The following is a 55,765-nucleotide window of genomic DNA, read 5'->3' as shown; positions in this document are numbered from 1 at the left end:
TTGGGATACTGGGGGACACTGGGAGACACTGGGAGAGACTGGGAGAGACTGGTGGGATACTGGGAGAGACTGGGGGACACTGGGAGACACTGGGAGACACTGGGGGACACTGGGAGAGACTGGGAGACACTGGGAGACACTGGTGGGACACTGGGTGAGACTGGGAGACACTGGAAGACACTGGGAGACACTGGGAGAGACTGGGGCACACTGGGAGAGACTGGTGGGAGACTGGGAGACACTGGAAGACACTGGGAGACACTGGGAGACACTGGGAGAGACTGGTGGGATACTGGGGGACACTGGGAGAGACTGGGAGAGACTGGGAGAGACTGGGAGAGACTGGTGGGATACTGGGAGAGACTGGGGGACACTGGGAGACACTGGGAGACACTGGGAGACACTGGGAGACACTGGGGGACACTGGGAGAGACTGGGAGACACTGGGAGACACTGGTGGGACACTGGGTGAGACTGGGAGACACTGGAAGACACTGGGAGACACTGGGAGAGACTGGGGCACACTGGGAGAGACTGGTGGGAGACTGGGAGACACTGGAAGACACTGGAAGACACTGGGAGACACTGGGAGACACTGGGAGAGACTGGTGGGATACTGGGGGACACTGGGAGAGACTGGGAGAGACTGGGAGAGACTGGGAGAGACTGGTGGGATACTGGGAGAGACTGGGGGACACTGGGAGACACTGGGAGACACTGGGAGAGACTGGAAGACACTGGGAGAGACTGGGAGAGGCTGGGAGAACCTGGTAGGATACTGGGAGACACTGGGAGACACTGGGGGGACCCCAAATCTGTCCCTCCCCCCCCCCAAGGCCCCCCAGCGCTGGGACCCCCCCGTGTCCCCCCCCGTGTCCCCAGTGACCCCCGTGTCCCCCCCAAACCCCCCCCTGTGTCCCCCCCCCCCCCATTCCTCCTCCCCATACCGCCCCCCCCCCCGCCCCAGGGCGTGGCCGTGACGTGGTGACATTCCCCGACGCCGCTGTCACCCCGCGCTGCCACGCCCCTCCCCCCATCCCACAGCCCAGATTGGGGTCAAAGGTCGAAGACGTCACCCCCCACCCCACCCCTCACCCCCCGTATTTCTGGGGCCACCACCGGGGCCACGGGGCTCAGTCGAGCCGGTGGAGCCACGGAGGAAGGTCACGGCCATGGCCGGGGGGCCGCGGGGGTGGGCGGCCATCTTGGTCACCTGGATGGTGGCAGGTGGGTTTGGTGGCCCACCAGGCCCCTGGGGGGGGGGACACAAGATGGCGGGAGGTCAACAGGGGTGGGGTGGGTCCACGGGATGTGGTGGGGGTGGTCGTGAGGAGGAGGAAGGTCACGGCCATGGCTGGGGGGCCATGGGGGTGGGCGGCCATCTTGGTCGTGGCAGGTGGGTTTGGTGGCCCACCAGGCCCCTGGGGGGGACACAAGATGGCGGGAGGTCCACGGGGGTGCGGTGGGTCCATGGGACGTGGTGGGGGTGGTCGTGAGGAGGAGGAGGAGGAGGAGGAAGAAGGTCACGGCCATGGTGGGGGTCCACGGAGGTGGGCGCCATCTTGGTCGCCTGGATGGTGGCAGGTGGGTTTGGTGGCCCACCAGGCCCCTGGGGATGGGGACACAAGATGGCGGGAGGTCCACGGGGGTGCGGTGGGTCCATGGGACGTGGTGGGGGTGGTCGTGAGGAGGAGGAGGAGGAGGAAGAGGAAGGTGGTGGCCTCCTCCGTGGGGGGGGACACGTGTTGGGGGACGGTTTGGGGGGGTTGAACCTCGGCTGAAGCCACCGGTGGGGAGGAGACCTTGGGGGGGGGGGGGGGGTGTGGCACTGGGTACCACAGGAGCCACCACGGGCCCCTTGGCCACCGGAGCCACCTCCACGGGGGTCACCTCCCCCCCAACGCCCACCCCAAGAGTTGACCCCCCCCCAACGGCTCCACCACCACAGGTCAGTTGTCCACGTCCTTCTCGGCCACCGGAGCCACCCCCAGCGTTGCCACCTCCTCGGAGGTGACCTTCCCCCCTTCCACCGCCCCGGGAGACTCGTCCACGTTCTTGTGGGCCACCACAGCCACCTCCAGGGCATCTCCCACCCCCTCAGAAGGTGCCTCCACGTCCTCCTCGATCCCCGGAGCCACCCCCAGCGCTGTGACCCCCACAGACGTGACCTCCACGGGACCCATGACCACCTCAGGACACTCCTCCACGTCCTTCTCCACCACTGAAGCCACCTCCAGCGCTGCCACCTCCACCGAGGTGACCACAGGATCCACAACTACCTCAGGACACTCCTCCACGTCCTCCTCAACCACTGGAGCCACCCCCAGCACTGTCACCTCCTCAGAGGTGACCTCCTCACCAGCCCCCACCACCCCAGAAGACCTTTCCACGTCCTTCTCCACCACAGGAGCCACCTCCACCACTGTCACCCCCACAGACGTGACCTCCACGGGACCCACGACCACCTCAGGACACTCCTCCACGTCTTTCCCGCCACCAGACCCACCTCCAGCGCTGCCACCACCACAGAGGTGACCTCAGCAACTTCCACAACCACCTCAGGAGACCTTTCCACGTCCGTCCTGACCACTGGACCCACCTCCAGCAGCGCCACCTCCACAGACGTGACCTCCACTGGACCCACGACCACCTCAGGACACTCCTCCACGTCTTCCCCACCCACTGAAGCCACCTCCACAGAGGTGACCTCTTCAACAGCCCCCACCACCTCAGGAGACCTTTCCACGTTCTCCTCGACCACTGAAGCCACCTCCAGCACTGTCACCACCACAGACGTGACCTCCACGGCATCTCCCACCCCCTCAGAAGATGCTTCCACATCCTTTTCCACCACCAGAGCCACCCCTACTGCTGCCACCCCCACAGACGTGACCTCCACAGGGTCCACGACCACCCAGGAGACTCCTCCACGTCTTCCTCAACCACTGGAGCCACCCCCAGCACTGTCACCTCCTCAGAGGTGACCTCCACACCAGCCCCCACCACCCCAGAAGACCTTTCCACGTTCTTCTCCACCACGGCAGCCACCTCCACCGCTCTCACCCCCACAGACGTGACCTCCACGGGACCCACGACCACCTCAGGAGTCTCCTCTACATCCTTCTCCACCACTGGAGCCACCTCCAGCGCTGCCACCTCCACTGATGTCACCTCCTCACCAACCCCCACCACCTCCCAAGATGCCTCCACCCTCTTCTCCACCACAGGAGCCACCTCCACTGATGTGACCCCCACAGAGGTGACCTCCACGGCTTCCACGGCCACCTCAGAAGACTTGTCCACGTCTTTCCCGGCCACTGGAGATACCTCCAGCGCCGCCACCTCCACAGAGGTGACCTTCATGACATCTCCCACCCCTTCAGGTGACATATCCACGTCCTCCTTGACCACAGAAGCCACCTCCACTCCTGTCCCCTCAACACAGGTGACCTCGGTGACATCCGTGACCAGCACAGCTGATGTATCCACGTCCTCCACCGCTGAAGCCACCTCCAGCGCTGTCACCTCCCCAGAGGTCACCTCCACGGGATCGCCCACCACCTCAGAAGACCCTTCCACGACCTTCTCGACCACTGGAGCCACCTCTACTGCTGTCACCCCCTCAGAGGTGTCCTCCACAGCAGCCCCCACCACACCGGAAGAACTTTCCACGTTCTTCTCGACCACTGGAGTCACCTCTACCCCTGTCACCTCCACAGATGAGACCTCCACAGGATCCACAACCACCCTGGGAGACTCCTCCACGTCCTTCTCAACCACTGGAGCCACCTCCAGCGCTGCCACCTCCTCAGATGTGACCTCCACAGCCTCCGTGACCACCTCAGGAGAACTTTCCACGTCCTTCCTGACTACTGGAGCCACCCCCAGCGCTGCCACCTCCACAGACGTGACCTCCACGCTACCCACGACCACCTCAGGAGACTCGTCCACGTCTTTCCCAGCCACTGGACCCACCTCCAGCGCTGCCACCCCCACAGAGGTGACCTCCATGACATCTCCCACCCCTTCAGGTGGTGCCTCCACGTCCTTCACCACTGAAGCCACCTCCACTCCTGACACCTCCACAGATGTCACCTCTACCACAGCCCCCACCACTTCCGAAGATGCTTCCACCCTTTTCTCCACCACTGGAGCCACCTCCAGCACTGCCACCCCCACAGACGTGACCCCCACAGGATCCACAACCACCTCAGGAGAACTTTCCACGTCCTTCTCGACCACTGGAGCCACCCCCAGCACTGTCACTCCCTCAGAGGTGACCTCCACAGCATCTCCCACCCCTTCAGGTGGTGCCTCCACGTCCTCAGCCACTGAAGCCACCTCCAGTGCTGCCGCCTCCTCAGAGGTGACCTCTGCAGCAGCCCTCACCACCCCAGAAGACCTTTCAACTTCCTTCTCCACCACTGGAGCCACCTCCCCTGCTGTCACCCCCACAGACGTGACCTCCACGGGACCCACGACCACCTCAGGACACTCCTCCACGTCTGCCCCACCCACTGAAGCCACCTCCAGATTTGCCACCAGCACAGATGTGACCTCTTCAACAGTCCCCACCACCTCAGAAGATGCTTCCACGTCCTTCTCAACCACTGGAGCCACCCCCAGCACTGTCACCCCCACAGAGGTGACCTCCATGGGAACCACGACCACGTCAGGACACTCCTCCACGTCTTTCCCGGCCACTGAAGCCACCTCCAGCGTTGTCACCCCCACAGAGGTGACCTCCACAGGACCCACGACCACCTCAGGAGACTCATCCACATCCTTCCCGGCCACTGGACCCACCTCCAGCGCTGCCACCTCCCCAGAGGTGACCTCCACACCTTCCACGACCACCTCTGGACACTCCTCCACGTCCTTCTCCACCACAGGAGCCACCTCCAGCGCTGCCACCCCCACAGACGTGACCTCCACAGCATCTCCCACCCCTTCAGGTGGTGCCTCCACGTCCTCAGCTACTGAAGCCACCTCCAGTGCTGCCACCTCCTCAGAGGTGACCTCCACACCAGCCCCCACCACCCCAGAAGACCTTTCAACTTCCTTCTCCACCACTGGAGCCACCTCCCCTGCTGTCACCCCCACAGACGAGACCTCCATGGGACCCACAACCACCTCAGGACACTCCTCCACGTCTGCCCCACCCACTGAAGACACCTCCAGCGCTGCCACCAGCACAGACGTGACCTCAACAACTTCCACAACCACCTCAGGAGACCTTTCCACGTCCTTCCTGACCACTGAAGCCACCTCCAGCGTTGCCACCCCCACAGAGGTGACCTCCATGGGATCCCCCACCCCCTCAGGAGACCTTTCCACGTCCTTCTCCACCACTGGACCCACCTCCACCGCTCTCAGCTCCACAGACGTGACCTCCATGGGACCCACGACCACTTCAGGAGATTCCTCCACGTTTTCCCCCACCACTGGAGCCACCTCCAGCTCTGCCACCTCCTCAGAGGTGACCTCCTCACCAGCCCCCACCACCTCAGAAGATATTTCCACCCTCTTCTCCACCACTGTCACCCCCACAGACGAGACCTCCACGGGACCCACGACCACCTCCGGACACTCCTCCATGTCTTCCCCACCCACTGAAGCCACCTCCAGCGCTGCCACCTCCTCAGACGTGACCTCAGCAACTTCCACAACCACCTCAGGAGACCTTTCCACGTCCTTCCTGACCACTGAAGCCACCTCCAGCAGCGCCACCTCCACAGACGTGACCTCTTCAACAGTCCCCACCACCTCCAAAGGTGCCTCCACATCCTTCTCAACCACTGGAGCCACCTCCACCACTCTCACCCCCACAGACGTGACCTCCATGGGACCCACGACCACCTCAGGAGATTCCTCCACGTCTTTCCCCACCACTGTAGCCACCACCAGCACTGTCACCTCCTCAGAGGTGACCTCCACAGCTTCCATGACCACCTCAGGACACTTCTCCACGTCCTTGTCCACCACTGGAGCCACCCCCAGCACTGTCACCCCCACAGATGTGACCTCCACAGGACCCACAACCACCTCAGAAGCCTCATCCTCATCTTTCCCAGCCACCGAAGCCACCTCCAGCAGTGCCACACCCACAGAGGTGACCTCCATGGGATCCCCCAACACCTCAGAAGAACTTTCCACGTCCTTCTCCACCACTGGAGCCACCTCCACCCCTCTCAGCTCCACAGTGGTGACCTCCACAGGACCCACGACCACCTCAGGAGACTCATCCACGTCTTTCCCGGCCATTGGACACACCTCCAGCGCTGCCACCTCCCCAGAGGTGACCTCCATGACATCTCCCACCCCTTCAGGTGATGCCTCCACGTCCTTCTCAACTACTGAAGCCGCCACCAGCAGTGCCACCTCCCCAGAGGTGACCTCCACAGCTTCCACGACCAACTCCGGACACTCCTCCACGTCCTTGTCCACCACTGGAGCCGCCCCCAGCACTGTCACCCCCACAGATGTGACCTCCACAGGACCCACAACCACCTCAGAAGCCTCATCCACATCTTTCCCAGCCACTGAAGCCACCTCCAGCAGTGCCACCCCCACAGAGGTGACCTCCATGGGATCCACGGCCACCTCAGGGGACTCCACCACGATTTCCTTGACCAGTGGAGCCACCTCCAGCGCTGCCACCTCCACCGACGTATCCTCCTCACCACCTCCCACCACCCCAGAAGAACTTTCCACGTTCTTCTCAACCACAGGAGCCACCTCCCCTCCTGTCACCTCCACACAGGTGACCTCAATGGCACCAGCAACAACCTCAGACACATCCACGTCCTTGACCACTGAAGCCACGTCCACAGAGGTGACCTCCACGGCAGCTCCCACCCCCACAGAAGATGCCTCCACGCTCTTCTCCACCACTGGAGCCACCTCTACTGCTGCCAATCCCACCGAGGTGACCTCCATGGGATCCACAACCACCCCAGGACACTCCTCCACGTCTCTCTTGACCACTGAAGCCACCTCCAGCGCTGCCACCTCCTCAGACGTGACCTCCACAGCAGCTTCCACCACCCCAGAAGACCTTTCCACGTCCTTCTCCACCACTGGAGCCACCTCCCCTGCTGTCACCCCCACAGACGTGACCTCCACGGGACCCATGACCACGTCAGGACACTCCTCCACGTCTTTCCCGGCCACTGAAGCCACCTCCAGCAGTGCCACCCCCACAGAGGTGACCTCCACAGGATCCCCCACCCCCTCAGAAGAACTTTCCACGTCCTTCTCCACCACTGGAGCCACCTCCACCGCTCTCACCCCACAGACGTGACCTCCACAGGACCCACAACCACCTCAGAAGACCCATCCACATCTTTCCCAGCCACTGAAGCCACCTCCAGCGTTGCCACCCCCACAGAGGTGACCTCCACGGGATCCACAACCACCCCAGGACACTCCTCCACGTCTCTCTTGACCACTGAAGCCACCTCCAGCGCTGCCACCTCCTCAGAGGTGACCTCCACGGCATCTTCCACAGCCTCAGAAGATGTTTCCCCGTCCTCAACCACTGAAGCCACCTCCAGCGCTGCCACCTCCACCGTTGTCACCTCCTCACCAGCCCCCACCACCTCCCAAGATGCCTCCACCATCTTCTCCGCCACTGGAGCCACCTCCCCTGCTGTCACCTCCACAGAGTCCACGACCACCCCAGGAGACTTCTCCACGTCTTCCCCCACTACTGGAGCCACCTCCAGCACTGTCACGTCCCCAGAGGTGACCTCCACGGCATCTTCCACACCCTCAGGTGATGCTTCCACGTCCTTCTCCACCACAGGAGCCACCTCTACTGCTGCCACCCCAACAGATGTGACCTCCACGGCATCTCCCACCCCTTCAGGTGGTGCCACCACGTCCTCAGCTACTGAAGCCACCTCCAGTGCTGCCACCTCCTCAGAGGTGACCTCCACAGCAGCGCCCACCACCCCAGAAGACCTTTCAACTTCCTTCTCCACCACCACAGCCACCTCCCCTGCTGTCACCTCCATAGATGGAACCTCCACAGGATCCACAACCACCCCAGGAGACTCCTCCACGTCCTTCCTGACCACTGAAGCCACCTCCAGCAGCGCCACCTCCACAGACGTGACCTCTTCAACAGTCCCCACCCCTCAGAAGGCCTTTCCACGTCCTTCTCAACTTCTGGAGCCACCCCCAGCACAGTCACCCCCACAGAGGTGACCTCCATGGGAACCACGACCACGTCAGGACACTCCTCCACGTCTTTCCCAGCCACCGAAGCCACCTCCAGCATTGCCACTCCCACAGAGGTGACCTCCACGGGATCCCCCACCCCCTCAGAAGACCTTTCCACGTCCTTCTCCACCACTGGAGCCACCTCCACCGCTCTCACCCCCACAGATGTGACCTCCACGGGACCTCCCACGCCATCAGGTAATGCCTCCACGTCCTTCTCCACCACTGGAGCCACGTCCCCTGCTGTCCCCTCAACAGAGTTGACCTTGGTGACATCCGTGACCAGCACAGCTGATGTATCCACGTCCTCCTCCACCGCTGAAGCCACCTCCAGCGCTGTCACCCCCCACAGAGGTCACCTCCATGGGAGCCCCCACCACCTCAGAAGAACTTTCCACATCCTTCTCCACCACTGGAGCCACCTCCTCTGCTGTCACTTCCTCAGATGTCACCTCTACCGCAGCTCCACTACCTCCGAAGATGCTTCCACGTCCTCAACCACTGGAGCCACCCCCAGCACTGTCACCTCCTCAGAGGTGACCTCCATGGCATCTTCCACACCCTCAGGTGATGCCTCCACGTCCTTCTCCACCACAGGAGCCACCTCTGCTGCTGCCTCCCCCACAGATGTGACCTCCACGGGACCCACAACAACCTCAGGAGACTCCTCCACATCTTCACCCACCACCGGAGCCACCTCCAGCGCTGCCACCTCCTCAGAGGTGACCTCCACGTCATCTCCCACCCCTTCAGGTGGTGCCTCCACATCCTCAACTACTGAAGCCACGTCCAGCGCTGTCACCCCCACAGGCCTGACCTCTACGGGACCCACGACCACCTCAGGACACTCCTCCACATCTTTCCCAGCCACTGAAGCCACCTCCAGTGCTGCCACCTCCTCAGAGGTCACCTCCACAGCAGCCCCCACCACCTCAGAAGACCTCTCCATGTCCTCCTCAACCACTGGAGCCACATCCCCTGCTGTCACCTCCTCAGATGTCACCTCTACCACAGCCCCCACCACCTCAGAAGGTGCCTCCACGTCCTTCTCCACCACAGGAGCCACCTCCACCACTGTCACACCCACAGACGTGACCTCCACGGGACCCACGACCACTTCAGGAGACTCCTCCACATCTTCCCCACCCACCGAAGCCACCTCCAGTGCTTCCACCACCACAGAGGTGACCTCAGCAACTTCCACAACCACCTCAGGAGACCTTTCCACGTCCATCCTGACCACTGGACCCACCTCCAGCAGCGCCACCTCCACAGACGTGACCTCCACTGGACCCACGACCACCTCAGGACACTCCTCCACGTCTTCCCCACCCACTGAAGCCACCTCCAGCGCTGTCACCCCCACAGAGGTGACCTCCACAGGATCTCCCACCACCCCAGAAGACCTTTCCACGTCCTTCTCCACCACTGGAGCCACGTCCCCTGCTGTCCCCTCAACAGAGTTGACCTCGGTGACATCCATGACCACCACAGATGACGTATCCACATCCTCCTCCACCACTGAAGCCACCTCCAGCGCTGTCACCCCCACAGAGGTGACCTCTTCACCAGCCCCCACCACCCCAGAAGACCTTTCCACGTCCTTCTCCACTACAGGAGCCACCTCTCCTGCTGTCACTTCCTCAGAGGTGACCTCCTCAGCAGCTCCCACCCCCTCCGAAGATGCCTCCACGGTCTTCTCAACCACTGGAGCCACCTCCAGCGCTGCCACCTCCTCAGAGTTGACCTCCACAGCCTCCATGACCACGTCAGGAGACCTTTCCACGTCCTTCCTGACCACTGAAGCCACTTCCAGCAGCGCCACCTCCACAGACGTGACCTCCACAGGGTCCACAACCATCTCAAACCTTTCCACGTCCTCCTCGATCACTGGGACCACCCCCAGCACTGTCACATCCCCAGAGGTTACCTCCACATCATCTTTCACACCCTCAGGTGATGCTTCCACGTCCTTCTCCACCACAGGAGCCACCTCTACTGCTGCCACCCCCACAGAGGTGACCTCCACGGGACCCACGACCACATCAGAAGACTCGTCCACGTCTTTCCCGGCCACTGAAGCCACCTCCAGCGTTGCCACCTCCTCAGAGGTGACCTCCACGGCATCTTCCACACCCTCAGAAGATGCCTCCACGTCCTTCCTGACCACTGGAGCCACCCCCAGCACTGTCACCTCCCCAGAGTTCACCTCCACACCAGCCCCCACCACCTCAGGAGACCTTTCCACGTTCTTCTCCACCACAGGAGCCACCTCCAGCGCTGCCACCTCCTCAGATGTCACCTCTACCGCAGCTCCCACCACTTCTGAAGGTGCCTCCACGTCCTTCTCCACCACAGGAGCCACCTCTACTGCTGCCACCCCCACAGATGTGACCTCCACGGGACCCATGACCACATCAGAAGACTCGTCCACGTCTTTCCCGGCCACTGAAGCCACCTCCAGTGCTGCCACCCCCACAGAGGTGACCTCCACGACATCTCCCACCCCTTCAGGTGGTGCCTCCACGTCCTTCTCAACTACTGAAGCCACCTCCAGCGCTGTCACCTCCTCAGATGTCACCTCTACCGCAGCCCCCACCACCTCCGAAGGTGCCTCCACGTCCTTCTCAACCACAGGAGCCACCTCCACTGATTTTACCCCCACCGAGGTGACCTCCTCACCAGCCTCCTCCACCTCAGAAGACCTTTCCACGTCCTCCTCGACCACTGGAGCTACCTCTCCTGCTGTCACCTCCTCAGATGTCACCTCCTCACCAGGCCTCACCACCCCACAAGATACCTCCACCCTCTTCTCGACCTCTGGGGCCACCTCCACAGATGTGTCCTCCACGGCTTCCACGGCCACCTCCGGAGACTCCTCCACATCTTTCTCCACCACTGGAGCCACCTCCAGCAGTGCCACCTCCACCGATGTGACCTCCTCACCAGCCCCCACCACCTCTGGAGACGTATCCACGTCCTTCTCCACTGGAGCCACCCCCACAGGCGTGACCTCCATGGGACCCACAACCACCTCAGGAGACTTGTCCACGTCTTTCCCAGCCACTGAACCCACCTCCAGCACAGTCACCTCCTCAGAGGTGACCTCCACACCAGCCCCCACCACCTCAGGAGACCTTTCCACGTTTTTCTCCACCACAGGAGCCACCTCCACCGCTGTCACCTCCTCAGATGTCACCTCTACCGCAGCCCCCACCACCTCCGAAGGTGCCTCCACGTCCTTCTCAACCACAGGAGCCACCTCCACTGATTTTCTCCCCACCGAGTTGACCTCACCAGCCCCCACCACCTCAGAAGACCTTTCCACATCCTTTTCCACCACAGGAGCCACCTCCAGTGCTGCCACCACCACAGAGGTGACTTCCACGACACCTCCCACCCCTTCAGGTGGTGCCTCCACGTCCTTCACAACTACTGAAGCCACCTCCAGCACCGTCACCTCCTCAGATGTGACCTCAACAACTTCCATAACCACCTCAGGAGACCTTTCCACGTCCTTCCTGACCACTGAAGCCACCTCCAGCAGCGCCACCTCCACAGACCTGACCTCTTCAACAGTCCCCACCCCCTCAGAAGATGTTTCCACGTTCTCCTCGACCACTGGAGCCACCTCCACTGATTTTACCCCCATAGCAGTGACCTCCTCACCAACCCCCACCACCCCAGAACTTTCCACATCCTTCTCCACCACAGGAGCCACCTCCACCACTGCCACCTCCTCAGATGTAACTTCCACGGGACCCATGACGACCTCAGGACACTCCTCCATGTCTTCCCCTACCACAGGAGCCACCTCCAGCACTGGCACCACCACAGAGGTGACCTTCACATCTTCCACCACCTCAGGAGACTCCTCCACATCCTTCTCCACCACTGGAGCCACCTCCAGTGCTGCCACCTCCTCAGATGTGACTTCTACCACAGCCCCCACCACCTCTGAAGATGTTTCCACCCTCTTCTCCACCACTGGAGCCACCTCCACCACTGTCACCCCCACAGATGTGACCTCCACGGGACCCACGACCACCTCAGGAGACTCCTCCACATCCTTCTCCACCACTGGAGCCACGTCCAGTGCTGCCACCTCCAGTGATGTGACCTCGCCAGCCCCCACCACCTCCGGAGACCTTTCCTCAGTCTTCCCCACCACTGAAGACACCTCCACCCACTTGACCTCCACAGGAGCCCCCACCCCCCAACCAACCTCCACAGCACCCACCACCTCCCAGTTGACCTCCACAGCACCCACCAACCCCCACACAACCTCCACAGCACGCACCACCCCTCAGTTGACCTCCACAGCACCCACCGTCACCCCATTGACCTCCACAGCACCCACCACCCCCAACATGACCTCCACAGCACCCACCACCCCTCAGTTGACCTCCACAGCACCCACCACCCCCCACACGACCTCCACAGCACCCACCACCTCCCAGTTGACCTCCACAGCACCCACCGTCACCCCATTGACCTCCACAGCACCCACCACCTCCCAATTGACCTCCACAGCACCCACCACCCCCCACATGACCTCCACAGCACCCACCACCCCTCAGTTGACCTCCACAGCACCCACCACCCCCAACATGACCTCCACAGCACCCACCACCTCCCAGTTGACCTCCACAGCACCCACCACCCCCAACACGACCTCCACAGCACCCACCACCCCCAACATGACCTCCACAGCACCCACCATCACCCCATTGACCTCCACAGCACCCACCACCCCCCGCACGACCTCCACAGCACCCACCACCTCCCAGTTGACCTCCACAGCACCCACCACCCCCCACACAACCTCCACAGCACCCACCCCCACCCAACCACCCATCACAACCACCTCCCCCCCAGTTATTCCTTCAGGTGAGTCCATCCCCCCCCTTCCTCCACCCCAAAGCACCATCGTGCCCCACCCATAACCCCCCCACCCATCACCCCGCTCCAAGCAGGTCCCCCTGGCCCCAAGGGGGTCCCCCAAGGTGCCCCCTGACCCCCCCCTCCCCAATTTCTGTCCCCCCCCACAGGCGTCTGCCAGAACGGAGGCACCTACACCAGCGCCGGGTGCCTCTGCACCCCGACTTTCTACGGCCCCTCCTGCGAGTTCTCCACCAACTCCTTCGAGACCAACCTCCGTGAGTGACCACCTCCCGCTCCGTGACCACCTTTGTCCCCTCCCTGGCCACCGTGGGCCACTGCTTCAAAGCTCTTTGTGTCCTTCCAGCCTACCCGGGGACGATCGTGGCCGCCGTGGGGATGGTGGTGACGGTCACCAACTTCAACTACACGGAGCAGCTGACGGACCCCGAGTCGGAGGCGTTCGGCTCCTTCGATGGGCACTTCCGGAAGGAGGTGAGGGCAAAAGGGGCCACCTTGTCCCCCTCTGTGGCCACCATGGACACCTCGTCCCCTCCATGGCCACCTTGTCCCCCTCATCCCCTCCATGGCCACCTTGTCCCCTCCATGGCCACCTTGTCCCCTCTGTGGCCATCTGTGGCCACCTTGTCCCCTCCATGGCCACCTTGTCCCCCTCATTCCCTCCATGGCCACCTCATCCCCTCCATGGCCACCTTGTTCCTTCCGTGGCCACCTTGTCCCCCTCATCCCCTCTGTGACCACCTGTCCCCCTCTGTGACCACCTTGTCCCTCCTTGGCCACCTTGTCCCTTCTGTGGCCATCTGTGGCCACCTTGTCCCCTCCATGACCACCTTATCCCCTCCATGGCCACATTGTCCCCCCCCGTGGCCACCTTGTCCCCCCCGTGGCCACCTTGTCCCCCTCCCCGGTGGCTCCCATCACCCTTTGGCTTTACAGATACAGAAGATCTACGGGCCCATCCCTGGCTACGAGGGCATCAGGATCATCAGCCTCAAGTAAGGGGGAGGGACCCCCCATATCGGGGTGTTGGGGGGTCAATGGGGTGACCCCACCCCACCCCTCCCCCCTCACTCTCTCCCCTCCCCCCCAAAGACCCGGCAGCATCGTGGTGGACCACGAGATCTTCGTCACGACCACCAAGAGCAGCGACACGGCCCAGAAGTTCGAGGCCATCACGAAGACGTTGGTGGCCACGTTGCACCAGGCCGAGGCCAACCAGGGCGTTTGCCAACACAACACCTGTGGGTGCCCCCCGCCCCCCCCAAACCTCCCCAGACCCCCCATCTCCCACCCCCCAGACCCCCTCGTCCCCCCACGTGGTGGCTAATTGATGTCTTCTCCTCCTGGCCACTGGCCCACAGCCGTCCTCTGCCTCACCGTGGCACCCGACCCCGTCGTCAGGAACATGGAGGAAGCGTCTTCCCTGGACGGTGGGACCTCGGGGACCCTCCTCACCCCCCCAGTAGCCCCCCAGTACCCCCAGTGGCCCCCCAGTTCCCCCAGTCCCCCCAGTTCCCCCAGTGCCATCATCTCCTTCCCCACCCCCTCCTTGCCCACCCCACCATCTCCTTGCCCACCCCACCCCCTCCTTGCCCTCCCCACCGGTTCCTTGCCCACCCCACCCCCTCCTTGCCCACCCCACCACCTTCTTGCCCTCCCCACCAGTTCCTTGCCCACCCCACCCCCTCCTTGCCCACCCCACCAGTTCCTTGCCCTCCCCACTAGTTCCTTGCCCACCCCACCACCTCCTTGCCCACCCCACCACCTCCTTGCCCACCCCACCACCTCCTTGCCCACCCCACCAGTTCGTTGCCCACCCCACCACCTCCTTGCCCACCCCACCATTCCCTTGCCCACCCAACCCTCCCCCCCCAGATATCTGCTGGCAACGAGCCCCCCCGGACTACCGCGACTTCTACCACGCCGTGACCACTCAAGGCATCATCCATTGCGTCACCAATTGCACCCCCAACACGCCCAACACCATCGATTGCCACCACGGCCAGTGCCGCGTCACCCGGGCCGGTCCCCGCTGCTTGTGAGTTGCCACCACGGGCTCCCGTGGCCACCAACTTGGGTGGGTGAGGGGTCTCCAGCGTCCCGTGGGCCTGACCCTGGCTCCTCCCCCCCTCCCCATTTTCCCAGTTGCCAGGATGAAGCCCTGTACTGGTACACGGGCTCCCAGTGCTCCGGTCGCGTCAGCAAGTTGGCCACCGGGTTGGGGTTGGTGGCCACCATCTTGCTCATCGGTTGCATTGTTCTCGCCGCCATATTGATCAGGAAACGCCGGAAGAGGCACGTGCTGAGGTAGAACCCCCCAATTTTTGGGGGACCCCCCCCCAATCTTCCATCTTTGTGTCCCCCCCCATCTTGACACCCTCTTGTTGCCCCCCCCAGGGACCTTCAACCCAACGCTGGTGGCAACTGGTACGACGCCGACGACGGCTTCACCTGGAGCTCACCCGACGGTTTCCTCTACCGCAACTTGGGGGCCGACCCCCCCCTGGGTGACCCCCAACCTCAACCACAGCCCAAAATCGTGGGGAACGCCCCCCAAAAATCACCGACCCCCCCCCACCGGCAACCCCACGGGGGCGAGGAGACGCGACGTGACTTCACACCTCGCTTGGAGCTGGTGGACACCACCCCGGTACGGCCACTGTAGGACAACCCTCCCCCCTTCTAAAAAATGGGGATCCCCCCCCAAAATGGGGACCCCCACCCCCCTCCCTCACCTCTTTCTCTCCCCTCCCCCAGATGAAGATCTCCAGGCCAAAGGTCACGACCCGTCTATGACCCCTCCCCCCCAACTCGCCGAGGGGACAACCGGAGTGAAGGGACCCCCCAACCTCCACCCGACGGATCTTCTGCACCCCAAAAAAAATGAGACACCCCCCAACTGCACCTCCCCCCCCCCCACCAAAATCCACCCACCGTGGCCGGGCCACGGGCGCGCGGGTCGCGCCGGCAGCGGGGTGAGATTTTTTTTGGGGTGAAAAACCAATATTTATTATTTATGGATGAAATCGGCGGCGCCGGGCGCCCCAAAATCCCCGGGTTGAGCCCGGATTTGGGGGTGGGGGAGGGTGGGGGGTCCCCAACAATGACGATGTGTGTGTGTGTGTGTCCCCCACCCCCCAACACGGAGGAGAAGCCCCTTAATGGGGGCGCAGGACTCCGAGGGGGGGGGGGGGGGGCAGGTTGTGGTGACCTTTGACCCCCCCTCACACCCCCCCTCCCCCCCCAATTTCACACGCGGGTCACGTGTCGTAATAAATTTATTATTATTAATTATTTATCTTAATTACCGTGTTATCTTAATTACTGTGTTTTTCTCTCCGGGTGGAGACTCACTGGGCTTATTGGGGGGGGGAATCACGTGACTCCAGAGCACTTTTACCCCTCCCCCACATGACGGAGAAGCCCTGAGGGGGGGGTGGGGGGGGGGTGGGAGGGTCCCCAGTAGCCCGGAGGGGGTCCCCAGTAGCCCGGGGTTCAGGGTGAGGCTCAGCCCTGAGGTGTTGTGGAGGATATTGGGGAGCAGGAGGCAACTGGGTCATACTGGGATGAACTGGGGAGCGCTGGGAGGTGCTGGGACGCACTGGGGAGCACGTGGCACCCAGAACCAAACTGGGAAGTGCTGGGAAGTACTGGGGAGCACGTGGCACCCAGGACAAACTGGGAGGTGCTGGGACACACTGGGGAGCACGTGGCACCCAGAACCAAACTGGGAGGTACTGGGAAGTACTGGGGAGCACGTGGCATCCAGAACAAACTGGGAAGTACTGGGAAGTACTGGGGAGCACGTGGCATCCAGGACAAACTGGGAGGTACTGGGATGTGCTGGGGAGCACATGGCACCCAGAAACAAACTGGGAAGTACTGGGATGCACTGGGGAGCACGTGGCACCCAGAACAAACTGGGGAGGCCTGGGAAGTACTGGGACACACTGGGAAGTACTGGGACACACTGGGGAGCCCTGGGAGGTACTGGGACACACTGGGGAGCACGTGACATCCAAAACACACTGGGACATGCTGGGAAGTACTGGGATACACTGGGGAGCCCAGAAGGAGGTGCTGGGACACACTGGGGAGCACGTGGCACCCAGAAACAAACTGGGAAGTACTGGGATGTACTGGGGAACACGTGGCACCCAGGACAAACTGGGAAGGACTGGGAAGTATTGGGATACACTGGGGAGCCCTGGGCGGCACTGGGACACACTGGGAGGTACTGGGACTCACTGGGAAAGAGGAACCACGGCGGGGGGGGGGACACACACACACGGACACGAACCCGACGCCACCAGCACCTCGGACAGCGCCGGGCCTGGGGTGGGGGGGCACCCATGGGTGCCTTGGGGTGGGAGGGAGCAGTGGGGAGCACCCATGGGTGCCCAGGGGGGCGGGTGACCCTGGAGAACCCCCCTATAGGTGCCACCAGAGGGGCGGGCCACCCCCAACCCCCACTGCCACGTTGGTGACCACCAAGCGCCAGGTCGGGGCCAGGATGACACCGGGGGGGGGGGGGTGGGGCTGTGTGTGTGTCCCCACCCCCCCCAGCACCCAAAGGACCCCCGGGGGCGGGCGCCGGGTGCCGAGAACGTGGGACACACCCCGGGGCCACCCATCATAATTCACCCCCCACCCCCCCCCGAGCTCCTCCATCCCTCCCCTCCCCCCTCCTCACCCCCCACCCCCCCCCCCCACCTCGGGGGACATTTTGGGGTGGGGACAACACCCCAGGGTGGGGCAGCGGGTGCCGGTGACGTCGGGGACCCACCGCGTTAATCTTATCGCCGCGGCGCCGAGTTCCCGCCCTCCCCGGGAAGGTGAAATCCTGTCCGGCAACCTCCGGATTTATTTATTTTTTTTTAATTTATTTTATTTATTTATTTTTTTCTTTCTTTTTTCCCGCCCTTTCTATTTTTGGGGCCGAATGACTCAGGGATTATTCACCCCCACGGCCCCTCCTTGGCCGTCGCTGACACAAAAAGTCGCCGGCGGCCGGTGGCGTCGGCTCAGTCGCTCCGTGGCCGCCGGCCCCGTTGGGTTCTGCCGATGATGGAGTTGGGTGGTTTCCTCTTCTTCATCTTCCTCCTCTTCATCCCCTTGGAGGCTCTGGCGGGTAAGACGGGGAGAAGATGAAGAGTTGGCCAATCCGCCGGCACCGGGGCTTCATCCTTCCTCTTCCTCCTCCTCCTCCTCCTTCTAAAAAATATAATTTGGGGGGTTTTTGACTCTTTCCTTTGGGGGGTTTTTGACTCTTTCCAACCTTCCCGCTTCATGGGTTGGGCAACCCAACTGCGCGTGGTGTTCCCGGCGCGGTGGGGGCCCCTCCAAGGTCAAAGTCACCCTATGGGTGCTCTTGGGGAGGGGGTGGGTGTGTTGGGGACCAATCAGCGCTGATTTGGGGGGGGGGGGGGGGGTGGGACCTATAAATCTGCCCCTTGGACTCCTGGGTCTTCTCCTGAGGGTGGGGGGCGGGTGTTGGGTCGCTGGGGGTGGGAGCGGAGTCGCTCTCCTGGGACCCTCCTCCATTTTGGGGGGGGGTGGGGGGGTGTGTTTGCACCCCCCCCACCCCACCCCACCCCCAACCCTTGGTACCTTCCAGCCCCCTGCGAGAACGGCGGCACGGCGGTGGGGGAGGGGTGCGCGTGCCCCCCCGGCTACGGGGGTTCCCGGTGCCAAACCAGTGATCCCAGTACGGCTTGTGGGAACGGCGGCACCCCGGTGGGGGTGAAGTGTTACTGCCCCCCCGGGTTTGGGGGGGACTTTTGTCACCACCCCGACCCCGCCGGCGCTTGCCAAAACGGGGCCACGGCTTTCGGGACGGGGTGCGTGTGCCCGCCGGGCTACTGGGGGGAGCGTTGCGAGCACCTGGAGCCACTCGATTCGTGCCTCAACGGTGGCACGTTGGTGGCGGGGGTCTGCCACTGCCCCCCCACAATGTGGGGGCCCCGGTGTGAATGCACTAGCCCGGCCACGGTGACCACGGTGGCTACCACGAGCGGGAGTCCGAGCACGATGGTGTCTGCGTCGGGGTTTGGTGGCACCTGGGAGAGTCACGCCACCGGCCTGAGCACCCTGGGGAGCCACGGCGTGGCCACGGAAAGCAACGCTGTGGCCACGGAGAGTGGCTCGATGGCCACCAGCACGGGAAGCAACAGCACGGCCGCGGAAAGCAACACCATGGCCACAGAAAACAATACCACGGCCACGGAAAGCAACACCATGGCCACCACCATGGAAAGCAACAGCACGGCCACGGAAAGCCACACTATGGCTACAGAAAACAACACCCTGGCCACGGAAAACAATACCATGGCCACCACGCTGGAAAACAGCTTCACGGCCACTGAAAGCAACAGCACGGCCACTGAAAGTAACACCATGGCCACCACGTTGGAAAACATCTTCACAGAGACACTAATGACCACCACGGAAAACAGCACGGCCACGGAAAGCAACAGCACGGCCACTGAAAGCAACACCATGGCCACCACATTGGAAAATAACAGCACGGCCACAGAAAACAACACTATGGCCACTGAAAGCAACACCCTGGCCACCACCACAGAAAACAACAGCACGGCCACAGAAAACATTACCATGGCCACTGAAAACAACACCATGGCCACCACGCTGGAAAACAGCTTCACGGCCACTGAAAGCAACACCATGGCCACCGCCACAGAGAGTAACAGCACGGCCATGGAAAGTAACACCTTGGCCACCACATTGGAAAACATCTTCACAGAGACACTAATGACCACCACGGAAAACAGCACGGCCACGGAAAGCAACACCATGGCCACCACATTGGAAAATAACAGCACGGCCACAGAAAGCAACAGCACGGCCACAGAAAACATTACCATGGCCACTGAAAGCAACACCATGGCCACCACGCTGGAAAACAGCTTCACGGAAAACAGCACGGCCACGGAAAGCAACAGCACGGCCACTGAAAGCAACACCATGGCCACCACAATGGAAAATAACAGCACGGCCACGGAAAGCAACAGCACGGCCACAGAAAACAACACTATGGCCACTGAAAGCAACACCATGGCCACCACGCTGGAAAACATCTTCACGGAGACACTAATGACCACCACGGAAAACAGCACGGCCACGGAAAGCAACAGCACGGCCACTGAAAGCACCACCATGGCCACCACATTGGAAAATAACAGCACGGCCACGGAAAGCAACAGCACGGCCACAGAAAACATTACCATGGCCACTGAAAGCAACACCCTGGCCACCACCACGAAAAACAACAGCATGGCCACAGAAAACAACACCATGGCCACCGAAAGCAACACCATGGCCACCACGCTGGAAAACAGCTTCACAGAGACATTAATGACCACCACAGCCACGGAAAACAACACCGTGGCCACAGAAAACAACACTGTGGCCACCACCACGGAAAGCACCAGCATGGCCACTGAAACCACCACCCCGGCCACAACCACCAACTCCTCTGCTACCACGGCACCGTCTCGGCCCACGGCCACCCCCACGGTCCCCCTGGATGCCACCACGATGGTGATGATGTCACAGTCCCCTCCCCCCACCACGTGGTCGTCTCCAACCAGTGTCACCACCACCACCACCATCCCCAGCACCACCATGGACGTCCTCTGCCTCTACCTCCCCCACGGCTCCAGCCCCCCGGCTAGTGAGTGCCCGTGGCTTCGGGGGGGTCCTTGGGGTGGGGGAGGGGGCTCCTTTCCAGCACTGGGAGGGCCGTGGGGGAGGAAGAGGAGGAGGAGGAGGAGGAGGAGGATGGACGTGGGTCCAACGTTGTGGTTGGGGGTCTCCTGGGACAAGGGGGTGTCAGGGATGGACGTGGGTCAACCGTGGCTCAGAGTTGGGGAGGGGGAGGACAAAAGGGGGTGTCCCCCTCCCCGCCCCCCCACCGTTCCCCACCCCCCCACCTCTCTTCCAGTCATCTGCCAAAATGGCGGCGTGGCCAACGTGACCCGGTGCCTCTGCCCCCCCGGCTACACCGGCCCCACGTGCGAGACGGAGGATGCCACGGACCGGTGCGAGGGCGGCGGGACGGCCGTGGGCCACCGTTGCGTCTGTCCGCCGGGCCAGTCAGGGCCTCGGTGTGGCAACCGGGATGAAGCCACCGCTTGCCAAAATGGCGGCACGGCCGTGGGCACCGACTGCTCCTGCCCCCCTGGATTTTGGGGCCCACGGTGCGAGAATCGTCTCACCACGACCACGCCCACCCCCACCACCACAGGTTGGTGGTGGCTCTTCCTTGACGGGAGGGGGGGGTTGTGCTCACCCAAAAATAGGGACTTGCACCCCTAAAATCTTCACGTTGTCCCCCCCCCCCCACCCTGAGGGGCACCCACCAAAGAGCTGCTGGTTGCCACCAGGTGCCACTTTTTTCCCCCCCCCCCAAAAAAATTAAAATCGGGGGGTGGCGGTGATGGTGCAACTCAACTGGATGGATCTTAGTGGGGGATGATGCGGGGAGGGGGGGAGGGAGGAAAAGGGGGTGCGGGAAGGGAATGGGGGGGGTTACCCATGAGTCTTTGCGGTCCCCCACAGACCCCTGCCAGAACGGGGGGCGCTGGACGGGGGTGGGGTGTGTCTGCCCCCCCAACCTGGAAGGTGACGTCTGCCAGTTCGGGGCTCCCACCATCATCATCCCGGCGGGTAAGGAGTTGGGGGGGGGGGGGGGGGGACACGTGGCCCACCTTGTCCCCCTTTTTTTTTTTTTTTTTCTTGTCCCCCCACCCCCCTCACGGGTGTCCCCACCCCCTTTCACCAAGACGTGGGTCCCTCCGTGGCGCTGGTGGCGCGTGTCACCAACCGCCACTTCTCCGAGGACATGAGGGACGCGGCGTCCCCGGCCTACGGCGGCTTCGTGGAGGAGTTCCGGCGGACGGTGAGGGGTTCCCTCCCCCTTCCCACCCCCTCGCCCCTCCCCCATGGTGTGTGTGGGGGGTGGGGTGTCACCTGGAGTCCCCCCAACCCCCCACCCCTCGGCCCAGCCCCACTGGTGACACGTGGGGGTCTCTGTCCCCAGATGGACGGGATCTACCGGAACGTCTCCGGTTATGGCGGCACCCGGGTGCTGAGCCTGAGGTGGGGGGGGGGATTGGGATGGGATGGGATATTATGGGATGGATGGGATGGGATGGAGTGGGATGGGGTGGATGGGATGGAGTGGGGTGGGGTGGGGTGGGGTGGATGGGATGGGATGGGGTGGGATGGGGTGGGGTGGGGTGGGGTGGGATGGGATGGGATGGGATGGGATGGGATGGGATGGGGTGGGATGGGGTGGGATGGATGGGATGGGATGGGATGGGAGGGGATGGGAGGGGATGGGATGGGATGGGATGGGATGGGATGGGATGGGATGGGATGGGATGGGATGGGGTGGGATGGGGTGGGATGGATGGGATGGGATGGGATGGGAGGGGATGGGAGGGGATGGGATGGGATGGGATGGGATGGGATGGGATGGGATGGGATGGGATGGGATGGGAGGGGATGGGATGGGAGGGGATGGGTGGGATGGGATGGGATGGGATGGGAGGGGATGGGATGGGAGGGGATGGGTGGGATGGGATGGGATGGGATGGGAGGGGTGGGATGGGATGGGATGGGATGGGATGGGATGGAAGGGGATGGGTGGGATGGGATGGGATGGGATGGGGTGGGATGGATGGGATGGGATGGGATGGGATGGGATGGGATGGGATGGGAGGGGATGGGTGGGATGGGATGGGATGGGATGGGAGGGGTGGGATGGGATGGGATGGGATGGGATGGGATGGGAGGGGATGGGATGGGAGGGGATGGGTGGGATGGGATGGGATGGGATGGGAGGGGTGGGATGGGATGGGATGGGATGGGATGGGATGGGAGGGGATGGGATGGGATGGGATGGATGAGATGGGATGGGATGGGATGGGATGGGATGGGATGGGATGGGATGGGATGGGATGGGGTGGGATGGATGGGATGGGATGGGAGGGGATGGGTGGGATGGGATGGGATGGGATGGGAGGGGTGGGATGGGATGGGATGGGATGGGATGGGATGGGGTGGGGTGGGAGGGGTGGGATGGGATGGGATGGGATGGGAGGGGTGGGATGGGATGGGATGGGATGGGATGGGATGGGATGGGATGGATGAGGTGGGATGGGATGGGATGGGGTGGGGTGGGATGGATGGGATGGGATGGGATGGGATGGGGTGGATGCGATGGGTGAGGACCCCCCCACCCCCCGCCGACGCTGTCACCGCCCCCCAGAAGAGGCAGCGTGGTGGTGACCTACGAAGTCCTGCTGCACCCACCGCCCGCCGGCAGACCCTCCCCCAGCCTCGCCCACCGAGCCCGTGAGCTGCTGGAGGTGGCCACCGCCGCGGCCCCACCCCAAAACTGCACCCAGGGGGCGGGTAGGTGTCACGTGACCCACTGCCGCTCACCCTTGGTGTCCCCCCCACATCTCTGGTGGCTTCCGTTGACCACGTTCTCCCTCCTTCCAGGCCTCTGCTTCCGCACCTTCCTCTCCAGCTCCGCCCGCGCCGTGACGCCGAAGCTCAGTGACGCCGGTGAGCGAGCGGGGCGGGGGGGTCGGGGTGGGGGGGGGTGGTGGTCACCTGACCGGTCACCTGACCAACTGATTGTCCTCTCCAGAGCTCTGTAGGATGCACGCGCCGGTCAACTTCAGCCAGTGGTACTACCCCCGCCGCGACGGCAAGGACCTCCTCTGCTTCACCAACTGCAGCCTCAACGTCCCCGGCGCCATCAGTTGCCACGGTGGCAACTGCCACGTGACGAAGGAGGGGCCCCGCTGCTTGTGAGTGGGCTCAAGCCCCGCCCCCTCCCTGCCCTTACCCATAATTCCCACCTCCCCCCCCCAGTCCTGGCCCCAAACGTCTCCATCACGTTGACTGGAAACACGATTCCGGCCCTAAATCTGGTCTTAGTGCCAGGTCTGACCCAAATCTAGTCCCGGTCGTGGCGTTGACCTCTTAACCCCAACTTGACCTTTAACCCCAACCTGACCTTTAACCCCAACTTCACCCTGAACCCCAACCTGACCCTTAAACCCGGTGACAACCTGAACCCCAACCCTTGACCCCCAAGTCCCACCCCAACCCAAAACTTTGATTCTAAACCCAAAACCTTGACCCCAACGCCTCAACCCTTGACCCCAAATCTCAAACCTTGAGCCCAACACCCCAACCCTTGACCCCAACCCTTGACCCCCAACTCCCACTCCAACCTGAAACCTTGACCCCAACCCCAAAACCTTGACCCCAACCCCCCAACCCTTGACCCCCAACCCTTGACCCCAAGTCCCACCCCAACCCAAAACTTTGACCCCAAACCCAAAACCTTGACCCCAACACCTCAACCCTTGACCCCAAATCTCAAACCTTGAGCCCAACACCCCAACCGTTGCCCTCCAAACCCAACCCTTGACCCCCAAGTCCCAAACTTGGGCCCAACACTCCAACCCTTGACCCCCAAGCTCCCACCACAACCCAAAACCTTGACCCCAAGCCCAACCCTTGACCCCCAAGTCCCAAACTTGAGCCCAACACCCCAACTCCTGCCCTCCAAACCCAACCCTTGACCCCCAAGTGCCAACCCCTGCCCTCCAAACCCAACTTTTGCTCCCCAAACCCAACCCTTGACCCCCAAAAGCTCTTGACCACCCCCCCAAACCCCAAACCTCAATCCCCCAAACCCCCATAGACGTGGGGCTGGGTCTCCCCGATTCCGCCCAGCTCTGGGAAAGGTTTTGGGATTCCGGTGGGTTTCTTGGACGACCCCAACCCCCGATGCCCAACCCTTGGGCCCGATCTGGGGTGCGGGGGGGCGTGGGATGGGGCAGAGACCCTGCCCATGATGCAACACCCCCCCCCCCAGCTGCCCAGATGTGCCGTGGTACCTGACAACCGGCGACCGTTGCCAGACCCACATCAGCAAAGTGGGGCTGGGAGTGGGGGTCGGGGTGGGGCTGGGCCTGACCCTCCTCATCCTCCTCATCCTCTGCATCGTCCTCATCATCTGCTTGGCCCAAAACAAGAAGAAATTTGCTGGTGGCAGGTGAAAAAGGCTGGGGGGGGGGGAGAGGTGTGGGGTTCAGGAGGGGAGAATTCACCCAAACTTGGGGGGGGGGGGGGGTCCAGCCTCTCTGCCCCCTCCACAAGACCCCCCCCCCCCTTCATCCCGTGAGCTCACCGGTTGCCGGTTCTACAGCGTGGCCAGTGGGGACAGCGGTTGGTCGGACAACAGGCGCAACACCCGAGCCACCGGCATCTACCACGTGAACGGCAGAGGGTCCACGCGCCTGCGAGGTGACACCCGTTGAGATGGGGGGGGGGGCAAAACCATCCCCCTTAGTGGGGAGACACCCCCCCCCCCCAACCAGACCCCCCCCTTCCTCTTCCAGACCCTTACACACGCAGCTCCTACAAGCCCAAGGCCGAGGTGGCAACACCCACCACGCCGGTAAGTGCCCAGGTGGTGTCGGCGCCGCTGTGGGTGCCCGAAAAAGGGGGGGGGGGGGGAAACGACACCCCCCCCACCCCCCCCCCATCCTCACTGCCCCCTCCCCCTCTTTGCAGGTGCTGGCAGAAGGGGCAGCGTCCCTGTGACCCCCCCTTAAAAAAAAAAAAAAATATCTGGGGGTGGGTGGTCGAGGCTGCGTTGGTGCCCCACACCTTGGCGTGGGGGGGGGGGGGGGGCGGTGACTCAAGCCCCACCCCCCACCCCCCCCCCTGCGAATTTCTCATTTTTGGGGCAAAAGCAGGTGGGATACAGTTCCTTTGTGAGAAGAGGGGGGCCCCCCGCCTGGTTCTGGGGGGGTCCTCACTGGAGAGGAACATCCCTGGGGGTCAACCCTGCTCATGAAACCTCCCCCCAGCCTCGTCTTGGTGGAAATTATATTTATTAACGTATTTATTTCCTGAGAAATAACCTGGGAAAATGGGGCTGGGGAGGGGGGGTGGAATTCCCAAAAACAGGGTGTCGAGGCCGCTGACCCACTTGGGGGGGTCAAGATTTGGAGCTGGGGGGTCACGGTTGTGGTCTTGGGGGTTAGGGTTGGGGTTTTGGGGGCCATGATTGGGTTTTGGAGGTCAAGACTGGGGTTTGGGGTCACAATTGGGGGCTTGGAAGTTGAAATTTGGGGTTGGGGGGGATCAAAATTCAGGTTTGGGAAGTCGAGATTTGGGTTTTGGTGTCACAGTTGGGGTTTGGGGGGTCAAGATTTGGGGTTTGGGGTCACGATTGGGGTTTGGGGGGTCAAGATTTGGGTTTGTAAAGTTGAGATTTGGGTTTTGGTGTCATGGTTGGAGGTTTGGGGGTCAAGATTTGGGGTTTGGGGTCATGATTGGCATTTGAGGGTCAAGATTTGGAGTTTAGGGTCACGATTTGGGTTTGGGGGGTCAAGATTTGGGGTTTGAGCTCATGATTTGGGTTTTGGGGGTCAAGATTTGGGGTTTAGGGTCATGATTTGGGTTTGGGGGTCAAGATTTGGGGTTTGGGGTCATGATTTGGGTTTGGGGGGTCAAGATTTGGGGTTTGGGGTCATGATTTGGGTTTGAGGGGTCAAGATTTGGGGTTTAGGGTCACGATTGGTGTTTGGGGGGGTCAACATTTGGGGTTTAGGGTCATGATTTGGGTTTTAGGGGTCAAGATTTGGGGTTTGGGGTCATGATCTGGGTTTGGGGTGTCAAGATTTGGGGTTTGGGGTCACGATTTGGGTTTGGGGGGGTCAAGATTTGGGGTTTGGGGTCATGATTTGGGTTTGGGGGTCAACATTTGGGGTTTAGGGTCACAATTGGGGTTTGGGGGGTCAACATTTGGGGTTTGGCGTCACGATTTGGGTTTGGGGCATCAAGATTTGGGGTTTGGGGTCATGATTTGGGTTTGGGGGGTCAAGATTTGGGGTTTGGGGTCATGATCTGGGTTTGGGGGGTCAAGATTTGGGGTTTGGGGTCATGATTTGGGTTTGGGGGGTCAACATTTGGGGTTTAGGGTCACAATTGGGGTTTGGGGGGGTCAACATTTGGGGTTTGAGGTCACGATTTGGGTTTGAGGCATCAAGATTCGGGGTTTGACCTCATGGTCGGGGTTCTGGAGGTCAACATTTGGGTTTTAGGGCCACCATTCGGGTTTTGGAGGTCGAGTTTCAGGTTTTGGAGCTCGAGACTCGGGGTCTGAAGACCACAACTGGGGTTTGGGGACTCAAGGGGTGGGTTTGGAGGACGATTCCCAGGGCGGCGCCACCCACCCGGGCTGGAAACGACGCAGGAAGACCCGAAGGAGGAAGAAATTCTACAAAAAAACCCTTGTTTGCAGAACGGGGGGGGGGGGGGGCGGGGAGGAGCACCCGGCCGACACCCCCCCCCCGCCCAGAAATACAATAAAAATCGATCTTCTGACACAACCAAACGTCACCCACCCTGCCCAGGATCTCCTCCCCCCCCTCCCCCACCCCCGGGTGTTTATTTTCTGGGTGGCAAACGGCCCCTCCCCGCGCGCCGGGGTTGGGTGGTGTGGGGGGGGGGGGGTGGGAAAAACAGGAAAAAAGAAGCCAAAAATTTTTTTGGGGGGTGGATGTTTGCATGGGGGAGGGTTTCAGGGAGGGTCCCCATTTCCCCACGGGGGGTGGGGGTGCAACAAGGACCCCCCCCAACTCAACCCTGGGGGTTGGTTTTAGCGGCGTTGTCCCCCCCACACACACACACCCGATACCCAAGCGATGACCCAACAGGTTTGGGGAGAAACTCAACGTTCGTCAAACGAAAAGGGGCGGGGGGCGGGGGGTGGTTTGGGCCCTCCCCCCCCCCCGTGGAAGGTGGAGGGGGGGGGAAAGTCTTCCCAGAGGGTTCTGGGGCGCTGGTGGTGGATGAGAAGATGAAGGTTTCCATCGTTCCTCTCGCCTTCATCCTCCTCCTCTTCCTCCTTGGGGGCGGAATGAGTGAGTTGGGTTGGGTTGGGTTGGGTTGGGTTGGGTTGGGTTGGGTTGGAGGGGGGGGGCACGGTTTTTTGGGGTGTTTTGAGGGGACGGAGGGGGTGCCACAAGGTGTTGTCTCCTCTGGGGTTTCTCCACGGGGTCCCAGCGCCAAGGGGCAGCTTCACACCTCCCCCCCCACACCCCCAACCTCCATCCTCAGGCCAAAAAATAATTAAAAAAAAAAAAATTAAAAACTCTCCAAAGTCCCATCGCACCCCAGCCACCGTGGAGGGGGGTCTACGGGGATGGGAGGGGGGCACCAAACCACCCCCCCCCACCACCATGACCTGGTGTCCCCAACCCACAACCTCTCCCAGTCCCACCACCGCGACGCGGCGGCAGCTCCGGATCCAACGTCCCCCCCAACCAAGAGCTGACCCCCACCCCCCACCCCCCACCCCCCTCCCACCCCACTCCAGCTTTTCACCCCTTTCCCACCCCCCTCCTCTTCCTCCTACAACCGCCGCGGCGCAACCGAGGCCAATCGACCCCCCGCCCGCGTCCCCGTCCCCCCCCCCCCGGCCAAGCGCCGCGCCCGGAGCTTTTAAACCTCGTTAAGAGTCGAGTTAATTGCATAAGGGAGATTAATTTAGGAGGAAGACGGCTGGAGAACGTCCATTAGGAGCCATCGGGCTGGAAAAATGGAGCTTTTTGAAACAGCATGGATTTTTTTTGGGGGGGGTGAGGGGTTTTTTGGTTATTGTTTGAGTTTAATTTGGGTTTTTTTGGGGTTTTTCTTTTGAGCTCGCGCAAGCTGGAGAATTTTCCAGAGCAAATCTCCTGAGGGAAAACTTGATGGACACCATCACCGCGGTGGGGAGAGGGGCTCCAAGGTGGGGTTGCCACCCCCCCCCCGCCACGAGCAGGGCCACCTTCCACTAGCCCAGGTTGCCCAACTTGGCCTTGAACCCTTGCAGGGAGGAGGGGGCAGCCCGTTGTCCACCGTCAGCGTGAAGATGTTTTTTCACGAGGTGGCACCTGGTGGTGGGTGACTTTGGGTCTCCTGGCGCTGCCCAACGGCGCGGGGGGGGGGCTCGTCCCTCGGGGACGTTTGGGAGGTCCAGGAAAAGTCGCGGGTGAGGTTCAAGAGGACGGGGATGGGCTTCCCAGGTGGGGGGTGGAGGACGTCCAAGGGATGTTTTGTGGTTGGAGGGTGGGAACTGGTTGGTGGGGTGGGATCGGGGTCACCACCTGAACCTCGGGGGGGGCACCTGTGGCAGCACTGGAGCCCCAAGAAGGAAGAGGAGGATGAAGTTCTCCCTTGCCCCAGCCCCAAGGACCCCAAACCCCACATTTCAACATCCTGGTGCACCTCAATGTCCATCCCCAAGCCCCTTTCTTCATGGAAATGGGTCAAAAAAACACAAGATTGGGGCAGGGTCTTGCTCCATGGGCACCCAACCTCCTGGTGAACCTCCGCACCCATCCCCAAGCTCCATTCTTCATGGAAATGGGTCAAAAACCCACGAGATTGGGGCAGGGTCTTGCTCCACGGGCACCCAACCTCCTGGTGAACCTCAGTGTCCATCTCCAGGCTCCTCTTGGCCTGGAAATGGGTCAAGAAACCACGAGATTGGAGCAGGGTCGTGCTCCATGGGCACCCAACCTCCTGGTGAACCTCCACACCCATCCCCAAGCCCCTTTCTTCATGGAAATGGGTCAAAACCCCATGAGATTGGGGCAGGGTCTTGCTCCACGGGCACCCAACCCTCCTGGTGAACTTCAGTGTCCATCTCCAGGCTCCTCTTGGCCTGGAAATGGGTCAAGAAACCACAAGATTGGGGCAGGGTCTTGCTCCATGGGCACCCAACCTCCTGGTGAACCTCCACGCCCATCCCCAACTCCATTCTTCATGGAAATGGGTCAAAAACCCACAAGATTGGGGCAGGGTCTTGTTCCATGGGCACCCAACCCTCCTGGTGAACCTCAGTGTCCATCTCCAGGCTCCTCTTGGCATGGAAATGGGTCAAGAACCATTTGGGCTGGGAGATCTCATCGAGTCGTTAATTTATTTGTATTTTTGAATTTTGTGACGCCAGATGTTCCTCATCCTGGAGAACACCCAGCACTGTGGTCCCGGGGGTGGGGGTGGGACCTTGGTTCTTTGCAGGGGGGAAGGTGGAGGAGCGGGTGGGTGCAGGCAAGGGCTGGACCCACTGGTGGTGACCCCCAAATGTGTGTCCCCCCCACCCCCTTGTCCCCACCACCCGGAAGGTGATGAATGAGGACACGGCCGAGGCGTGGAGTCTCCCAGGAAGCTTCACCGTCCAGAATCAAGGTGGGTGTGGGGTTTGGGGGGGGTCCCTGGTGACCCCCCCATGGGGTTGGGGGGCCTGGTTTGTGCCCCCCAACCCCACCCCTGCTGAACCCCGTCATCCCACAGACGCTGAGGACAACTTTTAGGTCAACCTTGACTCCGTGGAGACGTCGGCACCGGTGGGTTCCCCACCCCAGTGGGTCACGGGGCAGCGGGGACACCCCGATTCCTGCTGACACCCTGTTTCCCACCCCCCCCCAACCCCCCCTCTCCACATCCCAGCAGGTCCCTGAGGCCGGAGACGTTCTGAGCCCGTGGCAGGGTGGGGGTGACCACCATGACCACCCCATCGCTGCCCCAAACCTTCTTCAGGGGTGGCCTTGACCCCCCCTCCCAGGGCGTCCTCATCCTCTTCTCGCGAGCACTTCTGGGGGGTCATGACCCCACTTTCGGGGTCATGACCCCACTTTTAGGGTGGCCACTTCACTAATTATCGTCACCGCACGGGTCACGACCTCCCACCCATCGGCACTTTCGGGCTGTGACCCCCCAACTCCGGGGTCACGTCCCTACGTCCCCCCCCTCCCCAAACTCACCTCAAGGGTGAGGAGCCCCCCCCCTCACGCTGAAAACTGGGGCTGGACCCCCCCTTTTCTTCCCAATAAAGACACTAGAATGGCACTGGTGCTACTGGTTTGTACTGGGACAACCCCAGTGTAGACTTGGGGAGGGGGCAAGAGGCCCTTGTAGCCCCTTTTTTGGGGGGACACCCCCCACGGGGGACCCTCTAACCCCTCCCCACGGGGTAGGATGGGGACCACGCCCCGGATTTTTTCAGTAGTCGTGGACTTTGCCCCCCCACCCCCGACACCTCCCGGCTGTCAGGTGAGGCGGAAAAAAAAAAAAAAATTGAAAATAAAATTGCTAATTTTAGCACTCGGGGACGGGGCGGGGCGCGAATTGGCCGCGGGCCCAAGCGGTGGCACGCGAGCTGGGGCGCGTTTCCGCCTTTCCCAGCCTGCCACGGGGTGGGGGATGGGGGGGGGGGGAGGGGTGTTCGTGGGGGGGTCATGGAGGGAGTGGGGGGCATCCAGGGGGGGTCACTGGAGTCGTGGGGGTTGTGGGAATCGTTCTTGGGGGACTGGGGCTTGGGGGGCTGGTGGGGTTCAGGGGGAGCCACGGGGGGTGCTGGTGGGGTTCGGGGGGGGCCACTGGGACTTGGGGGGTTGATGGGGCTTAGGGGGAGCCACTGGGGGGGCTGGTGGGGTTCAGGGGGAGAGACTTGGGGGACTGGTGGGGCTCAGGAGGGGGCACTGGGACTTGGGGGGTCGGTGGGGCTCAGGGGGAGCCACTTGGGGGGCTGGTGGGGTTAAGGAGGGGCCACTGGGACTTGGGGGGCTGGTGGGGCTTAGGGAGAGCCACTTGGGGGGCTGGGGGGGCTCAGGGGGAGGCACTTGGGGGTCTGGTGGGGTTTGGGGGGGCCACTGGGACTTGGGGACTGGTGGGGTTCATGGGGGAGCCACTTGGGGGACTGGTGGGACTCAGGAGGGGGCACTGGGACTTGGGGGGTCGGTGGGGCTCAGGGGGAGCCACTTGGGGGGCTGGTGGGGCTCAGGAGGGGCACTGGGACTTGGGGGGCTGGTGGGGCTTAGGGGGAGCCACTTGGGGGGCTGGTGGGGCTCAGAGGGGGCCACTGGGACTTGGGGGCTGGTGGGGCTTAGGGGGAGCCACTTGGGGGGCTGGTGGGGCTCAGAGGGGGCCACTGGGACTTGGGGGGCTGGTGGGGTTCATGGGGGAGCCACTTGGGGGGCTGGTGGGGTTCAGGGGAGGGCCACTGGGACTTGGGGGGTTGATGGGGTTTAGGGGGAGCCACTTGGGGGGCTGGTGGGGCTCAGAGGGGGCCACTGGGACTTGGGGGGCTGGTGGGGTTCATGGGGGAGCCACTTGGGGGGCTGGTGGGGTTCAGGGGGAGGCACTTGGGGGGACTGGTGGGGCTCGGGGGGGGCCACTTATGGGTCTCAAAGAGACCCACAGGCCGATGACATCACCAGTGGCCGTACAAGCTCAACGTGGCCCCGGTGGCAGGTGACCGACGTGTCCCCTGACGCCTCCGTCTTCCCCGAGGCCCAGCGGGTTCCCACCACCCCCTTTTGGGGACACCCCCCCCCCAACCCTGTGTGTGTGTGTGTCCCCCCCGCCCCCCACATCTGCCCTTTGTCCCCGTCCCCGTGGGGCACGTGGGGAGGAGGCGTGAAATGTCCCCAAGGGTGGGGACAAGGACAAACTCTCCCGCCTGCGTCACCCCCCGGACTTGCACCTTTGGGAGGATCCAACCCAAGGGCCCTAATTACTCGCTCAGCAATTAACTCGTCTCCAATAATTTCCTGTCCTGGAGGGGGGGGGAGGGGTGTTTTTGGGGATGTTTAGGGCGGTTTTGGGCACCCCACGTCCAGCCCAACCCACGTGACACCACGGGAGCCACCTTGCGTGTCCCCAACCAACGCGTGGAAACGGGCCGGTGACAATAAAATTAAGTGGTTTTATTCGACTCTACACTCGCACGGGGAGGAAGAGGATGGTGGATCTCGTGGTGTTTGTCACCCCCGAGACCCTCCCCCACACCCTCACCCCCACCCGTGTCCCTCCCCACCCCCCCAGCCCCCGTCCACTTGTCCCTTGGGTGGCTCCACTCAAGGGATGACGATGTGGGACGGTCGCTCGATGTGGATCTGGGGAGGAAGGAGAGATGAGGAGGAGGAGGAGGGTGGAGAAATGGGGGGTGGGGGTGGTGGGGTGGCCCCACGGCACCGGTGGGGGGAGGGGAGGGGGGGGAGGACACAGGCTCAGGGTGCTGAGAACGTGGCACCCACCTTCTGCGAGGTGTCCACCATCTCCAGGTTGATGCAGGTGGTGCTGGGAGCCTCCAGACCTTGTGGGGTGGGAGGAGAGGTCACGGGGACACCCCAAAAAAATCCATGGCCACCAGCCCCTCCCCCCCCCCCCCCCACTAGCCCTCTTACCTTCGCACGTGGCCGCCTGGTTGCTGATGGCGAAGCCCTGGGAGCCGCCCCAGCTCTCGTCGGTGCTGCAGTAGAGCTCGGAGCGGGACGTCACCTTGTCCCTGCGCCGGGGGGGGGGGGGGGGAGGGAGATGGGTGACAACGGGACGTCCCATGGGACACCCCCACCCCATAGGACACCCCACAGGACACCCCCACCTCATGGGACACCCTATAGGACACCCCACAGGACACCCCATCCCGTGGGACACTCCATGGGACACCCCATCCCATGGGACATCCCAACCCATGGGACACCCCACCCCATGGGACACCCCCACCCCACAGGACACCCCATGGGACACCCCACAGGACACCCCCACCCCATAGGACATCCCCACCCCACAGGAAACCCCATGGGACACCCTATAGGACACCCCACCCCATGGGACACCCCATAGGACACCCCATCCCATGGGACACCCCACCCCATGGGACACCCCCACCCTATAGGACACCCCACAGGACACCCCATCCCATGGAACACCCCATCCCATGGGACACCCCAACCCATGGGACACCCCACAGGACACCCCCACCTCATGGGACACCCCCACCCCACAGGACACCCCATGGGACACCCTATAGGACACCCCACCCCATGGGACACCCCAACCCATGGGACACCCCACAGGACACCCCCCCACCCCACTTGCCTGTACTCTTTCTTCTGCCTCTGAACCCGCAGCAGGAAGATGGTGAAAATGACGGTGGCCAAGACCAACCCGGCCACGGGCACCCCTACAGCCACCCCCACTTTGCTGATCCGTGACCTACAGGCGCTGTCTTGGTACCAAAACGCCGACTGGTCCTCGCACCTGGTGGGGGTGTCCACGCGGGTGAAAACAAGGTGCCGGCGTCACCCCAAACCCAAGGGGGACCCCCATTTTTTTGGGTGCTTACTCGCACTGTGGCCCCCCGCTTGCCACGCCGCAGGTGCCGTGGACGCAGATGTAGCGGTCGGGGGCTCGTTTGTCGCATCTGGTGATGCAGACGACGCCGGTGGCGGTGATGAGCGGTGAGTAGTAGGCCTTGAACTCCTCCGCGATGTGGTCGTCACACAGACCTGAGGGTGGACACCCCGGTGGCTCAGCGACGGGCGTGGCGGTAGCCCGAGGGGTCCCCACGTTGGGGGACAAACATCCTGTGGGTTCACTTACTCGATTCCACCTCTTCCACCCCGTAGTTGGTGACGTTGGTGAAGGCCGAGTTGAAACAAAAAGCACCTGGGATGGTGGGAGAAGGTGCTGGTGGGCGCCCGTGGGCTCCAAACGCCCCCAAAAAAAGGACTTTGCCCTGGTGGCAAGTGACACGTGGTCAGTGGGGGGGGAGGGGGGGACCACCAGCGTCACTCACAGTCGCTCCCTTCGCAGGTCTCGTTGCAGTCGGTGTAGTTGTTGAAGGCGCTGACGAGGTTCTTGGAGATGTTCTCCACCGTCTTGTTGGCCGTGGTGCTGGCCAGGACCTTCAGGAGGACGGTGTAGTTCACCACGATGCTGCCCTGGCTGAAAGGAGAAGGGACACCTCGGCTGCTGGTCCCATTCTGGAGAGCCAACTGGGACCAGTTTGGGGGTCCAAGTGTGGAGGGGACAACGTGGCCACTGTTACGTGGGGCTGGACCATCCTGAAGGAGCCCTGGGTGGCTTGGAGGGATGTGGTTGGCTCATTCTTGGAGAACATCACCTCGAGTTGAGCCCTGTGGGTCCCTTGCCCCCAAATCACCCCCCCCCAGGGCAAATTTAGGGGGGGGGAGGTGTCAGCACCCCCTGAGGACACACCATCCGTGGTGGACACTCACCTCAGCTGGTGGATCACCACGTCTTGGTAGCCCTCTATGTGCTTGTAGACCTCCTTCATCTGGAAGACAAAGAGAAACCAGGGGAAGATCCGGCCACCATTCACGTTGTGCCCCAAATGCCCCCCAAATCCCCCCCCAAGCCCCTGCCCGGCGCTGCCCCCGGCGTTGCCACGCCCTGACCTTCTCCTTGAAGTCCTTCTCAAACTCCTTGAACGCCGGAGACGAAGGATTTGCGAGATCGGTTGTGAATTCCCTGTTGTCCACCTTCGTCTTCATCTCCACCGTCGCATTCACCAGCACTTGGGCAAGAAGAAGGAGACCCGTAAGCCCACAACTGGGGCCCTTGGTCAGGGGACCAGCTCGGTCCCTCCATGGTGACCCCATTCCCAGGTTGGTCCCTCATGGTGGCCCCATTCTTGGGTCCGTCCCTTCTTGGTGGCCCCATTCCCATGTTGGTCCCTCATGGTGGCCCCAGTGTTGGGTCCATCCCTTCTTGGTGGCCCCATTCTTGGGTCCGTCCCTTCCTGGTGGCCCCATTCCTAGTTTGGTCCCTCATGGTGGCCCCATTCTTGGGTCCATCCCTTCTTGGTGGCCCCATTCCCAGTTTGGTCCCTCATGGTGGCCCCATTCTTGGGTCCGTCCCTTCTTGGTGGCCCCATTCCCAGGCCGGTCCCTCAGCGGTGACCTCCACCCCCCACCCAGGTTGGTAGCCCCCACCCCGGCAGCCCCACGGCGCCGTGGCACACCCCAACGGCTCCTTTACCATCTTTGACCTCAACGATGTCCTTGGCGAACTGACACTCAGCCCCCTGGAAATTTGGGAGACACTGGCAAACGCCGTTGGCCCAGGTGCCGCCATTTTGGCAAATGGCGATTTCGCAGAACTCGCCATAGAACCCCCCGGGACAAATACACTTGTGGCCGTCCCACGTGGCCCCGTTCTGGCAATGACCTGGAAGAGGGACACGGGGACGTGGGGACAAGGGTCACACTCTGGGAAGCACCCACGGATGCAAAGACACCTGGGAGAAGACAGGGTGCAAGGGGACGGCACAGGGGGAGGGGGGTGGGGTGATGTGCTGCAAACGAAGAGGAAGACTCACCTGGATTGGTGGTGGTTGTGGGGGTGGTGGTTGTAGGAGGGGGCGTGGTGGTGGTGGTTGTAGGACTGGGGGTAGTTGTAGGGGTGGGGGTGGTTGTAGGGGTGGGGGTAGTGGTAGGAGTGGGGGTGGTTGTAGGGGTGGGGGTAGTTGTACGACTGGGGGTAGTTGTAGGGGTGGGGGTGGTTGTAGGGGGGATGGTGGTTGTAGGGGAGGTGGTGGTTGTAGGGTTGGGAGTGGTAGTTGTAGTGGGGGGGGTGCTTGTAGGGGTGGGGGTGGTTGGAGGGGGGGTGGTGGTTGTAGAGGGAGGGGTGGTGGGACGAATAGGAGCAGTGGTTGTAGTGGGGCGGTTGGTCGTGATGATGGTTGAAGAGGTGGGGGTTGGAGTGAGGGTTGTGGGGGTGGGCGAGGATAGAGTGATGGGGGTGGTTATAGGCCCAGTGGTGGCCGAGGTGTCCCCTGTCTCCTCCGTGGTCCCCAGAGTCCCCATGGTGACATCAGAGCTGGGCGTGGTCACAGTGGAGGGTGGCTCAGTGGTGGCCGAGGTGTCCCCTGTCTCCTCCGTGGTCCCCAGAGTCCCAGTGGTGACATCAGAGGTGGGCGTGGTCACAGTGGAGGGTGGCTCAGTGGTGGCCGAGGTGTCCCCTGTCTCCTCCGTGGTCCCCAGAGTCCCCGTGGTGACATCAGAGCTGGGCGTGGTCACAGTGGAGGGTGGCTCAGTGGTGGCCGAGGTGTCCCCTGTCTCCTTCGTGGTCCCCAGAGTCCCCGTGGTGACATCAGAGCTGGGCGTGGTCACAGTGGAGGGTGGCTCAGTGGTGGCCGAGGTGTCCCCTGTCTCCTCCGTGGTCCCCAGAGTCCCCGTGGTGCCATCAGAGGTGGGCGTGGTCACAGTGGAGGGTGGCTCAGTGGTGGCCGAGGTGTCCCCTGTCTCCTCCGTGGTCCCCAGAGTCCCCGTGGTGACATCAGAGCTGGGCGTGGTCACAGTGGAGGGTGGCTCAGTGGTGGCCGAGGTGTCCCCTGTCTCCTCCGTGGTCCCCAGAGTCCCCGTGGTGCCATCAGAGCTGGGCGTGGTCACAGTAGAGGGTGGCTCAGTGGTGGCCGAGGTGTCCCCTGTCTCCTCCGTGGTCCCCAGTGTCCCCGTGGTGACATCAGAGCTGGGCGTGGTCACAGTGGAGGGTGGCTCAGTGGTGGCCGAGGTGTCCCCTGTCTCCTCCGTGGTCCCCAGAGTCCCCGTGGTGACATCAGAGCTGGGCGTGGTCACAGTGGAGGGTGGCTCAGTGGTGGCCGAGGTGTCCCCTGTCTCCTCCGTGGTCCCCAGAGTCCCCGTGGTGACATCAGAGCTGGGCGTGGTCACAGTGGAGGGTGACTCAGTGGTGGCCGAGGTGTCCCCTGTCTCCTCCGTGGTCCCCAGAGTCCCCGTGGTGACATCAGAGCTGGGCGTGGTCACAGTGGAGGGTGGCTCAGTGGTGGCCGAGGTGTCCCCTGTCTCCTCTGTGGTCCCCAGTGTCCCCGTGGTGACATCAGAGCTGGGCGTGGTCACAGTGGAGGGTGGCTCAGTGGTGGCCGAGGTGTCCCCTGTCTCCTCCGTGGTCCCCAGAGTCCCCGTGGTGACATCAGAGCTGGGCGTGGTCACAGTGGAGGGTGGCTCAGTGGTGGCCGAGGTGTCCCCTGTCTCCTCCGTGGTCCCCAGAGTCCCCGTGGTGACATCAGAGCTGGGCGTGGTCAGAGTGGAGGGTGGCTCAGTGGTGGCCGAGGTGTCCCCTGTCTCCTCCGTGGTCCCTAGAGTCGCCGTGGTGACATCAGAGGTGGGCGTGGTCACAGTGGAGGGTGGCTCAGTGGTGGCCGAGGTGTCCCCTGTCTCCTCCGTGGTCCCTAGAGTCGCCGTGGTGACATCAGAGGTGGGCGTGGTCACAGTGGAGGGTGGCTCAGTGGTGGCCGAGGTGTCCCCTGTCTCCTCCGTGGTCCCCAGAGTCCCCGTGGTGACATCAGAGCTGGGCGTGGTCACAGTGGAGGGTGGCTCAGTGGTGGCCGAGGTGTCCCCTGTCTCCTCCGTGGTCCCCAGAGTCCCCGTGGTGACATCAGAGCTGGGCGTGGTCACAGTGGAGGGTGGCTCAGTGGTGGCCGAGGTGTCCCCTGTCTCCTCCGTGGTCCCCAGAGTCCCCGTGGTGACATCAGAGCTGGGCGTGGTCACAGTGGAGGGTGGCTCAGTGGTGGCGGAGGTGTCCCCGGTTTCCTCCGTGGTCCCCAGAGTCCCCGTGGTGACATCAGAGATGGGCGTGGTCACAGTGGAGGGTGGCTCAGTGGTGGCCGAGGTGTCCCCTGTCTCCTCCGTGGTCCCCAGAGTCCCCGTGGTGACATCAGAGCTGGGCGTGGTCACAGTGGAGGATGGCTCAGTGGTGGCCGAGGTGTCCCCTGTCTCCTCCGTGATCCCTAGAGTCCCCGTGGTGACATCAGAGCTGGGCGTGGTCACAGTGGAGGGTGGCTCAGTGGTGGCCGAGGTGTCCCCTGTCTCCTCCGTGGTCCCCAGAGTCCCCGTGGTGACATCAGAGCTGGGCGTGGTCACAGTGGAGGGTGGCTCAGTGGTGGCCGAGGTGTCCCCTGTCTCCTCCGTGGTCCCCAGAGTCCCCGTGGTGACATCAGAGCTGGGCGTGGTCACAGTGGAGGGTGGCTCAGTGGTGGCCGAGGTGTCCCCTGTCTCCTCCGTGGTCCCCAGAGTCCCCGTGGTGACATCAGAGCTGGGCGTGGTCACAGTGGAGGGTGGCTCAGTGGTGGCCGAGGTGTCCCCTGTCTCCTCCGTGGTCCCCAGAGTCCCCGTGGTGACATCAGAGCTGGGCGTGGTCACAGTGGAGGGTGGCTCAGTGGTGGCCGAGGTGTCCCCGGTTTCCTCCGTGGTCCCCAGAGTCCCCGTGGTGACATCAGAGCTGGGCGTGGTCACAGTGGAGGGTGGCTCAGTGGTGGCCGAGGTGTCCCCGGTTTCCTCCGTGGTCCCCAGAGTCCCCGTGGTGACATCAGAGCTGGGCGTGGTCACAGTGGAGGGTGGCTCAGTGGTGGCCGAGGTGTCCCCTGTCTCCTCCGTGGTCCCCAGAGTCCCCGTAGTGACATCAGAGCTGGGCGTGGTCACAGTGGAGGGTGGCTCAGTGGTGGCCGAGGTGTCCCCTGTCTCCTCCGTGGTCCCCAGAGTCCCCGTGGTGACATCAGAGGTGGGCGTGGTCACAGTGGAGGGTGGCTCAGTGGTGGCCGAGGTGTCCCCTGTCTCCTCCGTGGTCCCCAGAGTCCCCGTGGTGACATCAGAGCTGGGCGTGGTCACAGTGGAGGGTGGCTCAGTGGTGGCCGAGGTGTCCCCGGTTTCCTCCGTGGTCCCCAGAGTCCCCGTGGTGACATCAGAGCTGGGCGTGGTCACAGTGGAGGGTGGCTCAGTGGTGGCCGAGGTGTCCCCTGTCTCCTCCGTGGTCCCCAGAGTCCCCGTGGTGACATCAGAGCTGGGCGTGGTCACAGTGGAGGGTGGCTCAGTGGTGGCCGAGGTGTCCCCTGTCTCCTCCGTGGTCCCCAGAGTCCCCGTGGTGACATCAGAGCTGGGCGTGGTCACAGTGGAGGGTGGCTCAGTGGTGGCCGAGGTGTCCCCTGTCTCCTCCGTGGTCCCCAGAGTCCCCGTGGTGACATCAGAGCTGGGCGTGGTCACAGTGGAGGGTGGCTCAGTGGTGGCCGAGGTGTCCCCTGTCTCCTCCGTGGTCCCCAGAGTCCCCGTGGTGACATCAGAGCTGGGCGTGGTCACAGTGGAGGGTGGCTCAGTGGTGGCCGAGGTGTCCCCGGTTTCCTCCGTGGTCCCCAGAGTCCCCGTGGTGACATCAGAGCTGGGCGTGGTCACAGTGGAGGGTGGCTCAGTGGTGGCCGAGGTGTCCCCTGTCTCCTCCGTGGTCCCCAGAGTCCCCGTGGTGACATCAGAGCTGGGCGTGGTCACAGTGGAGGGTGGCTCAGTGGTGGCCGAGGTGTCCCCTGTCTCCTCCGTGGTCCCCAGAGTCCCCGTGGTGACATCAGAGCTGGGCGTGGTCACAGTGGAGGATGGCTCAGTGGTGGCCGAGGTGTCCCCTGTCTCCTCCGTGATCCCTAGAGTCCCCGTGGTGACATCAGAGCTGGGCGTGGTCACAGTGGAGGGTGGCTCAGTGGTGGCCGAGGTGTCCCCTGTCTCCTCCGTGGTCCCCAGAGTCCCCGTGGTGACATCAGAGCTGGGCGTGGTCACAGTGGAGGGTGGCTCAGTGGTGGCCGAGGTGTCCCCTGTCTCCTCCGTGGTCCCCAGAGTCCCCGTGGTGACATCAGAGCTGGGCGTGGTCACAGTGGAGGGTGGCTCAGTGGTGGCCGATGTGTCCCCTGTCTCCTCCGTGGTCCCCAGAGTCCCCGTGGTGACATCAGAGCTGGGCGTGGTCACAGTGGAGGGTGGCTCAGTGGTGGCCGAGGTGTCCCCTGTCTCCTCCGTGGTCCCCACTGTCCCCGTGGTGACATCAGAGCTGGGCGTGGTCACAGTGGAGGGTGGCTCAGTGGTGGCCGAGGTGTCCCCTGTCTCCTCCGTGGTCCCCAGAGTCCCCGTGGTGACATCAGAGCTGGGCGTGGTCACAGTGGAGGGTGGCTCAGTGGTGGCCGAGGTGTCCCCTGTCTCCTCCGTGGTCCCCAGAGTCCCCGTGGTGACATCAGAGCTGGGCGTGGTCACAGTGGAGGGTGGCTCAGTGGTGGCCGAGGTGTCCCCGGTTTCCTCCGTGGTCCCCAGAGTCCCCGTGGTGACATCAGAGCTGGGCGTGGTCACAGTGGAGGGTGGCTCAGTGGTGGCCGAGGTGTCCCCTGTCTCCTCCGTGGTCCCCAGAGTCCCCGTGGTGACATCAGAGCTGGGCGTGGTCACAGTGGAGGGTGGCTCAGTGGTGGCCGAGGTGTCCCCTGTCTCCTCCGTGGTCCCCAGAGTCCCCGTGGTGACATCAGAGCTGGGCGTGGTCACAGTGGAGGGTGGCTCAGTGGTGGCCGAGGTGTCCCCTGTCTCCTCCGTGGTCCCCAGAGTCCCCGTGGTGACATCAGAGCTGGGCGTGGTCACAGTGGAGGGTGGCTCAGTGGTGGCCGAGGTGTCCCCTGTCTCCTCCGTGGTCCCCAGAGTCCCCGTGGTGACATCAGAGCTGGGCGTGGTCACAGTGGAGGGTGGCTCAGTGGTGGCCGATGTGTCCCCTGTCTCCTCCGTGGTCCCCAGAGTCCCCGTGGTGACATCAGAGCTGGGCGTGGTCACAGTGGAGGGTGGCTCAGTGGTGGCCGAGGTGTCCCCTGTCTCCTCCGTGGTCCCCAGAGTCCCCGTGGTGACATCAGAGCTGGGCGTGGTCACAGTGGAGGGTGGCTCAGTGGTGGCCGATGTGTCCCCTGTCTCCTCCGTGGTCCCCAGAGTCCCCGTGGTGACATCAGAGCTGGGCGTGGTCACAGTGGAGGGTGGCTCAGTGGTGGCCGAGGTGTCCCCTGTCTCCTCCGTGGTCCCCACTGTCCCCGTGGTGACATCAGAGCTGGGCGTGGTCACAGTGGAGGGTGGCTCAGTGGTGGCCGAGGTGTCCCCTGTCTCCTCCGTGGTCCCCAGAGTCCCCGTGGTGACATCAGAGCTGGGCGTGGTCACAGTGGAGGGTGGCTCAGTGGTGGCCGAGGTGTCCCCTGTCTCCTCCGTGGTACCCAGAGTCCCCGTGGTGACATCAGAGCTGGGCGTGGTCACAGTGGAGGGTGGCTCAGTGGTGGCCGAGGTGTCCCCGGTTTCCTCCGTGGTCCCCAGAGTCCCCGTGGTGACATCAGAGCTGGGCGTGGTCACAGTGGAGGGTGGCTCAGTGGTGGCCGAGGTGTCCCCGGTTTCCTCCGTGGTCCCCAGAGTCCCCGTGGTGACATCAGAGCTGGGCGTGGTCACAGTGGAGGGTGGCTCAGTGGTGGCCGAGGTGTCCCCTGTCTCCTCCGTGGTCCCCAGAGTCCCCGTGGTGACATCAGAGCTGGGCGTGGTCACAGTGGAGGGTGGCTCAGTGGTGGCCGAGGTGTCCCCTGTCTCCTCCGTGGTCCCCAGAGTCCCCGTGGTGACATCAGAGGTGGGCGTGGTCACAGTGGAGGATGGCTCAGTGGTGGCCGAGGTGTCCCCTGTCTCCTCCGTGGTCCCCAGAGTCCCCGTGGTGACATCAGAGCTGGGCGTGGTCACAGTGGAGGGTGGCTCAGTGGTGGCCGAGGTGTCCCCTGTCTCCTCCGTGGTCCCCAGAGTCCCCGTGGTGACATCAGAGGTGGGCGTGGTCACAGTGGAGGGTGGCTCAGTGGTGGCCGAGGTGTCCCCGGTTTCCTCCGTGGTCCCCAGAGTCCCCGTGGTGACATCAGAGCTGGGCGTGGTCACAGTGGAGGGTGGCTCAGTGGTGGCCGAGGTGTCCCCGGTTTCCTCCGTGGTCCCCAGAGTCCCCGTGGTGACATCAGAGCTGGGCGTGGTCACAGTGGAGGGTGGCTCAGTGGTGGCCGAGGTGTCCCCTGTCTCCTCCGTGGTCCCCAGAGTCCCCGTGGTGACATCAGAGCTGGGCGTGGTCACAGTGGAGGGTGGCTCAGTGGTGGCCAAGGTGTCCCCTGTCTCCTCCGTGGTCCCCAGAGTCCCCGTGGTGACATCAGAGCTGGGCGTGGTCACAGTGGAGGGTGGCTCAGTGGTGGCCGAGGTGTCCCCTGTCTCCTCCGTGGTCCCCAGAGTCCCCGTGGTGACATCAGAGCTGGGCGTGGTCACAGTGGAGGGTGGCTCCGTGGTGGCCGAGGTGTCCCCTGTCTCCTCCGTGGTCCCCAGTGTCCCCGTGGTGACATCAGAGCTGGGCGTGGTCACAGTGGAGGGTGGCTCAGTGGTGGCCGAGGTGTCCCCGGTTTCCTCCGTGGTCCCCAGAGTCCCCGTGGTGACATCAGAGCTGGGCGTGGTCACAGTGGAGGGTGGCTCAGTGGTGGCCGAGGTGTCCCCTGTCTCCTCCGTGGTCCCCAGAGTCCCCGTGGTGACATCAGAGCTGGGCGTGGTCACAGTGGAGGGTGGCTCAGTGGTGGCCGAGGTGTCCCCTGTCTCCTCCGTGGTCCCCAGAGTCCCCGTGGTGACATCAGAGCTGGGCGTGGTCACAGTGGAGGGTGGCTCAGTGGTGGCCGAGGTGTCCCCTGTCTCCTCCGTGGTCCCCAGAGTCCCCGTGGTGACATCAGAGCTGGGCGTGGTCAGAGTGGAGGGTGGCTCAGTGGTGGCCGAGGTGTCCCCGGTGTCCTCCGTGGTTCCCAGAGTCCCTGTGGTGACATCAGAGGTGGGCGTGGTCACAGTGGAGGGTGGCTCAGTGGTGGCCGAGGTGTCCCCTGTCTCCTCCGTGGTCCCCAGAGTCCCCGTGGTGACATCAGAGCTGGGCGTGGTCACAGTGGAGGATGGCTCAGTGGTGGCCGAGGTGTCCCCGGTTTCCTCCGTGGTCCCCAGAGTCCCCGTGGTGACATCAGAGCTGGGCGTGGTCACAGTGGAGGGTGGCTCAGTGGTGGCCGAGGTGTCCCCTGTCTCCTCCGTGGTCCCCAGAGTCCCCGTGGTGACATCAGAGCTGGGCGTGGTCAGAGTGGAGGGTGGCTCAGTGGTGGCCGAGGTGTCCCCGGTGTCCTCCGTGGTTCCCAGAGTCCCCGTGGTGACATCAGAGGTGGGCGTGGTCACAGTGGAGGGTGGCTCAGTGGTGGCCGAGGTGTCCCCTGTCTCCTCCGTGGTCCCCAGAGTCCCCGTGGTGACATCAGAGCTGGGCGTGGTCACAGTGGAGGGTGGCTCAGTGGTGGCCGAGGTGTCCCCTGTCTCCTCCGTGGTCCCCAGAGTCCCCGTGGTGACATCAGAGCTGGGCGTGGTCACAGTGGAGGGTGGCTCAGTGGTGGCCGAGGTGTCCCCTGTCTCCTCCGTGGTCCCTAGAGTCGCCGTGGTGACATCAGAGCTGGGCGTGGTCACAGTGGAGGGTGGCTCAGTGGTGGCCGAGGTGTCCCCTGTCTCCTCCGTGGTCCCTAGAGTCCCCGTGGTGACATCAGAGCTGGGCGTGGTCACAGTGGAGGGTGGCTCAGTGGTGGTCGAGGTGTCCCCTGTCTCCTCCGTGGTCCCTAGAGTCCCCGTGGTGACATCAGAACTGGGCGTGGTCACAGTGGAGGGTGGCTCAGTGGTGGCCGAGGTGTCCCCTGTCTCCTCCGTGGTCCCCAGAGTCCCCGTGGTGACATCAGAGCTGGGCGTGGTCACAGTGGAGGGTGGCTCAGTGGTGGCCGAGGTGTCCCCTGTCTCCTCCGTGGTCCCCAGAGTCCCCGTGGTGACATCAGAGCTGGGCGTGGTCACAGTGGAGGGTGGCTCAGTGGTGGCCGAGGTGTCCCCTGTCTCCTCCGTGGTCCCCAGAGTCCCCGTGGTGACATCAGAGCTGGGCGTGGTCACAGTGGAGGGTGGCTCAGTGGTGGCCGAGGTGTCCCCTGTCTCCTCCGTGGTCCCTAGAGTCGCCGTGGTGACATCAGAGCTGGGCGTGGTCACAGTGGAGGGTGGCTCAGTGGTGGCCGAGGTGTCCCCTGTCTCCTCCGTGGTCCCTAGAGTCCCCGTGGTGACATCAGAGCTGGGCGTGGTCACAGTGGAGGGTGGCTCAGTGGTGGCCGAGGTGTCCCCTGTATCCTCCGTGGTTCCCAGAATCCCCGTGGTGACATCAGAGCTGGGCGTGGTCACAGTGGAGGGTGGCTCAGTGGTGGCCGAGGTGTCCCCTGTCTCCTCCGTGGTCCCCAGAGTCCCCGTGGTGACATCAGAGCTGGGCGTGGTCACAGTGGAGGGTGGCTCAGTGGTGGCCGAGGTGTCCCCTGTCTCCTCCGTGGTCCCCAGAGTCCCCGTGGTGACATCAGAGCTGGGCGTGGTGACAGTGGAGGGTGGCTCAGTGGTGGTCGAGGTGTCCCCTGTCTCCTCCGTGGTCCCTAGAGTCCCCGTGGTGACATCAGAACTGGGCGTGGTCACAGTGGAGGGTGGCTCAGTGGTGGCCGAGGTGTCCCCTGTCTCCTCCGTGGTCCCCAGAGTCCCCGTGGTGACATCAGAGCTGGGCGTGGTCAGAGTGGAGGGTGGCTCAGTGGTGGCCGAGGTGTCCCCTGTCTCCTCCGTGGTCCCCAGAGTCCCCGTGGTGACATCAGAGCTGGGCGTGGTCACAGTGGAGGATGGCTCAGTGGTGGCCGAGGTGTCCCCTGTCTCCTCCGTGGTCCCCAGAGTCCCCGTGGTGACATCAGAGCTGGGCGTGGTCACAGTGGAGGGTGGCTCAGTGGTGGCCGAGGTGTCCCCTGTCTCCTCCGTGGTCCCCAGAGTCCCCGTGGTGACATCAGAGCTGGGCGTGGTCACAGTGGAGGGTGGCTCAGTGGTGGCCGAGGTGTCCCCTGTCTCCTCCGTGGTCCCCAGAGTCCCCGTGGTGACATCAGAGCTGGGCGTGGTCACAGTGGAGGGTGGCTCAGTGGTGGCCGAGGTGTCCCCTGTCTCCTCCGTGGTCCCCAGAGTCCCCGTGGTGACATCAGAGCTGGGCGTGGTCACAGTGGAGGGTGGCTCAGTGGTGGCCGAGGTGTCCCCGGTTTCCTCCGTGGTCCCCAGAGTCCCCGTGGTGACATCAGAGCTGGGCGTGGTCACAGTGGAGGGTGGCTCAGTGGTGGCCGAGGTGTCCCCGGTTTCCTCCGTGGTCCCCAGAGTCCCCGTGGTGACATCAGAGCTGGGCGTGGTCACAGTGGAGGGTGGCTCAGTGGTGGCCGAGGTGTCCCCTGTCTCCTCCGTGGTCCCCAGAGTCCCCGTGGTGACATCAGAGCTGGGCGTGGTCACAGTGGAGGGTGGCTCAGTGGTGGCCGAGGTGTCCCCTGTCTCCTCCGTGGTCCCCAGAGTCCCCGTGGTGACATCAGAGCTGGGCGTGGTCACAGTGGAGGGTGGCTCAGTGGTGGCCGAGGTGTCCCCTGTCTCCTCCGTGGTCCCCAGAGTCCCCGTGGTGACATCAGAGCTGGGCGTGGTCACAGTGGAGGGTGGCTCAGTGGTGGCCGAGGTGTCCCCTGTCTCCTCCGTGGTCCCCAGAGTCCCCGTGGTGACATCAGAGCTGGGCGTGGTCACAGTGGAGGGTGGCTCAGTGGTGGCCGAGGTGTCCCCTGTCTCCTCCGTGGTCCCCAGAGTCCCCGTGGTGACATCAGAGCTGGGCGTGGTCACAGTGGAGGGTGGCTCAGTGGTGGCCGAGGTGTCCCCTGTCTCCTCCGTGGTCCCCAGAGTCCCCGTGGTGACATCAGAGCTGGGCGTGGTCACAGTGGAGGGTGGCTCAGTGGTGGCCGAGGTGTCCCCTGTATCCTCCGTGGTTCCCAGAATCCCCGTGGTGACATCAGAGCTGGGCGTGGTCACAGTGGAGGGTGGCTCAGTGGCTGCCGAGGTGTCCCCTGTCTCCTCCGTGGTCCCCAGAGTCCCCGTGGTGACATCAGAGCTGGGCGTGGTCACAGTGGAGGGTGGCTCAGTGGTGGCCGAGATGTCCCCGGATTCCTCCGTGGTCCCCAGAGTCCCCGTGGTGACATCAGAGCTGGGCGTGGTCACAGTGGAGGGTGGCTCAGTGGTGGTCGAGGTGTCCCCTGTCTCCTCCGTGGTCCCTAGAGTCCCCGTGGTGACATCAGAACTGGGCGTGGTCACAGTGGAGGGTGGCTCAGTGGTGGCCGAGGTGTCCCCTGTCTCCTCCGTGGTCCCCAGAGTCCCCGTGGTGACATCAGAGCTGGGCGTGGTCACAGTGGAGGGTGGCTCAGTGGTTGCCGAGGTGTCCCCTGTCTCCTCCGTGGTCCCCAGAGTCCCCGTGGTGACATCAGAGCTGGGCGTGGTCACAGTGGAGGGTGGCTCAGTGGTGGCCGAGGTGTCCCCTGTCTCCTCCGTGGTCCCCAGAGTCCCCGTGGTGACATCAGAGCTGGGCGTGGTCACAGTGGAGGGTGGCTCAGTGGTGGCCAAGGTGTCCCCGGTTTCCTCCGTGGTCCCCAGAGTCCCCGTGGTGACATCAGAGCTGGGCGTGGTCACAGTGGAGGGTGGCTCAGTGGTGGCCGAGGTGTCCCCTGTGTCCTCCGTGGTCCCCAGAGTCCCCGTGGTGACATCAGAGCTGGGCGTGGTCACAGTGGAGGGTGGCTCAGTGGTGGCCGAGGTGTCCCCTGTCTCCTCCGTGGTCCCCAGAGTCCCCGTGGTGACATCAGAGCTGGGCGTGGTCACAGTGGAGGGTGGCTCAGTGGTGGCCGAGGTGTCCCCTGTCTCCTCCGTGGTCCCCAGAGTCCCCGTGGTGACATCAGAGCTGGGCGTGGTCACAGTGGAGGGTGGCTCAGTGGTGGCCGAGGTGTCCCCTGTCTCCTCCGTGGTCCCCAGAGTCCCCGTGGTGACATCAGAGCTGGGCGTGGTCACAGTGGAGGGTGGCTCAGTGGTGGCCGAGGTGTCCCCTGTCTCCTCCGTGGTCCCCAGAGTCCCCGTGGTGACATCAGAGCTGGGCGTGGTCACAGTGGAGGGTGGCTCAGTGGTGGCCAAGGTGTCCCCGGTTTCCTCCGTGGTCCCCAGAGTCCCCGTGGTGACATCAGAGCTGGGCGTGGTCACAGTGGAGGGTGGCTCAGTGGTGGCCGAGGTGTCCCCTGTCTCCTCCGTGGTCCCCAGAGTCCCCGTGGTGACATCAGAGCTGGGCGTGGTCACAGTGGAGGGTGGCTCAGTGGTGGCCGAGGTGTCCCCTGTCTCCTCCGTGGTCCCCAGAGTCCCCGTGGTGACATCAGAGCTGGGCGTGGTCACAGTGGAGGGTGGCTCAGTGGTGGCCGAGGTGTCCCCTGTCTCCTCCGTGGTCCCCAGAGTCCCCGTGGTGACATCAGAGCTGGGCGTGGTCACAGTGGAGGGTGGCTCAGTGGTGGCCGAGGTGTCCCCTGTCTCCTCCGTGGTCCCCAGAGTCCCCGTGGTGACATCAGAGCTGGGCGTGGTCACAGTGGAGGATGGCTCAGTGGTGGCCGAGGTGTCCCCTGTCTCCTCCGTGGTCCCCAGAGTCCCCGTGGTGACATCAGAGCTGGGCGTGGTCACAGTGGAGGGTGGCTCAGTGGTGGCCGAGGTGTCCCCGGTTTCCTCCGTGGTCCCCAGAGTCCCCGTGGTGACATCAGAGCTGGGCGTGGTCACAGTGGAGGGTGGCTCAGTGGTGGCCGAGGTGTCCCCTGTCTCCTCCGTGGTCCCCAGAGTCCCCGTGGTGACATCAGAGCTGGGCGTGGTCACAGTGGAGGGTGGCGCAGTGGTGGTCGAGGTGTCCCCTGTCTCCTCCGTGGTCCCCAGAGTCCCCGTGGTGACATCAGAGCTGGGCGTGGTCACAGTGGAGGGTGGCTCAGTGGTGGTCGAGGTGTCCCCTGTCTCCTCCGTGGTCCCCAGAGTCCCCGTGGTGACATCAGAGCTGGGCGTGGTCACAGTGGAGGGTGGCTCAGTGGTGGCCGAGGTGTCCCCGGTTTCCTCCGTGGTCCCCAGAGTCCCCGTGGTGACATCAGAGCTGGGCGTGGTCACAGTGGAGGGTGGCTCAGTGGTGGCCGAGGTGTCCCCGGTTTCCTCCGTGGTCCCCAGAGTCCCCGTGGTGACATCAGAGGTGGGCGTGGTCACAGTGGAGGGTGGCTCAGTGGTGGCCGAGGTGTCCCCGGTTTCCTCCGTGGTCCCCAGAGTCCCCGTGGTGACATCAGAGGTGGGCGTGGTCACAGTGGAGGGTGGCTCAGTGGTGGCCGAGGTGTCCCCTGTGTCCTCCGTGGTCCCCAGAGTCCCCGTGGTGACATCAGAGCTGGGCGTGGTCAAAGTGGAGGATGGCTCCGTGGTGGCCGAGGTGTCCCCTGTCTCCTCCGTGGTCCCCAGAGTCCCCGTGGTGACATCAGAACTGGGCGTGGTCACAGTGGAGGGTGGCTCAGTGGTGGCCGAGGTGTCCCCTGTCTCCTCCGTGGTCCCCAGAGTCCCCGTGGTGACATCAGAGCTGGGCGTGGTCACAGTGGAGGGTGGCTCAGTGGTGGCCGAGGTGTCCCCGGTTTCCTCCGTGGTCCCCAGAGTCCCCGTGGTGCCATCAGAGCTGGGCGTGGTCACAGTGGAGGGTGGCTCAGTGGTGGCCGAGGTGTCCCCTGTCTCCTCCGTGGTCCCCAGAGTCCCCGTGGTGACATCAGAGCTGGGCGTGGTCACAGTGGAGGGTGGCTCAGTGGTGGCCGAGGTGTCCCCTGTCTCCTCCGTGGTCCCTAGAGTCCCCGTGGTGACATCAGAGCTGGGCGTGGTCACAGTGGAGGATGGCTCAGTGGTGGCCGAGGTGTCCCCTGTCTCCTCCGTGGTCCCCAGAGTCCCCGTGGTGACATCAGAGGTGGGCGTGGTCACAGTGGAGGGTGGCTCAGTGGTGGCCGAGGTGTCCCCTGTCTCCTCCGTGGTCCCCAGAGTCCCCGTGGTGACATCAGAGCTGGGCGTGGTCACAGTGGAGGATGGCTCAGTGGTGGCCGAGGTGTCCCCTGTCTCCTCCGTGGTCCCCAGAGTCCCCGTGGTGACATCAGAGCTGGGCGTGGTCACAGTGGAGGATGGCTCAGTGGTGGCCGAGGTGTCCCCTGTCTCCTCCGTGGTCCCCAGAGTCCCCATGGTGACATCAGAGCTGGGTGTGGTAACAGTGGAGGGTGGCTCAGTGGTGGCCGAGGTGTCCCCTGTCTCCTCCGTGGTCCCTAGAGTCCCCGTGGTGACATCAGAACTGGGCGTGGTCACAGTGGAGGGTGGCTCAGTGGTGGCCGAGGTGTCCCCTGTCTCCTCCGTGGTCCCCAGAGTCCCCGTGGTGACATCAGAGCTGGGCGTGGTCACAGTGGAGGGTGGCTCCGTGGTGGCCGAGGTGTCCCCTGTCTCCTCCGTGGTCCCCAGTGTCCCCGTGGTGACATCAGAGCTGGGCGTGGTCACAGTGGAGGGTGGCTCAGTGGTGGCCGAGGTGTCCCCGGTTTCCTCCGTGGTCCCCAGAGTCCCCGTGGTGACATCAGAGGTGGGCGTGGTCACAGTGGAGGGTGGCTCAGTGGTGGCCGAGGTGTCCCCGGTTTCCTCCGTGGTCCCCAGAGTCCCCGTGGTGACATCAGAGCTGGGCGTGGTCACAGTGGAGGGTGGCTCAGTGGTGGTCGAGGTGTCCCCTGTCTCCTCCGTGGTCCCCAGAGTCCCCGTGGTGACATCAGAGCTGGGCGTGGTCACAGTGGAGGGTGGCTCAGTGGTGGCCGAGGTGTCCCCTGTCTCCTCCGTGGTCCCCAGAGTCCCCGTGGTGACATCAGAGCTGGGCGTGGTCACAGTGGAGGGTGGCTCAGTGGTGGCCGAGGTGTCCCCTGTCTCCTCCGTGGTCCCCAGAGTCCCCGTGGTGACATCAGAGCTGGGCGTGGTCACAGTGGAGGGTGGCTCAGTGGTGGTCGAGGTGTCCCCTGTCTCCTCCGTGGTCCCTAGAGTCCCCGTGGTGACATCAGAACTGGGCGTGGTCACAGTGGAGGGTGGCTCAGTGGTGGCCGAGGTGTCCCCTGTCTCCTCCGTGGTCCCCAGAGTCCCCGTGGTGACATCAGAGCTGGGCGTGGTCACAGTGGAGGGTGGCTCCGTGGTGGCCGAGGTGTCCCCTGTCTCCTCCGTGGTCCCCAGTGTCCCCGTGGTGACATCAGAGCTGGGCGTGGTCACAGTGGAGGGTGGCTCAGTGGTGGCCGAGGTGTCCCCGGTTTCCTCCGTGGTCCCCAGAGTCCCCGTGGTGACATCAGAGGTGGGCGTGGTCACAGTGGAGGGTGGCTCAGTGGTGGCCGAGGTGTCCCCGGTTTCCTCCGTGGTCCCCAGAGTCCCCGTGGTGACATCAGAGCTGGGCGTGGTCACAGTGGAGGGTGGCTCAGTGGTGGCCGAGGTGTCCCCTGTCTCCTCCGTGGTCCCCAGAGTCCCCGTGGTGACATCAGAGCTGGGCGTGGTCACAGTGGAGGGTGGCGCAGTGGTGGCCGAGGTGTCCCCTGTCTCCTCCGTGGTCCCCAGAGTCCCCGTGGTGACATCAGAGCTGGGCGTGGTAACAGTGGAGGGTGGCTCAGTGGTGGCCGAGGTGTCCCCTGTCTCCTCCGTGGTCCCCAGTGTCCCCGTGGTGACATCAGAGCTGGGCGTGGTCACAGTGGAGGGTGGCTCAGTGGTGGCCGAGGTGTCCCCTGTCTCCTCCGTGGTCCCCAGAGTCCCCGTGGTGACATCAGAGCTGGGCGTGGTCACAATGGGTTGTGTCCCAGTAGTGGCTGAGGAGTCCCCTGTCTCCTCTGTGGTCCCCAGGGTCCCCGTGGTCACATCGGATCTGGTCGTGCCCCCACTTCCCCCCTGTAACAGAACCTCCCTCCTCAGCCGTGTCTGTCCCTTCTTCTCAACTGGGACCAGTGTGTTTCTCCCACTGGTGGCCACTGGTGGATCTTCATGTCCTCTGTTCAGCTTCACCTCGATGCCATGAGGTGGCCCCGGCCACGTCTTTAGCCAAGACCAGCGGGCTGGTTGCCCTTTGTCCCACGGCTCTTGCTGGTCCGTGTCGTCTGTGGGGGGAGGGGGTCATAAGTTTAGGGGGTCCCAAGGGCCTTTGGGTCTTCACCCACTGCTCTGATGGCTGCACCCAGGGTCCACGTGTGGGTGCCACCCCCCTCCCTGGGTGGGCCCTGACACCCCTTGGTCCCCTCCTGCCATCTCCTACACGTCAACACCTGCCCTGGCCCCACAAACACCTGCATCACCCCAAACCCCACAGACCCCCCCAAAAACCCCCATCCACTGTTGACCAACACCCCTCAAAGACCCACCCTTGGTTCTCCAAAGACTCCCCAGACCCCCCCAAGACCCCCAGTTGGGTCCCAAAAATTCCCAGACCCTCAAAGACCCCCATCCACCCTTGACCAACATCCCTCCAAAGACCCCCCAGGACCTTCCAAGACCCCAGAGGCGCCCCAAAAACTCATGGAGCCCCCAAGATCCCCATCCAGCGTTGACCAACACCCCTCAAAGACCCACCCTTGGTTCTCCAAAGACCCCCCAGCCCCCCCCAAGACCCCCAGTTGGCTTCCAAAGACCCCCAAACCCCCCAAGGACCCCCATCCACCGTTGATCAACATCCCCCAATGACCCACCCTTGGTTCTCCAAAGAACCTCAAGTTTCTGAAGACCCCCCAGTTGGGTCCCAAAGACCCACAAACATCCCCCCAAGACCCCTGGACCCTCAAAAACCCCAATTCCTGCTCTTTGGGGGCCAAAACCAGCCCTGCAACACGGAGTCCTTGGAGGATCTCGGAGGTCCTTGGAGGACCTGCGGTCCCACCCCTGTGTCCCCAAGGTGGCCCCACGGTGACGTCGACGCTGCCACGGTGGGGTGGGAGGTCCCAGCACCCACCTCGCATGATGATGAGGAAACAGATGAAGACCACGGCCAGGCTGCCCCACAGACGACCCCCCATCTCTTTGGAGCTTGGAATTTGGGGGGGGTGGGTGGGGGGGGGTGACCCCAGCACGTTGATCTGTCACCAACCGTGGGTGCAGCCGGAATGGGACACGGCCGGTCACCGGGGGGGACCTTTGGCCCCAGGTAGGAGGGATGAAACCTGAGCCGCGGGTGCCGGGAGCAAAGTGACGGGTGCCAACACCCAGTTCCCGGCAGAGACGTTGCCCCACGGGACACGTCGTGTCACAGGGTGCCCCAACACCCTCCCCCGAGGTCCAGGAGACCCCCAGGGCCTGTCCCCACCGGCCACGGTTTGGTCCCACCCTGGAGGGAGGTGGGCGGGGTGGCGGGAGGAGGGTGGGGAGAGGGATGTGATGGGAATGGGGACGTGGGACAGGGAGTGGGATGGGGGACATGGGGGTGGGGGACGTGGGGTGGGGACGGGGGACATGGGGTGAGGACCCAAGATGGGGACGTGGGATGTGGGATGGGGACGTGGGACGTGGTGTAGGGACATGGGGCGTGGAGTGGGGATGTGGGACGTGGGGTGGGGACCTGAGATGGGGACGTGGGACATGGAATGGGGACAGGGGACATGGGATGGGGACATGGGATGTGGGGTGGGGACGTGGGACACAGGTTGGGGACGTGGGGTGGGGACATGGGGTGGAGACATGGGTTGGGGATGTGGGACAGGGGATGGGGACCCGAGATGGGGACGTGGGACATGGAATGGGGACAGGGGACATGGGATGGGGACATGGGACGTGGGGTGGGGACGGGGGACATGGGGTGAGGACCCAAGATGGGGACGTGGGATGTGGGGTGGGGATGTGGGACATGGTGTAGGGACATGGGGCGTGGAGTGGGGATGTGGGACGTGGGGTGGGGACCTGAGATGGGGACGTGGGACAGGGGACGGGGACGTGGGACATGGGGTGGGGACAGGGGACAGGAGATGGGGACATGGGACATGGGGTGGGGTCTCAAGATGGGGACGTGGAACAGAGGATCAAGACATGGGATGTGGTGTAGGGACACGGGACACGGGATGGGGACACGGGACAGGGGATGGGGACGTGGGACATAGAGTGGGGACATGGGGTGGGGACCCGCGACAGGGACGTGGGACAGGCCTGGGAAGGCAGCACCAGGCTGGGGACATCAGGTGACAATGTCGGTACCTGGCCGATGTCCCCCACCCCAGCCACTCCCCGTGGGGGACGTGGGGACCCCACGGGTCCCCTCTAGGCCCCCCCTGACCCCTGTAGGGGACAGGGGCAGCCACCACCCCTCTGTGGCCCCGCCCCGGTGCCACCAAACCCTGTGGAGACCCCACGGAAGGGACATGGAGGAGGGACACGGGGGGCCACGGTGGCCGCGGGGTGGTGGTGGTGGCACTCTACGGGGTGATGGTGTCCCCATGGGGCCACGATGTCCCTGTGATGTCCCCACAGTGTCCCAACGACATCCCCACGGTGCCACGGTGTCCCCACAACGTCCCCACGACGTCCCCATGATGTTCCCACAGTGCCACAGTGTCCCCACAGTGTCCCCACGGTGCCACAATGTCCCCACAGTGCCCCCATGATGTCCCCACAGTACCACGATGTCCCCACGGTGTCCCTGTGGTGTCCCCATGATGTCCCCACAGTACCACGATGTCCCCATGGTGTCCCTGTGGTGTCCCCATGATGTCCCCACAGTGCCACGGTGTCCCCGCACTGTCCCCACAGTGCCACGGTGTCCTTACAGTGTCCCCTCAGTCTCCCCACAATGTCCACATGGTGCAAAAATGTCCCCACGGTGCCACAACGTCCCCACGGTGTCCCTGTGGTGTCCCCACCACAGCCCCACGATGTCCCCACGACGTCCCCACGGTGTCCCCATGATGTTCCCACAGTGCCACAGTGTCCCCACAGTGTCCCCACGGTGCCACAACTGATGTCCCCACAGTACCACGATGTCCCCACGGTGTCCCTGTGGTGTCCCCATGATGTCCCCACAGTGCCACGATGTCCCCATGGTGTCCCTGTGGTGTCCCCATGATGTCCCCACAGTGCCACAGTGTCCCCACAGTGTCCCCCACGGTGCCACAACTGATGTCCCCACAGTACCACGATGTCCCCATGGTGTCCCTGTGGTGTCCCCATGATGTCCCCACAGTGCCACGATGTCCCCATGGTGTCCCTGTGGTGTCCCCATGATGTCCCCACAGTGCCACAGTGTCCCCATGGTGACCCCACAGTGCCACGGTGTCCTTACAGTGTCCCCTCAGTGTCCCCACAACGTCCACATGGTGCAAAAATGTCCCCACGGTGCCACAACGTCCCCACGGTGTCCCTGTGGTGTCCCCACGACATCCCCACGATGTCCCCACGGTGTCCACGTGGTGTCCCCGTGCTGTCCCCGTGCTGTCCCCACCCACGGCCAGCAGCCTTCCTGGTTGGAAGCCACCCCGTGCCCAGAAGCCATCGAAGTCACCTGAGGGTGTCACCAAGCGAGGGACAGGCACAAACGTGTCCTTGAGCGGGTGTCACCCCCCCCACCCCAAGTGACGTCACCCCGGGGGTGACAAGGGGTCCCCTGTGGGGAGGGGACAAGCTCAGGTGGTCTTGGGGGAGGGGGGGGGGGGTGGCACAGTGACACCCTTGTGGGGTGGCAGTGCCATGGGTGGGGGTGACAATGCTGGGGGGTGACAAGGCCACAGGGTGACAGGTTTGGGGGCTGTGTAAGGTTTTGGGTGAATCTCTTCAGTTTTGGGGTCCAGCGAGAATTGGGGGGGGGGGATCCAGGTGGATTTTGGGGTGAATCTGTCCCAGTTTGGGTCTGTGTAAGGTTTTGGGGCAAATCTCTTCAGTTTTGGGGTACGGTGACAGTTGAGGGGGGATCCAGGTGAATTTTGGGGTGAATCTGTCCTGGTTTGGGTCTGTGTAAGGTTTTGGGGCAAATCTCTTCAGTTTTGGGGTCTGGTGACAGTTGGGGGGATCCA

At 63.5% G+C, this 55,765-nt stretch overlaps 2 protein-coding genes across 2 annotated transcripts; one reads left to right on the top strand and one right to left on the bottom strand.

The window, feature by feature from the left end:
* The first annotated feature begins 2,181 nt into the window (after positions 1-2,181).
* On the top strand, positions 2,182-16,021 carry LOC141919095 (uncharacterized). The gene is given in 16 exon segments (XM_074814080.1): positions 2,182-2,390; positions 2,438-2,930; positions 2,933-7,140; positions 7,239-8,158; positions 8,263-12,625; positions 12,670-12,758; positions 12,880-13,116; positions 13,278-13,385; positions 13,475-13,602; positions 14,065-14,123; positions 14,221-14,369; positions 14,490-14,558; positions 15,004-15,166; positions 15,274-15,435; positions 15,526-15,778; positions 15,886-16,021. Coding segments are annotated over 16 exon segments (11,649 nt in total). The 3' UTR covers positions 15,925-16,021.
* Positions 16,022-33,095: 17,074 nt separating this feature from the next.
* Positions 33,096-52,072, bottom strand: LOC141919094 (mucin-3A-like). The gene is made up of 17 exons (XM_074814079.1): positions 52,036-52,072; positions 51,682-51,880; positions 48,324-48,396; positions 44,883-44,930; positions 43,488-43,535; positions 40,028-40,094; positions 36,365-36,820; positions 36,025-36,213; positions 35,442-35,560; positions 35,262-35,320; positions 34,820-34,968; positions 34,624-34,689; positions 34,367-34,529; positions 34,120-34,281; positions 33,426-33,526; positions 33,276-33,334; positions 33,096-33,134 (listed from the first exon to the last, which is right to left on the bottom strand). Exons 1-17 carry the CDS (start codon positions 52,070-52,072, stop codon positions 33,096-33,098), a joined length of 2,034 nt encoding a protein of 677 aa, XP_074670180.1.
* Between the last annotated feature and the right edge of the window lie 3,693 nt (positions 52,073-55,765).

Source organism: Strix aluco, unplaced genomic scaffold, assembly GCF_031877795.1.
Source record: "Strix aluco isolate bStrAlu1 unplaced genomic scaffold, bStrAlu1.hap1 HAP1_SCAFFOLD_149, whole genome shotgun sequence".
Taxonomy (NCBI): Eukaryota; Metazoa; Chordata; class Aves; order Strigiformes; family Strigidae; genus Strix; species Strix aluco.
Note: the sequence above shows the minus strand (reverse complement) of the source record. Positions and strands in the feature narration are given on the sequence as shown.

Excerpts from the sequence above, each read along its gene's own strand:
- LOC141919094 (XM_074814079.1), bottom strand. The coding sequence starts at position 52,072 with ATGCAGGTGTTTGTGGGGCCAGGGCAGGTGTTGACGT. Across the intron at positions 43,536-44,882 it reads CGGCCACCACTGAGCCACCC|GGGACCACGGAGGAGACAGG; the intron begins TCCACTGTGACC and ends ACGGGGACTCTG. Across the intron at positions 33,527-34,119 it reads AGGCAGAAGAAAGAGTACAG|GGACAAGGTGACGTCCCGCT; the intron begins GCAAGTGGGGTG and ends CCCCCGGCGCAG.